The sequence below is a fragment of the Gobius niger genome (assembly GCF_951799975.1).
Source record: "Gobius niger genome assembly, chromosome: 4".
Classification (NCBI taxonomy): Eukaryota; Metazoa; Chordata; class Actinopteri; order Gobiiformes; family Gobiidae; genus Gobius; species Gobius niger.
In genome coordinates this window covers 9,930,344-10,002,432 of record NC_136855.1, presented here as the reverse complement: position 1 = coordinate 10,002,432, position 72,089 = coordinate 9,930,344, and the positions used below count along the sequence as shown (strand labels likewise).

The 72,089-nt window shown below is 42.9% G+C and overlaps 2 protein-coding genes across 3 annotated transcripts; one reads left to right on the top strand and one right to left on the bottom strand.

Annotated features, from left to right (window-relative positions):
- The first annotated feature begins 15,111 nt into the window (after window positions 1-15,111).
- Window positions 15,112-34,538, top strand: cttn (cortactin). Of its 2 annotated transcripts, XM_079555040.1 has the most exons (16): window positions 15,112-15,244; window positions 16,624-16,731; window positions 18,239-18,312; window positions 18,417-18,546; window positions 19,702-19,812; window positions 21,177-21,231; window positions 21,360-21,470; window positions 22,806-22,916; window positions 25,575-25,685; window positions 27,392-27,502; window positions 30,212-30,267; window positions 31,297-31,366; window positions 31,443-31,681; window positions 33,495-33,627; window positions 33,718-33,786; window positions 34,180-34,538. In XM_079555040.1, exons 2-16 carry the CDS (start codon window positions 16,648-16,650, stop codon window positions 34,314-34,316), a joined length of 1,602 nt encoding a protein of 533 aa, XP_079411166.1. In that variant the 5' UTR covers window positions 15,112-15,244; window positions 16,624-16,647; the 3' UTR covers window positions 34,317-34,538. The 2 variants fall into 2 exon arrangements, with proteins under 2 accessions (XP_079411166.1, XP_079411167.1); XM_079555041.1 differs by lacking the exon at window positions 27,392-27,502.
- Window positions 34,539-41,438: 6,900 nt separating this feature from the next.
- On the bottom strand, window positions 41,439-66,614 carry LOC306962342 (ankyrin repeat and SOCS box protein 2-like; the record flags this gene model as incomplete). Its single annotated transcript, XM_079555461.1, has 14 exons — window positions 41,439-41,640; window positions 44,585-44,738; window positions 46,671-47,085; window positions 51,954-52,076; window positions 52,697-52,868; window positions 53,118-53,363; window positions 53,481-53,636; window positions 54,058-54,227; window positions 54,318-54,428; window positions 55,366-55,690; window positions 64,254-64,305; window positions 65,382-65,483; window positions 66,353-66,433; window positions 66,534-66,614. 14 exons carry the CDS (start codon window positions 66,612-66,614, stop codon window positions 41,447-41,449), a joined length of 2,382 nt encoding a protein of 793 aa, XP_079411587.1. The 3' UTR covers window positions 41,439-41,446.
- Window positions 66,615-72,089: the final 5,475 nt, after the last annotated feature.

The window sequence follows — 72,089 nt, the reverse complement described above, 5'->3', positions numbered from 1 at the left end:
CCTCCTCACTTAGTGTTAAAGCTATTTCATGTCAGCCTGTCACTGTTTTCAGAGTGGATTTTGGAAATCTTTGCTAATCATATTTTGTTTTTGTTTTTTTGTTTTTAAGTTTAATTTTTAAATTCTTAGTGGAAAATGAAGCTACAGATATTCAATTGCATTTGTGTTCATTTGTTAATTTATCTTGTGAAAAAAAAAATGTTTTAGGAGCTAATTTGTAGTTTAAAAAACTCCACATTGTGGCTTTATGCAAATGAGTGCGCACGCGGAGCAGAGGAGTTTGGAGCGACAGACGTTACACAAGGGAAACTCGCTTCGTAGCCTCACACTGTGACTGCTCGCGGGCAGCGTGCAGACCCGCGGGTCACCGGTGTGCCAGGGCCTGTGCCAGAGCCATAAACAGCAGAGTTCAGCACCACAGAACTGGACACAGTCGGGCCGTGGGCGCGGAGGCGGAGCGGAGCTAGCGCGAGCTACACCGTGGACTCGCCAGAGTTTAGAACCGCTGGTAAACTCTGACGGCGCGGCGAGGTTTTATAATTACATTCACTGATCCGCGGTCTTAAACCACAGATATAAGAAATCTGGCACCATAATGAACGAACGTAAAAAGAACGGGAAATGCCGTTCACAGACACCAGAGTGAACGCGTTCATGGTTTCGTTCATCAGGCAGTAATCCAGTGCGTTCAGTTCACGTTCGCCCAAAATATGAACGCGTTCATGAACTTTCGTTCAATGAACGCGTTCAGGTACATCACTGGCGCTAACTGGTATGTTTTCAACTCTAGCGGCGAGTAGCAAAGGCCAACATATATGTAACTGTTAATAATATGCATTCCTTTTTAATAGGCACTGGCAGTAGCACCAGCACTGCCCATCGCTGTCTTGTCTTCACTCTAAATGTCCGTGTCATGATTTGGGTCTGTCCAGCGGTCGGCGGGGACTTGTTGGAGGACTCTTATCCTAAATGTGAAATCTGTATCTCATGGACTAAACATGTGTGCTAAAGGTTTTAAATCAAGCATACTTATGAAATGCAATGAAAGAAAAACATTTTGTAACAAATAAATTCTATTTAACCAATGGAACACTTGTGCCCTTTTTCAATGGAACTTATCCGTGTGTCTTAAAGCTAAGGTTAGAAAAACCTCGCTCTGCTACACAAGTAAGCTCAAAACCTCAAACCATGAGATAGGACGAGGTCGAGCGTGTGGCCACTGACCCACTGCAGTAGATTTGAAAGAGTCAATCACAGTTTTAAAATCCTTGACCAAAGGCTTGGAGTCACAACAGCGATTAACCACAACATTCCAACAATTCCTGCCAAAAAGACAGAAAGTCCATGAAAAAATCTCTATTGAATTTAGGCGGATGATAAATGAGCGCACACAACGCAGACACACTCCAATGTATCACAAATAACTGCAGTTCAAAGAGGTACGAGGAGAGCTAATGGAGTCACAGTCAGGAGGAAGGAGCTCAGAAAACACTCACCGGGCCGAATCCAAGTTTCTGTCAAAAGCATGAGATCCAAATAACGGGATACAAAAAAGACATTGAGTTCGAAGGTCTTCTTCGCTAGTGATCTGACATTCATCAACACAAAATGAAGAAAGTCCTCTTTGCTAGGAACGCGGGCATGAGTTGGCGTGCAAAGGTTTTCCTGGTTTTCTCCAGGGCGGCTAGCTCGGCGTCTCCGGGGACTGAACCACTCCAATCAGCTGTATAGGGACAAGCCAGCGCTGGTGGAGATCTCCAGTAGCGTATCCATATAAAGAAAAGCCTTTTTTTTTGGCGCGTTTGTAAGTGTTGCAAAGTGTCAGCTGCTTTGGCCCAGGGCTGAGCTCGTCACGAAACTTGTGCTGACTCTGTTTAACCCTGGTCTGGCCGTTGGAGACACTCGACTACACGGGTGGACCTGGTACTGGGCAGTGGAAAAGGCCTATATGACACTCTTATTAGGCCTGGACAAGAGTTTCTATTAGTTTAGTTTCAATAGGAGCAACTTAAAAAAAAAAAAAAATCGTAAGATTACTCCTGTGACAACTCTTGAGGGCAGATGCTTTAAAGTTTTATATTTATAGAAATGAGACTGGGCTTTGGCTGCAGGTCCAGCAGAATTGTGGAAATGCGCTCTGCTCGTCTCAAAGATAACACTTGCATTTCTATTTTAAACTTTATAAAGATTAAGGTAAAAAAGAAAAACACTCAGGGTGACTTGTGTCATCTGAAAATCACTATGCAAACAATATAACTTCCCTCCCCACTGGCTCTCTGCCATTTTTAGGGAAATGCTCTGAGTCTGTTCTGCATCATGGGTTCTCTCTCACCAATAATGTGAACATTCAGGAGTGAAGAATAGCATCTATGGTAGTTAATATGTCTATGTTTTTCACAGATCAGATCCATGCAATAAATTATAATGCCCCTGATTTCTCAATCGCACACACGAGCAAATCACTGACTCGAGGAGATCAGACTCATCAAATATTAAATAACTGCTACGCACACAGACCAAATACAGTCAGATGAATTTCTCTTTTCTTTATTTCATTATTGTGTTAATAAATCAGCCAAAAATGCATTTGTGTAATAAAAATAAAATACAAGGTAAGAATTATCATGTATTGTACATTCAAAATCTGGCAGTAATACATTCAAACATGTTACAAGCAGATGGAAATGGCACACTTTAACCATAACCATGGTACTGCAACAAGCTGCTGAAAATGTTGGATTAGGTGCAGTAGAGAAGATTAACCCGGTAAATATCAGTCTGGCTCATTTCCGTGGCTTTCCCAAACGGCACAGGGAACGGCACAGGGAACGGCACAGAGAACGGCACAGGGCACGACTCAGGGAACGGCACAGTGAACGGCACTGCTTCCAGTGTGGGCAAACCGTTGCTTGAGCCCGCAAATCTGACAAAATAGAAGATGAAGATTTAAGTCATAACTGACACACATGTACAGGTTTTTTTTATTGTAGAATTCTACGGTAATTAATTGTTTATTTCACAAAAAACTCTTTCTTGTCTCTCTGTTTTGTTGAAATGAAACAAATAAACCACAGCCTGCTAACTTTGCATCTCATCAAATTTCCACGCCCTGTCTCCACCGCAGCAGAACCAACAGCCTCCTCAACCTCTCCTTCTCCTCTGCTTCACCACCACCACCACCAGGCCCCGTCAGTCTCAAGGGCGTGACTGTTCTGTGTCTTTAAGACAGTGCCAAAGTTGATCTGGTTGTGTTGACTGACCTGCTGTAGTGCATGACAGAGTTGTAGTCGTACCCCGTCCTCTGGTTCAACGTGTCCAACTTCCTAAAGTTATGCCTTTGTTCTGCAAAAAAGTTACAGGGTTCAGATGACATGGCTGCAATCTATAAAAGCCATTAGAAATGATCATAAGTTAATAGTAAACATACTTAACATTGTGTGGATTTTGAAAGTTCCTTAGGAAAACATTTTAAGCTAAATTCAATTCTGTATATTCAATTCCACCAGATCACCACAGCAAACTAAACAGGTGGTTTAGTTTGCTGTGGAGGATTTTTACACCGCTGCCCTTCCTATAGCAACCAATTACATAGCCATGACTGAGAAGATTTTATTTTTGAGCTACAGCTGACCACCAAGACACCAAATCTTCCAAAAACATTTTGGGTCTAGTCTACGGGTCTCATAGAGGCCATTTTCATTCCTACTGTATCTGCAGAGGCTGACAAATCTCTACTATAGCCATAGTTATATAATGTAATGTATTCTATTTGTTTGTTTTTTGTTATCTGTGTATAGTACAGCATCTATTTTCTGTGTAGTGCACCAACAATGCTGATACAGGGGGACAGTATTCGTCTTTGTCACCGCTGTGCACCAGGGGCATTCAGCTTCAGTGAAACATTCAAACTTACCTATAGGGATATTTTCCCAGAGCACTCGGATGTGATTGTCTCTGTCCGACCGGCTTTGCTCATGGTGAAAGCCCAAAGCGTGAAGCAGCTCGTGTTGAATTGTACCATGGTTTATACAGTCAGGTTCTTTCAGCTCCAACACCTGCGCCTTGCCCTTACGCCCAACATGTGACCTACACCTGCACCAGGAAACAAGAATGAAAAGTGACATGTTCTTTCAAAATAATAGCTATATTTTTCATTGTTATCCCAACATGCAGATAAATATGATGAATTACCCTTCCAGAGACTTAATGTTCAGATAGTTCCTCTCGTAATTTCTGGGTGTGAAACGGATACAGGTCGATTGTGAGAATGTCCACATGGCATATTCAATAACATACTTGGCTGAAGCGGCTGTAAAGAAACGAAAAGCATTTTCATGACTGAAACTATAAAATTGTTATTCTCAATTTGCTGGAATCTCGGTTCAGAGGAGATTCACTCACAGTATCTGTTGTCAAGGACATAAGGTACATAAACCGCGCCATCACGGGATCGAGGCCATTTGCAGGTTTTTTTCACACAGGGATCTGCGTTTCTCCGAACTCTTCCAAACGCACCGCCGTCTCCATGTCCTGTCAGGATGTCTCCGCCTGGACAAATGTGACAAAAACTTTTCACACCTTGTTGCAAACATTTTACTGGATGACTGAGAGCTTAAACAAACACATTGACAGAGGTTTCGATGTGACCTAATGTGACTTTTCATATTGAATGTGTTCAGAAGCGTCCTCACCCAGGTCTTTGTTGACCAGCTCCAGTCTCTCAGACACCGTCATCTCATGCTGAGGATCTGTGGAGTTTCTCACAACCTGAAAAGAAAATGTCGTTATAGTGATGATAGTTTCCAGTTAAGGGTCATGAATGACTGATGATCATCACCAGAACCACAGGATACTACAGTGACTTACCCCTGCCTCGGTCCACACTGACAGTGTGAAGAGGACGGCGGTACCCAGGATGTACTTCACTGTTGTCATGGTGAAAGAGTCAACTGCTAAAACATAAATACAGTTCAGATACTTCAGTAACATCATAGTACTACTACTATGGTCACAGCGAGTACTTTTGGAACCACCACTAAACTTCTGCTGCTGTTTTTGCTCCTGCTACTTTATTATAAGTAACACATTTTCAACCAGAAAGGTCTGAAACCAAACCAGAAGTAAACAAAGTCTAAACCAGGACTAAACCAAATGTAAACCAGGACTAAGCCGGGACTAAACCACGTCTTAACCAGGTCTAAATCAGGACTAAATTAAGTCTAAGCCGGGACTAAACCAAGTGTAAATCAGGACTAAGCCGGGACTAAACTAAACCAAGTCTAAACCAGGGCTAAACCAGGACTAAACCAAGTCCCAGATAATCCAGGCTAACCCAAATCTCAGCAGCAGCTCCTCACCTGTAGTTGAAGATGGTTTGGTGCAAGGAAGGAGCTGCTCCTTTATATTTCACCAGGGAGGAAGTGGGTCAGTGCGAGGTCATTTGAGTTAGCCTTGACTAATAATGTCTCTTTTTGGGCAGTTTCAACTTTCTGCAGAAAAAAAATATGGAATAGGGAAGAGGTGCCACTCCTACACATTGTGATTAAGAATACCACAAACTGCTGTTACAAGAAGAGCCCTAATGCCTATTTTTGTCCCTGACTTTCAAGCTGTCCTGTTTAGATCTTGTTTGTGTTTATTAGAATGTAGTCTGGATGTGTTACTTAGTCCAGACCTGGTTTCTTCTGCAGCCCTAGGAAAATACTGCAAGTTTCAACCACATACTTTTCCCTGTAAGGGGGAACCATTTTGTGCAAAAACATTTATTTTCTTATTTAAATGTTTCTTGCTGTGGGAACGCCCACATTTGTCAACATTTGAAATTCATAGGTCCCATTAGATTAAAATAGGCAGCAACTGATTCATCACTGTGGGAACGAACTACTTGGGAAGGGCATAAACCAGACTTCATAGGAACATCAATCAGAGCAGACAGAGAACTGAGAAAAGGGAAGTAAGTAAGAATACCACAAACTGCTGTTACAAGAAGAGCCATAATGCCGATTATTTTTGTCCCTGACCATGGAGCAGCTCACCCACCTTCAGGCTCTGTGGTGCCTAAACCAAGTATGAACCAGGATTAAATGTAGTCTAAACCAGGTCTAAATCAAGTGTAAACCAGCTCTAAATCAATCCCCTCCACCCTGGACACACTCACTCACTTACCTGGGTTGACTTCTCAAGTCTGCATCTGAGGTGGTCGTCTGCAGCACCGGGGTCCCACAGGGCACTGTCCTCTCATCGTTTCTTTTCACCATGTACAACAGACAGCGGTCATCTGCAGAGGTTCTCTGATGACACCGCCATTGTGGGCTGTGTGTCTGAGGGGAACAACCTGGGGTACCGGTCGGACTTTGGACTGTAGTCTGAGACTGAGGTCCTTCTGAGGAGACTGAGGTCCACGGGAGTGAGCAGACCTCTGCTCAGGACTTTTTATGACTCCATGGCAGCCTCTGCTCTCCACTACGCGGCCGTGTGTGCGGCCCCAGGCACTACAGAGCAGGACAAGACTAAACTGAACAAGCTGGTCAGGAGGGCCAGCTCTGGACTCTGTGGAGGAGGTGAGGGAAGGGAGGGCATCAGCCAAGCTCACCTCCATCATGGACAACACCTCCCACCCACTGCACGGGACTGTAGAGGAGCTGAGCAGCTCTTTCAGTGGAAGACTGAGATACCCTCAGTGCAAGAAGGAGCGCTACCGCAAGGCCTTCATCCCCACTGCTGTCAGACTGTAGTCTGGCTAACCCCAGACTAAAATCACAAGTGATATTTAGTCTGGGGACCACCAATTCATTTTCTCGTAGGAGAAGTGTGGTTTACGGGGCGCTACGAATGTCTATCATGCGTCTGCACGTAGCACAGCCAATCGTATCATCGTATCCGATGACGTATGACGTACCCGCTGTAAACTTTCAAGCTAAACTATTTAGAACACGGCCTAAAGCTCGATTGAAAAATAGCGTCGCGTCTGCTGCTGTCATGTTTGATCCGTAAATAAACTTTTTTTTTTAAATCCGTAAATAAACTACAAGCTTCCGTATATCGAATAGCTCGTCATCATCTTGCCGTCCCTCCTCGTTCTGTGATTGGTTTCCAAATCCACGCGAAATTTCGGCCATGGTCCCCAGGCTGCTGTGCAGTTCGAAATGATTCGAGCGCACACAGCAGTCTGGCGTTAGCCAGGTTAGTCAGATTGTACAACAAGACTGTAAAGTAACATGTGCAATAACCTCTTTGCAAAAATGATGTGCAATAATCTCTGTATATACATAACTCTATCAACTGCCTGCTCTATAACTGTTGTCTGTTCTTATTTTGATTATTTATATATTAAATATTTGTTATTTATTGAATATAAGATACCTCTATTTACTATTCAGTTTTTTTTTTGTTTTTTTTGGTCTATTTGCACCTCCTGAGCGCTTCTTGAGAGCTGATTTAACAAGTGAATTCTCCATTGTGAGATCAATGAAGACTAATCTTATCTTTAATCCCAATTTTTACCTGGTTTAGTCCTGGTTTTGGGGCTGGTTTCATCCAGATTTAGACAAGCCGTTTATATTAAATTAATTCTAAAATTGTCCTGACTTTCAAGCTGTCCTGTTTAGATCTTGTTTGTGTTTATTAGAATGTAGTCTAGATTTGTTACTTAGTCCAGACCTGGTTTCTTCTCCAGCCCTGGGAAAATACTGCAAGGGGCTAAAATGTTAGAATTTTTAAAGTTTCAACCACATACCTTTCCCTGTAAGGGGCACCATTTTGTGCAAAAACATTTTTTATTTATTTAAATGTTTCTTGCTGGGGCAATGCCCATATTTTGTCAACATTTGAAACTCATAGGGCCCATAAGAATAAAATAGACAGCAACTGATTCATCACTGTGGGAACGAACTACTTGGGAAGGGCATAAACCAGACTTCATAAGAACATCAATCAGAGCAGACAGGGAACTGAGAAAAGGGAAGTGACTGGATTGAGTCATTTTAAAATTGAATTGTTTTTTGGGGTTTTTTCCGTGAATATAGCCATGGAATCCCGTCTAAATCAGGGGTGTCAAACGTTTTCCATCCAGGGCCACATTTTAATATGTTATACAGCAGAGATCACTTTCAACATAAATCTAACTTGGATTAATTTTCTCTAGACAGTTGATAGTTTCATTATTTGCTGATTTACTGTCCCTTTAAGTGCACTTTCAGGCTAAACATATTACATAAGAATTTGTTCTAAAGCTTTGCCTGATGAAACAAAGGATAAATGAAAAAAAAACTGCAAATGAAATGCTTCATCTTCAACCATGAGCCACGCGTGTTAGCGACTGACTCTGAGCATCAGGGTTTGTGAGGGAAGAAAAAAAAACAAAAGACAAATTTAGCCAGTGCCTGTGAAGATGAGCTGTGAGAAGATCGATCCAAGTTTCATTCTCGGGACGGCAGAGCTGAGATCAGGGGTGCAAGTGTCGGGACAGAGGGAGGAGGTGGGACCAGATGTGTCGCCTTCGCTGCCCCTCCGTCAACAATCACACATGAGGCGTTCACTGGCGGAGGAGGTGAGAGAGAGGACTTGGACAGTAGATTCAAATTCAACACATGCCCAACACAAGTGGTTTGATCAAAAATGAGCTCTCAGCCCTATTGACCAGGATACAGTATAATGGGCCAGCTGGAGGACTACTGTTTTGTTTTTTTTGTTTATATTTCTTGGGGCTTGAGTCATGGATGTCTGCCCCGGGCCTGACATTGCCTTCTCCTGGCATACTGTACGTCATTTGGTGGTTTCCCCATAGAAAAAAAAATTACATTCCGATAATCAGCTTTATGTTTAAGAGAATTCTGTGAGTAATTCTTCTGGGGATGAATATTTTTATTTAGGTTGTGTCTCGCCGTGATGGGCTAAGAACCACTGCCCATCGCTGACACAAACATCTGAGTTGTCTCCTGCTCTTAAATCTCACATTTGAATAAAGCAGCTCTACATTTACAGAGCCAGATCTCTGTGTACCAATGAAAAGGCCTATTTCCAGTTAAAGGAACAAGCCACCATCTGGGACAAGTATTTTCCTTGTCCCATTGTGGAAGATTGAGGCTGATCCTTTCCTGGACGATGGACCCTCTGATGCGAATTGAATCTGCAGAGTCATTTATCGTTGCCATAAGAAATTGATTGAGAGAAAAAGACTGAACATTTTATCAGTGGGTAAGTCTGTGCCTCCCACTATCCAAAACCAAGGATTGGGATCACTTTGTTGAGATTGCAGGGGCTGGATGAGTCACTCGAGCTAAAATAAAGTTCATTCAACATTTATGGACGTTTGAGCAACAATTCCAAAACAGAAACATCACGACACGGAGGCGGAGAGTCTGTTAAAAATGGAAGACCGACAAGTGAATGGGGAAAATGCTATATGGACACATTTACACTATAGAATTGGTTCACCACGAGGATTTTTTTTTTCGGTCAATCGGGCAACATGAAGACATATAACACATAACTTAGATAAATAATAAACTATAAGACTATAAGGGCATGCATAACTTTACAACAATTTGACATAGAACATCAGCGTACAAGTGCATTGAGTGTTAGCAGCAAATATGAGTGTGGACATACCACATAGAGCTGATTACATGAGTCTGTATCAGAGTTATTGGGTCTGATGGCGGAGGGGACAAAACTGTTCGTGTGGCGGGATCTATGGCTGCGTTCGAAACGAGCAGATTGGCAAGAGCTCTTACGCCAAACCGGATGTGCGTCAGCGTCCGCCATGACAAGATGCTTCCGAATTGGTCTGTCAGCTAGGAAGGAGTTAGGAAAAGGAGCCTCCAAAGGACCTCTGGTGCTAACTAACCAGTGATTAGGAGCTATGTACCATCCAAAGCTCTAACTGCATAGAGATCTAACAGTCGACCCCATGAAAGGTTAAGGAGTTAGTTGCTAGTGTTAGTGCTTAGAGGCTACAATTTGATGGTTTCAGACGCAGCCTAAGGGTCTGAATGGACTGTAGCCTCCTGCCTGAGGGGAGGGGGTGAATAGTCCGTGTCCAGGGTGAGATGGGTCAGCTGTCATCCGACCTACACGCCTCTGCGTCCTGGAGTTGAACAGGTCTTGGCGAGATGGGAGTTCACAATCACGTTTTCAGCAGCAGCACAATGCGCTGCAGTCGATGCTTGTCCCGTTCTGTAGTGCCGGGGAACCACACGGTGATGGAGGAGGTGAGGATGGACTCGATGATGGCCGTGTAGGACTGCATCAGCATCTTGGTCGGCAGCTTAAGTTTCCTTAGCCGCCGCAGGAAGAACATCCTCTGCTGGGCCTTCTTGATGAGGGACCTGATGATCGGCTCCCATATGAGATCACGGGTGATGGTGGTGCCCAGAAAACGGAAGGAGTCCACGATGGGGGTGGGAGAGTCTGTCAGGGCAAGGGGGGGGGGGGGGGGGGGGTGAGGCTGTGAGGCTGTGTCTTTCCTGAAGTCCACAGTCATCTCCACCGTCTGAGATGAGCCCGATGAGGGTGGTGTTGATCAGTTTAACGGGCTCGTGACTGGAGGGTGCAGCAGGTTGTGTACAGGAAGAAGAGCCAGGGGGAAAGAACACAACCCTGAGGAGTTCCAGTGTTTGTAGCCCGAGTGTCCGGGGCGATCTTCCCCAGCCACATGTGCTGTCTCCGGTCCGTCAGGAAGTCAGTGATCCACCTGCAGAGCGAGTCGGGCACGCTGAGCTGGTAGAGCTCGTCTCGTAGCAGTCCAGGGAGGATGGTGTCGAAGGCAAAGCTGAAGTCCACAAACAAGATCCTGGCGCCGGATCCTGAGGAGTCCAGATGCTCCAGGATGAAGTGGAGGGCCAGTTTCACTGCGTCGTCCACAGACCTGTTGGCTTTGTAGGCGAACAGCAGCGGCACCAGGAGGGGAGCGGTGATGTCCTTGAGATGTGGCAGGACCAAGCGCTCAAAAGACTTCGTGACCACAGACGTCAGCGCCACCGGTCTGTAGTCACTAATTCTTGTGATTGGTGTTTTTTCTGGGACAGGGACGATGGTGGAACGCAGTGCTTTGTGAAATGGGTCCTAATAAAGAATATATGGTGATGTAAATGTGCATGTGTGTGTCCTAAATCAATCAAGCATTTTGATATTAAATCAAGCAGACACGGGGATTGTCATAGTCATGTACCAGTGATTGTTTACAGTCCGCGAGTCGATGAAATGCAGTCAATTCAAGTGTGTCTGATGATATAATGAATGAGCGCGGCTTGTGTGAATTGACTCATCTGTCAGACGTGACTCAGTGGACACAAATAGAGCAGAGATGTGTCGAGTGTGTTGAACAAATGTAAACACAAATCTCAAATTCACATGAACCACATAGTCACACAATGGATCGTGATGACTGATGACTTTATGGAGCCTTTGACATCATAAAATGTGGTCTGATCTTTATGACTTTATACACCTGTCCTGCACATATGTCAATACAATCCCGCTGTTATCTCAAATTGTTGTTCATTTTAATATTCTTTACGCATGCCCCCTAAAGCCTTATAGTTTAAAGTTTAAAAGCTTTTTTTTTTTATCTACATTCTGTGTAATATAGGTTTTATGTTGCACGTCTGCAAAGGAGAAAAAATCCTAGTTTGTGAACCTGTTCTCAAACAATCCCAATAAAAACTATTCTTATTCAAAAGAATGAGTGAAGAGTGTGTGTTTCAACTAATACCACCCAAACATTTACATTTTATCATGTTTTTATTGGCCATAACATTCACAGGACATTCATTGGCTGAAACTCACAAACCCTAAAGGACCAGAAATGGAGAGGGGAATGTGGAACTGGGATGTTTATGTGCAAATTTAAGAGTTTTTTTTTTCTTTAAACTAGAAATGCATCTTTTGAGTGAGAATGTCTCCCACAGACATTTAAGAACTGGAAATAATAGACTTGCAAAAACAGTGGGCCGATATAAAGGTATCGACAGAAAATGTAGTTATTGTCACCTCTGCAGTGATAATGTTGTTGGTGATGAGTTTCATAAAGTGTCTGAATGTTCGAATGCTGTTCAAAAGTTCTCATTTATAGAAAAATAAATATTTGCCCTCATTTTATTTAAGACACTTTTCTATGTTTAAACTTATTTGACTGATGCAAAATGAAAGTCAAAAAATAATTTATAAACTTGGTATACCTAATTGAAAAAGGTTCTGTTTTGTTTTGTGAACTTGCGATATGGTTGTGAGCACTGAAAGAAAGAAAGAGGAAAAGAAAGAAAGAAAAAACGAAAGAGGAAAAGAAAAGAAAGTGAAAAGAAGATAAAAGAAGATAGAAAGAAGGAGAAAAAGAAAGAAAAAAGAGAAAAAGAAAGAGGAAAAGAAAAGAAAGTGAAAAGAAGAGAAAAGAAGAAAGAAAGAGGAAAAGAAAAGAAAGTGAAAAGAAGATAAAAGAAGATAGAAAGAAAGAGGAAAAGAAAGAAAGAAAGAGAAAAAGAAAGAGGAAAAGAAAAGAAAGTGAAAAGAAAAGAAAGTGAAAAGAAAAGAAGATAGAAAGAAAGAGGAAAAGAAAGAAAGAGGAAAAGAAAAGAAAGTGAAAAGAAGAGAAAAGAAGAAAGAAAGAGGAAAAGAAAGAAAGAGAAAAAGAGAGAGGAAAAGAAAAGAAAGAGAAAAGAAGATAGAAAGAAAGAGGAAAAGAAAGAAAGAGGAAAAGAAAGAGGAAAAGAAAAGAAAGTGAAAAGAAAAGAAGAAAGAAAGAAAGAAAGAAAGAAAGAAAGAAAGAAAGAAAGAAAGAAAGAAAGAAAGAAAGAAAGAAAGAAAGAAAGAAAGAAAGAAAGAAAGAAAGAAAATAGTATTGTGCCTGCCCCCTGCATTGAGCGAATAATGCAAGTCATATAAGATCTGAATCATTCAAATTAAGAGCAAGGCCATGGGGTTGAGAAATCATGGTTTATTTTACAGATTTATTGCCATTTTATTCTATTTGTCCTGAATCTACTTTGTTTGCTGACACTACATGCTACTAACAAGTTGACAACCTTCTCAAAGCGCTTCACAGTCAGCCTTAAACCTCACTAAATGTGTGGCCGGTTCTAAATGCTGTTTCTTTGTGTTGAGTTCTCTCGAAATAAACATAGTTTCAAGGGTTGTGATTGGAGAACCATAAACCTTTGTTACAAACATGAAAAGCCTCACAGCTGAACGTGTGGTGCGTCCACAGGCTTCAGAGCCAACCCGAAAATGCCACCAGGACGCCCTCTGCTGGTGCGATGTTCACTCCCGGATGTGGACAGTTCCCTGGACTGCTCCATGTTTCCTTCTAAACAAACAAAACAAAAACACACACACCCTACCTACGAAAACACACTTCTTTTCATAGCATGCTTTAATGATAAATTAGATGAAAATCATGCAGCAGTTTGGATTAAAGCCAGTTTTAAATTAACGTTTTATTATTCTATTTTCATGAATGATAATAAGCTCTTTCTCCACTCTTAAAGCACACACAGCTGTGACTAAGAAGAATAAGAATGTACAAAAATATTGGAAATATATATATTTTTTTAAACACACATTCTCGTCTGACTCTGGGTCCTGGAGCAGGTGGGCGTAGTGGAAGCACGTGAAGCCCCCGGACGTCCCAGCAGAAAGCCCGGAGCAGGACCTGAAGACACATCCAGGACGGGACGGGAGGGTGGAGGGGGAGAGAGCTGACAGTCCTGACGGTGTAGCGCTTCCAACATCCTCTGGAGGGCGCTGAAGCACTGGAGACAGGCTCTGCTCTCTGCTGTGGGGCAGGGATCTGAGGAAGACCTGCCGGCTCCACAGCTGAACAGGAGGGGCCCAAAACTCTCCTTCTTCACATTCATCTTCCTCTGAGAGACCGCAGTCTTCCTCCCCCTCCTCTTCATCAGGGTCTGCAGAGTCTTCCTCCCCCTCCTCTTAATCAGTGTCTGCAGAGTCTTCCTCCCCCTCCTCTTAATCAGTGTCTGCAGAGTCTTCCTCCCCCTCCTCTTAATCAGGGTCTGCAGAGTCTTCCTCCCCCTCCTCTTAATCAGGGTCTGCAGAGTCTTCCTCCCCCTCCTCTTCATCAGGGTCTGCAGAGTCTTCCTCCCCCTCCTCTTAATCAGTGTCTGCAGAGTCTTCCTCCCCCTCCTCTTAATCAGTGTCTGCAGAGTCTTCCTCCCCCTCTTAATCAGGGTCTGCAGAGTCTTCCTCCCCCTCCTCTTCATCAGGGTCTGCAGAGTCTTCCTCCCCCTCCTCTTAATCAGTGTCTGCAGAGTCTTCCTCCCCCTCTTAATCAGGGTCTGCAGAGTCTTCCTCCCCCTCCTCTTAATCAGGGTCTGCAGAGTCTTCCTCCCCCTCCTCTTCATCAGGGTCCACAGAGTCTTCCTCCTCCTCCTCTTAATCAGGGTCTGCAGAGTCTTCCTCCCCCTCCTCTTCATCAGGGTCCGCAGAGTCTTCCTACCTCTCCTCTTCATCAGGGTCTGCAGAGTCTTCCTCCCCCTTCTCTTCATCAGGGTCCACAGAGTCTTCCTCCCCCTCCTCTTCATCAGGGTCCACAGAGTCTTCCTCCCCTCCTCTTCATCAGGGTCCACAGAGTCTTCCTCCCTCTCCTCTTCATCAGGGTCCACAGAGTCTTCCTCCCTCTCCTCTTCATCAGGGTCTGCAGAGTCTTCCTCCTTTACCAACCTGGTACAATGTATCTCTCCTTTTTGAGGTTAATGCATGTTGTACATTGTCCCTGTTCAAATAAATAAATAAATAAATAAATAAATAAATAAATAAATTAAAAAAATAAACTCATCAGGGCCTGTAGAGTCTTCCTCCTCTTCATCAGAAGGCACGAAAAAAAGAAAAGAAAAGTAACACACAAAAAAAGCACCACCAAAAAGAATGACAGAAAAAACAAACATACATCTCAATTTTATGGATATTTTTACCTATGACAATAAATAAATTCGACGTATTTCATTTTCCAGTTTCCAGGGGTGGTTATAATAGGTTATTATATTTTTGATAATTCAGCTTAATATGATATGATGTTTTTCGTTGAACGCATGACATTTTTCCATATCAGTTCCATCTGCACGCGCCCCGGTGTTGCGTCACCACGCACTGACACGGAAGCAGGACGCAGGGAGAGCCAGGAACATCCCAATTTCTGCTTCAGCGTTTTTCTGACAGGAGCAGCTATTTTTCTGAGAAACGATCCACTAATTCGCCTATCCCACGTTCGGACCGGGCCTCCTCTCTGTACGCGGTAAGTGTCTGATCATTTACGTCCGCTAATATCGCTTCCATCCTCGCATTTTGTCATTCAATTGGTTATATTAGCTTAGCCGCTGCTAGCTCAGGAAAACTGGAACAGGAAATGCCATAGCCAGGTAGGTAGCCGCGACTTTTGCATAATCAGGGCAGTTTATATCATTTGTTTATTTTTTTTATTCATCGTTTGGATAGGTAAATTTACAAATCAACCAGTAGAGAATATTTTCATGGCATAAATCGAGCGCTTAAAGGCGAATCGAAGCGTCGCAGCAAAAAAAAAAAACTGGCACACTTGGCACACTGTCATCTTTCACGTTTCTCTAAATATAGCGAGAAATAGTCACATTTTAAAAGCTGATGGCACTTTCGCTAAATTCTCGTGAAATATTTAGAAAATTAGCAGGTTTTTTTCCACATTTTAACAATAACCACTGTATCAAATTTGAATTAAATTTAGCCAAACCTTTTTTTTTTCCCTTTCTTTTTTTTCTCTTTCGATCAGTCAGTAATCATATTAATCGTGAAATTATCATATCGGAGTATACATCGCTGACCCAGTTAATAAAACAATACACCAAAGTGAATTGCTAGTAATTTACAACTCAACCACTTGTTTAGTGTTTTTTTTTTTTTAGATTAATTATTATTTTTTATTTTTTTTCACGTGCTAAAATGCATAAGACTTATTTTCCCCTGGATTTGTGCAGAAGGGCGTGGTGGCGCATGCTAGCTTGTGTTGTTAGAAAACTCCAGATAGTTTTGTAAGACTTTTGGACGCTGCTTCCTGCTTCCTGGTCCACACACTCACGCTTCTCCTTTCTTTCTTTTTTTTTTTGCTTTCTTGAGGAGGAAAATGAAAGCCACGTAAACCAGACAGACCTCTTTGAGTGAAAACAAAAAAAGCACAAAAAAAACCCACAGGCACCGTGAGGGAAACGCTGACTCAGGGGCTTTGTCCATTGAAGACCTGCCAAATCTGTTGTTGTTGAAGGCGTTTTGTGCTGCATGTGTGGGATAAGTGGTTTATTAGCACTACGATCACGATAAAATACTTTTCCTTTTGCTGCACCATTAACAATATTACGTTGTTTACATTTTATTTAGTGAGAAGCAACTGTGTAGTGAAGACCTGACAGGTATATGGTGTATTGGTAGGTTGGATAGGGGCACATCTAATTCATAAACAAAGGTGGATGTTTTTTAAATTGAAGGTGACTTAAAGTGTCTCTGTCCTGCAAAACCAACGCGTTTGAGGTCATGATATAAAATGTAAAAAAAAAAAAAACAATTCAAAACATGCTAGTTGTAAAGTATGATGCAGGGTGTTTGATATTAATGCCATGAAAAATAACTGTGATGCATTTCCCCCAGTGTGTTTGGTTGTCAGGCGTGACCATGTGGCGGGCAGCAGCAGGACAGAATGTGAACATGAACATGGACGACGGAGGAGACGACTGGGAGACCGACCCCGACTTTGAGGTTCGGTTTGTCTTCTTCTATTAGAATATAAAGTACTTTGTGCAAATCAAGGCTGCACAAACAAAAACATGCATTATGGAATACGGGTGTGCAACATTGCAATATCGACATTTCTCATTCACCCTTGAAATGACATCGGTCAATCAATCGAACTTTGTTTATGAGTTCCTTTCATAGACAGGTGCTTTACAGATTGAAACATTCAAACAACATTCCCACATTCCATGCACACCTACACCCCCCTCACACACACATGTATGTAAGGCTGGTTACAGGTGAACAAAGTAGATGAACAAGACTGGTCGCAACCGTCAGAGCACTGATACAAGGGCACCAAGTAAAGTGAAATGTCTCCTTATAGCGGGGCCTAACCCCCTAGATCAGACATGTCAAGCTGGCAGAGATGATTTGATCTGGCCCCTGACTTGTAGAGCATAAATTCCTCACTCTGAGTATGTCATAAAAAAAGAGTAAGTCTCTAGCCCATTCCAAATGACACCCCTGCCCTGGATGATTTTGACAGATATTATTGCATAAATCATTTCCCAAATACCAACGCCACCCAAGAAGTGACTTCCTGTTTCAATCCAGCACACAAAAATAAAAGCGCCATCTTATTCATTAGTTCAGCAGTTCATTAGTTCAACTTTCTTTCTGCCTAACTATTAACAGACAAAACACTTAATTATAGTTTAATTATATTCTTGTAGTGTTGCAAGTACCTGCTGAACTAATCAATGAGGCAAGCTATGTGCTTTTATTTTGGCGTGCTGGATTAAAACAGGAAGTCACTTCTTGGGCGGCGTTGCTATGATTTCAAGTTACGCACAGAGACAAAACTGGCAGTTGTGGAACAGGGACTTTACTTTGGGCCATATTTCAAGGTTTCACCCTTGGATCTTTGACGATGTCCCTCCACCAATCAAACTTGCCCACCCGTGCCTTTATAGTAAGCTTATAAAATATATTATTTGTTGATTAGAAAAAGGGCAGTGTAGTCTCTTGTTTTGCCATAAATATCCTGACACAAATAATATATAAATGCAAAAAAATGTCATCTTATTCACATTTAGCAAAGTGGCGTTTAGCCTCTTTCTGCTTCTCTGACAGCTAAAACGATGACATTATCGCACATCTTTGAGACATGGATGAAGCTCATGCTAATATTCTGATATTGACATTGTTCCGAAATAAATTGTGCTGTTTTTGTGCAGATGCCTTCATCATCTTTGTTTTGTGGTGTGTCAAAACAAAATTTGAACATCCTTTACTTTGCTATATTTATAGCCTTACAGCATAACATTTTGCTCAAATAGAATAAAAAAAAACATACATCTTTACTGTAGATTGGGAAATGGTCAGCCATTTTGGTATCACAGGCATGTTTTGTTTATATTTTCAGATTTATGACAGTCTGGTTGTTCTTGTAACGGCGAGACGAACAACCGGGAATGTTCAGCAGTGTAGCTTTAATTTGTAAACTTCATTCTTCATCCTTTTCCCGCAGAATGACGTCTCAGAGAAGGAGCAGCGCTGGGGGGCTAAGACCGTGGCAGGTTCCGGGCACCAGGAGCACATCGAGTGAGTTTACGTTTCTCCTCTGATTTTACCATAAACATCTGAAACCTGGAAAACCGTCTTCAGTCTTTTATTAACGTCCTGAACGTCTGGCGTCTGTGTCGTAGTATCCACCGGCTGCGCGAGACCGTCTCCACAGAGCACACCAAACTGAAGGAGCAGGAGCTGGCGACGATGCCCAAAGCCTCGCACGGATACGGGGGGAAGTTCGGGGTGCAGCAGGACCGCATGGACAAGGTAAAGGACAGACAGGACGGGTGCGGTTACCAGACATTGCCTCTGTGTACAGCATTTTGGGCGGCGATGGTTGTTTTCAAATGTGCTTTATAAATTACCTTGATCTTCATATACACAGCCTTTCACAGATTTAGAGTAAATATTTGAGAAGTAATCTCTCTGCAGTGTTGTGATACAAACGTTAGGGCTGTGCAATTAATCAAAATTCGATTACGACAGTAAGCGATTACAAAATTAGCATAATCGCAAAAATATCGATTATAATTTTTTGCAATTTTTATTTTTTTTGCAAAGCAGACTTGCGTTATTTAAGGCCGCTGGGATTATTTTCCCTTCGCTTTTCACGTGCCATGGCTCATGCTTTTGTCTGACATATAAACAAAGGGCGCTGTGTGATGATGTCATCAGGCCGCACTGCTTAGTTTACTTGCGCAGGTGTGAGGGCTGGCCAGCAGGGGGCAGGTGTGAAACAGGGACCTCTCTTTTAATTAAGGCGTGCTTTAAATCATTTGTACTTTTATGACAGTCCAGAAAACATCAAATATCATCACAGTGTTTTGATTAATAAATAAATAAAATAAAGATAGACTTTTTTTTTAAAGGCAACAAATAATCGTTTGAATAATCGTGATTTCAATTATGACAAAAATAATCGTGATTATTATTTTTTCAATAATCGAGCAGCCCTAGCAAACGTTACTCCTGACAAATTGCCCTCATGAACCTTGGTGTAATTTTCATGGGATAAGTCCATCAAAACATGGAGAATTTTCCCTCTGAATGTGAATATTTCCAGGACAAATCGGAGTCAAGGATGTCACTGCTAGGTTGCAAGTTCAGTGCCTTGGCAGAGGTCTGAACAGTCTAAACACTTTTGGTTTTATAGTCACATTTACCAGGTATATGCATTTTTTGTTGGATTTCTTCAATTCTTTTTCCATTCTGGTTTTTAATCGTGAACGCCCGGTCAGCGCCGCGTCATCTGTGTCTGTGCTGCCCCTGTAGTGTTGATATAAAACGCCTGACTCCACGGCTCTGAATGTGATGACAGGGCAGTGTTTCGACTTCGCTGTTAATCTGTTGATGACTCAGAAGCTCTCCAGGGAAACCCCTCTTCACCTCATTTATTTGAACGGCTCGTGTTTATGTTCGCAGTCGGCCGTGGGTCACGAGTATCAGAGCAAACTGTCCAAGCACTGCTCGCAAACGGACACCGCCAAAGGGTTCGGAGGGAAGTTCGGCGTGCAGGCGGATCGGGTCGACCAGGTGAGTAAACGTTTGGAAAAAATGAGCGCAGCGGGTGGCTTAGGGGTTTGTAACTGGCCTCTGCGCACAGTACTTGGTTACCAGGACTACTCGTTGTATATTTCTAGAATGTTATTTATTTTCCGTATATTTGTTGGAAGTAATTTTAAAGCCACGCTGTGTAACGTTTCACCCAATAAATAGATTAAAATACAAGAATTAATTTTTATCGTTGAAAAATACATAAAAAAAATAACATGTATGTGCTGTGAGTGGCTTAGCTCTTCTCAGACCTGACTATAAGTTTACCGGGAGCGGGACGTCTCCAGCTCGTCTCCATGGAGATTTTGACATAAAGCAAATATGAGATTTTAAAGGTTAGGTCCTCATCCAAATCCACTCTTTGATTATTCACTGCAAAAATAGACTTAAGAGCATGTTTTGTATTGGCAACAGTATAATCCAAAATGTTACAATGATTTTTTTGGGCCTTCTCACTACACTGCGTTAAAAATTATTTTGCAAATCGTATTCGTAATATTTTTTCAATGAAACTCATGGATGGTGTTGTGTCTCAGGGCTCTTTGAATCTGTGATAATAGGATCAGGTAAGCTGTTTCTGTTCATGAGCATTCAATAAACAGTTTAGGGGAAGACGGATACAAGGTTGATGCATAACTGCAGCCTCTGGAGGGTCCTACACCTTAATGTTCGGGAGACTCAAGAGGCAGCAGCAGTTTCAAATACCTGTTTGCTGCTTTTGTAGCAGCTGTTCTATTAATCTGATGTATTTGTCTGGCAGAAACCGTCCTCATTGTGCCTTTATGTGCACAAATACATGTGTGCTTTGAATCACAGTACGATGATTACACTTAATCGCTGATGAAATATAATATTCCATTCCTAGACCAAGGCATTCAACTACTTCACGCTTTTCATCAGCAAAGATCCTTTTTCTTTCCCATATTGCTTGAAAAGTATGGTCTGCTAATGTGAAACGTCCTTTTTCAGTTGTTGTTCCCTTAACTGGGCTTAACCTGACAAAATGATTATCACAGGCATCTGAGATTGATGTCAGTGATTCAAAGAGCCCTGAGACATAACACCATCCATGAGTTTCATAAAAAATTTTTTTTTTTAGCTTTTTGACACTGAAATACAATTTGCTGAATTATTGTTGACACAGTGTATCTATCGCAGTGATTCTTAACGTGGGGGTCAGTCATTTGGGAGGCATATTCTATTGTAGTTTGAGACAATAAAGTTAAGTTGAAATGGTATTAAAACTTGCTGCTACTTGTATAAATCTGTATAAAGGCAGGTTTATTAGCCATAAGTATTTATATGTCAATTTTAAACATTTATTTAATTCTGCCGTGTTTCAGTCGGCTGTGGGTTTCGAATACGCGGGAAAGACGGAGAAACACGCTTCTCAGAAAGGTACAAAGGTCCAACATCTGCTTCAACACCTGGACAATTTTTCCTTCAGCTCTCAGCTATTTTAAAGCCAAAAACTTTACTTTCATAACTGTGAATCTATTGAACATTTCCCTCTTGCCTCTGTCCAGACTACGCGGCTGGGTTCGGCGGGCGCTACGGCGTTCAGAAGGACAGAGTGGACCAGAGCGCCATGGGATTCGATTATCAGGGCAAAACAGAGAAACACGACTCCCAGAAAGGTTTGTTTACGTCATCTCGGCTCCGTAGTCGTCTTCATAACCTCTGAATGGGAAACGATATGACTCGAGGCTAGAGGTTTGATGCAGATCATTTCAGCCTTCGAACAAGAGAAATCATGCACTCATTCCTGCGCTACGCCCGATCATGTTCAAGGTTGCAAAAGTATTTTACTAAGTCTTCAGGTTGTTTTTAGTTTGTTTTTGTTTTTGTTTTTTTCATGTTTATGGGAGATAATGATGTCATAGTCAGTCGTTACCTTCTTTGAACTCTTATGTTTATTTTCCGTCGGGAACTGGAAATTGCACATGAACAATCTCTCAGCAGGGAAAACAACGGGGGAACTCAGGTCAAAAGAACTTCCCGACTTCCACAGCAGCCGAGTGGTTCATTTATCGTTTAGGTTGCTAGTGTTTAGAGTTTAGTGTGTGCAGCCCTTGGAGTAACGTATGTGCGAGAGAAATGCCCCACATTAATGCTAGCAAGAAGAAAACTTATAAAACCAACAAACCAAAGTTTAGCTTTTGAAAAAATTGTGTTAAATGGTTAGCTCGGTTAAATGCTAAGAAAAAAGATTAAAAAACATTTTTTTTATGTGGTCCCACATAAAAAGCACATGAACACAAGCCAACTAGGGAATACGACTGGCGCTACTTTTTGAGTTTTAATAGGGCTCTTTTTTTTGTTTTTGGATACTTTAACCATATTTTGTTTTCGATACCGATGCTAAAATATTTGTCATCTAGAACCAGAAAGCAGAGCAATAATGTGTGGAGGATCTGCAGATTTACTATGTCAGGTTCCTCTCCAATGTTGAGAAACGTGTGAAAAATGGGGGAAAATATTTATGAATTAAAAAATGAGCAAAAATTTGTAAAAAAAATAAAAATAAAATAAAAATCTATATATTGTGAAGATTGTGTAAATAAAAAAATGGGATAAAATGAATTAAAAAAAAGCCTAATTGTGGGAAAACATGGGGGAGTATAATATAATAATAATAATTAATAATAATAATTAATTTGAGCTGAAACAACCAAGTCACTTCTTTTAGTGCTGTCCCTGCATCAACGGTAACAAAACTTGGATCTAAAGATATCAGATTTCTTTATTTTCATATACCTGCTTTCAAATATTCCATGTTTTCGATACCAGTAGCACCTAAACTTTTTTCCTGATGCCATTCTAGTATCGACTGATTTTTAGCACGACTTTCCAGGCTACACAAAGGTCAATATTAAAATAAAGGAGGAAAAAAGTAAATGTAATTCCTCATGAAGCAAACGGTGAAATACTGTAGTCGTAGTTCTTATCATGTCTTCTTCTCTCATTCGCAGATTACTCCAAAGGTTTCGGGGGGAAGTTTGGCGTGGAGACGGACAAAGTGGACAAAAGCGCCATGGGCTTCGAGTATCAGGGCAAAACGGAGCAGCACGAGTCCCAGAAAGGTCAGCGCTCCTCCACGTTTGATAAATGATACAGACACTCGATTTGGATACGGAAATGTGTCAATTTTAATGCTTTGGCAGTACAAGATTTTAAAGCCGATGTGAAGCATGAAAGATATGATTTAGAAAAGTTTTCCCCTTTTATTGAAGCTATATGCTGTAGTCATTGCGATCTCATTAGCATTTATTTATCTATTATCCTTTTTAGGTATACTTGCACTTGTTCTCTTTATGTTTTTATTTTGCCAAAGCTAAAATGTGATTAAATATCTTTAAATTGGATTCCAACTGGGAGAAAATCAAAGTATTTTGGAAAATAATCAACTATTTTTACTGCATAATCTGAGAAGAAAGACAAAAATGATGATCCGTTTACTGGCGTTCTCCTCTAATTAGTTTCCCTGCTTTTAAAATTGAATAATGAATTAGCTTCCTTGACCTTCTGCTGCTCTTAAGGCTGCTTAATCCTGTTAAGTCTTGTCGGATCCACGCCCAGACCAGGCCAAGCCTGTACTTGCCCCAGACCACAGAGCCGTGTTACTGCAGCCTTCCCTCATGCAGAGTCCTGTCAAAGCATTCCTGTGTCTCTGTTGAGTCGTCTCTCTGTCCGTGGAACATGTGCGGCCGAGTCACAATAGTAAACAATGCCCTGGGCTCTAGCACTTGGCTGAAATAACATGATGCAATGGACTGAAGCGCAAGTATTTTGTCAGTCCAAACAAATGCGCAAATGCAGATGTTCTGATGATGATGGGAAAGCTGCGTTCTCTGAGCCGCTTAAATGGGTTGTCCTTTTAGTACAGTCTCTTCAGTGTTTCCCCTACCATTATTTTGACAGGGCGGGCCCCCCCAGGACGATAGCCTTTTGTTGTGTAGTGGCAATCTCCGATCAATAAAACAAGCGTCTTTACGAAATCCGTTCCGCTAATCCATTCTGCGTTTTGTTTTATGAAATCCTACACTGCTCAGACCCAGGCCACGCGGTCGTGTTTATTTGGATCTGCACCAGAAAAGAGAAACGGGGCAGAGACAGGAGCTGCTGCTACAGTGTGATTAAGTTTAACTAGAGATTTCAATAACATTTACATTAAAAGCACAACTACATGTAACAGTTGTGTTTAGGCAAAGCTGTTGCCTAAACACAACTGAAGTGAGCTCTGATATTGTCCTGAATTTAGCCTTTCGCTGATTTTGGTTCCTCTTGTTTTATGCAGAACACAGACATATTAGAAGTGTGCTATTAGATTACGTATAAACTGTGGAACTCACTGATAAATATTAAACATGAATATAAGGAAAGTCCAAACATCCATGGGAAAATTAATTACTGGTAGCCTATATCAATCTAATAATAGTATATTACAGACTCAAACTTTCTACAACATAGTATTGTGTCCTACATTAAAATGCTTTGTAGTTACTTAAACTAAGTTAAATAAGTATCATATAGAAATTCAAACAATAAATTGTTGCAAATAAAACCATTTCCAAAAACCCTTTATTTTACCCGGCAGCGCACACGTGTGGCCATACCCCCACTGCCAAACCAGTTAACCTGGGGAATCACTGCTCTTGTTAGGTCGCGTTTCTGTGTGGAACCTAGAAATTCTACACAGTATATTGACATGTGATGCATTATTCCCTTTTTGCTTACTCACTTTTTAGCCAAGATTCACATTATATTGATATTGATGGTCCGATATGAAACTGTTTAGATTTTTTTAGGTGGGCTTTGGGCTTTGGAATTGCATAAAATAGCATCATGTGACTTTAGCAGCGCATTATACTGAACTAAGGCCAGACTTGGAAGATTTAGAGTTGGTTTACAGCAGACAAAAGGCAAACAGAGCAGTTCAAGATAACACTGCGCTTTGCACCGCATTGTTTTTGCAATGATAACAGCGCTAACAATTGCAAATGCGTTGAATTTAAATATGTGCAAAAAATGGCTTTGGCAAATGTTTTCCTTGTTCAGCTTCCAAACAAAGATTTAGTGGTTTATTTCCAAAAATCTTGATGCGAACAGTTTAACTCTGGCTATAGTGGGGGCAGCCATGTTGTTTACTGATTGGCCAGCTGTGCCATGTCATGATGCACATGGCAACAAAGGGGCGGTTCAATTCTTAAAGTAAATATTCATATATTACTCATTTACCAACTTGGAGTTAGTTTTCTGCAGCATTAGTTCCTCTGAGAATATCCAAGTAAAACTGATACTGCGTGATATCCTTTACTGAATCGAAAATCAATCAAATTAAATCGAATTGATTTGGGAAATCCGAATCCATTCCCAGCCCTAGTATTTATGGGACAGAGACCCGAAAGGGTGTGCATGAGGCATGGTCCTGCTCCAGAATTTAATTTCATTTATTAAACCAGATTTTTAAAGTTTTCCAGCTGGATATTATTATAAGCACCGACAGCTTTCTATAGCAGGAGTTCAAAATGTCTTGCATAGTAATCTCAAGGGTCATGGCCTGAAACCACTTTCCTTCCTAATTTACATGATTAAACCTGAAATGTCAATACTGAAGTGGCCAAAATGAGATTAATAAGCCATACTTATTCAGCATACCGGTATGTCCACAAAAGGAGGTGTTCTATTTAACCACTACACATTTATTAAAACATAATGCTGTGTATGCTTTTCGTTTCCAGATTATGTGAAAGGTTTTGGGGGTAAGTTCGGGGTGCAGACCGACCGACAGGACAAATCGGCCCTGGGCTGGGACCATCAGGAGAAACTGCAGCTGCACGAGTCTCAGAAAGGTACAGGCCATTCCACCATAGTACACTATGATCAACATACAGAAGTATTAACAATGCGAGCGCTCTCAGTTCTCTCTCTGTCTCCTCTGTGGTCGTTTGCGGTCGTTGCTGTGGGTTTTTGAGTGAGCTCCGCTTCCTCAATTTGACTGATGTGAAAGTGCCACTCAGGCCGAGACGAGGAAGCGAAACCGCAGATCGTTTTTCTGATCGCGCACAGTAGACTTGTTGTTTTAACCCCCCAAACTAGCGGACACTCATTTCCCTTTTCTTTTAGTCAATGGATGAAACTGAAACATTGCAAACTAGGGGTGTAACGGTACGCTAAAATTGTATTCGGTTCGGTTCACGGTTTTGGAGGGCTCGGTTCGGTTAATTTTCGGTACAAATAAATAAGAACTAACAAAATTTTTCTTTTGAAAAGCTGCCAATACACAATAGAATTCTTGCTAAAATAAATAAAAGCGACCCCCTGTGTGAGGACCACTAACCACTAAACCACTGTGAGACTGGGATTTAGGACGACTACTAGTCTATTTCCCTTTTTAAAATAGTAAATGGCAAATGGTCCCATTCTCTCACCTCTGGTCCCTGACCCACAGATTGGGAACCGCTGATTTAAAACTAACTGAAACCTGCTCCTGGCGGTTGTTTCTGTCTTACCGCTGAGAATTAGCCTGTGAGTCGCCCAACCCGTTTTAGACTGTGCACATTCAGAGAACCAGAGTTACTGTAAGTAACTGCGCTCATGAGAACCATGTGGATTCAACTCAACAAAAAGGGCACGGACACGGCTTTTTACTCTCGTCTACTCGCCAAACTACTGTCCGGATACTCTAGACTCACCAGACACAATAAGAAGAGAGTTTAAATGAGAGTGAGGCCCAGAGTCCGCGCAGAGAAAACATGAGAGCTGCGCCCGGGACACGGGTGACATGATGCAGCCGCGGAGGAGCCGCGCATGAGGCGAAGCATGAGGCGAAGCACCGGGAGACAGACGGCCGAGCGGGACACGAGCGGAGAAGCACTCGCGCTTTGGAAGAGACAGGGGGAAGGCGGTCGGTCTCTCCTGCTCATTCACTTCACCAGACTACTCCGTTTTGGTGTTATATGTGGCGAAGTAGGCGGAGAGTGAGTGCGCGCTGGAAGAGCCTGTCCCCGTAACAACGCGTTGATTAATCAGTGAAGCAACACTACGCACCTTGCGTAGTTTGCGTATAGGAAGAACCGGCTCTGAGCGCTAGTATAACTTTTTGGCTGAAGTGCGGACGTGATGGGATATTGTAGCGAGGCTCAAGACTTTTAATCAAATACTTAAAGCCAGCGCCTTCAGCTACTCATGCAGCTTCTATAGCGTCCGTGCGGAAACTCGCGTAGGAACTTTGTTCCGCGGCAGTTAATATGACGCTAATAATAAATTTACATTATTTAATGAAAATAATAAACCGAAACGGTACGCAAGTGGACCGAACCGAACAGGCCGAACCGAAGCGGTTCAATACATCCCCGTGAACCGTTACACCCCTATTGCAAACACATCTTGTTTTCACTCCTAGCTTTAGCACTTTGATCAGACCATGTGTTCATCTCATCTGAATCTCTGTGGACTAAACTGAAGTGTGTTCTCCATGTGGTCCTGTGTCCTCACTCTGTCCTGTCTCATGTCCTCTGTGTGTGTCTTCTGTGTGTGGTTTAACCGTGTGTTGCAGACTATAAGCGTGGGTTTGGAGGGCAGTATGGGGTAGAGCGAGAGAAGCAGGACCCGTCGGCTCTGGGCTATGAGCACAAGGAGAAACTGTCCAAACACGAGTCTCAAACAGGCACCGATCCAGTTCACTGTCCCGTATACATTCCCCCCGTGTCCCCCTCCTGTTGGCAGTGTGGCTGCTGTTTTAGCTTGTCGTCTATGCTCCGCCTTTTCCTTCATCTGGCTGCGTCAGAGCGATGGAATTACCCCTCCATTGGCTTTCCCCACACCCCGTTATCAGCAAGATTTGTAAAGATTCATCTAGAATACAATTATAATGATTTTTTTGCTGTAGATTACTGACGTTTCATATAAAAATAAGGCCTTTTATGCCAAAAACGACCCTAAATTTCCCATATTTTTTGCCGACAACCTGAATAATGGATCAAGTCAGGTTTAAATTGTTCATTTTGTTGAGATATTTCGATACAAACACTTTTTCATCTTGTTTTAAAATAAGCTGATTAATAGTGGGGAAAAATCTATCAACATTAAAAGTTCGCCTTTTATGAAATTCAAGACTCGATAAATCAGACTAGGAATTAGATATTAAAGGTGTATTATGCAACTTTTGTATGTGGGAAAAAAAAAGTCGATTTGTGTGTATTTGACCTAGTGTCTGTCTGAGTGGTCAGCTCGGCGGCTTTACTCCTGATCACAATGTTCTCTATGAAGCTCCCGGATCAATTATTTGGAAGGTTTTCTCTCTCACCAGAAAACCTACAAAACAATTGATCCGGGAGCGTTGTAGAGATCACCGTGATCAGGAGTAAAGGCGCCGAGCTGACCACTCAGACACGGGGTCGCTACAAGGTCAACTACGCACAAATATCAACTTTCATTTTGCATAAAAAGTTACATAATGCGCCTTTAATATAAATCCTTCTTCAAAATATTGTTCAGTCCATGGCTGGAAAGAGTCTTTTGGAGCTACTTTTTGTAAATGGAGATATTGTCGCGCTAATGTGATAAAATCTTCTGAGAAAATTGCCATTGAAATGAGAATTTCCCAAATAAATCTATGCAAAAACACTGAATCAGTATAAATATTTAACACGTTATTGTGAAGATTCTGTATTTTATTTGTTTCCAGGTGAAAGTTTATATGTTCAGCGATAAAGCCGACCCAAAACCTGAAAATTGCCTGTAGTGTCTCCCCTTATTTATTTATTTATTTTTGCGAAACCTTGGGATTTAATTTAAGTGATTTTCAAGATTTGGAACACTCGATACATCAGTAATTTTCGTTTTTATCCAGTACTAAGTAATAATACAGCGAGAGATTAAAATTCCTCGAAACTCAGGGAAAGTAACAAGGTCATAATGATGCGCCGACTGAATATCTATATCTATATTATATTATATTATATATGTGCTAAACACCGATCAAATGATTTCTAGCAAATAAACAAAATACAAATAGTGCTTTGATATCGTTATTAACCCCTTAACTCCCACCTGAACTGAGCACATTTTCTCCAGATTGGCTTTACCCCAATCCAAAAGCTTCTGGAAAAAAAGGTGTGAAAATAGCAACAGAACTGAGACGAAAACAATGAAGATGTGACAAAAATGTGACAAAAATTGACAAAAAAGACAAAAAAGTGACAAAAAATGACAAAAAAGACAAAAAAGACAAAAAAGTGACAAAAAAGTGACAAAAAATGTGACAAAAAAGTGACAAAAAAGTGACAAAAAATGTGACAAAAAATGTGACAAAAAATGACCAAAAAATGACAAAAAATGTGACAAAAAATGTGACAAAAAATGACCCAAAAAAAGGACAAAAAATGTGACAACAAATGACCAAAAAAAATGACCATAAATGTGAAAAAAATGACAATAAAGTCACAAAAATATGTTGAATACCCCCCCCCCCTAAAAGATGGAAAAAATCTGATGACGTGAGGAAAAAGATCCATTTAGATGAGTTCTGTAGAGCTTTCAAATGAGGTGTTACACTGGCCTACAGGATTTGGGTAAAGCTGAACTGGAGAAAATGCTCTCGGTTCAGGCGGGGGTTCAGAGGTTAATCATCCCTAGATTTCCTAAGGAAGAATGGCTGTTTTTGCAAATATACTGCAAAAATGTAACTGCGATAATAATAGCAGGGAATTGACTCACAAAGACACGGTGGCTGAGCAAATGCGACTATAATTGGGTTCCCTTTACTGTCAGCTTGTTGAATATTAACCAGCATTAAACAGCGGAGAAAACTTTTTCCAATTAGAGCGAACAAGATTATTATTTCTATATATGTTTTGTATTCCTACCCTCACCCTTTGACCTTTGACCTGTCTGCTTTGGCCTGACGCTGCTCCCCCAGTCGGCTCTTTTGTTTGTGCATGAAGCGCATGGCCACAGCAGCAGCTCCGAACATGGCCCCGCCCCCTTCTCTCTCTCCTCCGCAGGTTCTGCATGAGTTCACCGACCAACCCTCCGCTAGGCCTGTCACAACTGCACCGTTTAGAGACCATTCGATACTGACGCATAAAAAAAATACTGATTTGATGAATTCCCTCCATATTTGAGTCGCGAAAACAATTATACAGCTAATTTTATGGAAGTATGGTTTAGCAGTAACAGGATAAATTATCATAACTTATGTTGTGGTGCGGATAATGGCGTGTCGTTCGTATAAAACGCAGATTTTGGAAGAGAAAAAAAAGATTTACGGCATTCATTGTGACAGGCCTAATCCCAGCAGCTCCCGGTCTCCAAAAACCCTTACATGACTGAATGGTTGGAGTTTCACATCTGATAATGTTGTCTTTGTTTTCAGATTATTCCGTTGGATTCGGAGGGAAGTTTGGAGTCCAGAATGATCGCATGGATAAGGTAAATTCATCAACAGTGACGTGTATTCGTTTTGAGATGTTACTATTGATTTTTTGTGTTGCTGTTTTAGAAAACTATTTCAACTCGTTCCATTTCATTTGAACAGCATTTCTTCTATTGTGTCAAAACAAGACGTAAATACTAAATCAGGACCAAATTAAGGGCAAAATGGAACAAAATTTTGGAAAATCCTGACAAGACATCGACTGATATGGGGTTTTCTAAGCTAATGCCGACATGCCTATTATGGGACTTCGAATGGAAATTAGCCTTGAGCTAAATCCGGCATATTTACAGCAGTAGTTGTCTGTTCATTAATGCACTGCCCCCTCAAATAAATTAATAAATGAAAAAGATGAAATGAAATGCTTGGCCGAAATTTTCAACGGGTATTTTTGGCAGATCTGATCTATAATCCTGTAAAAACATAAATACTTCACAACAGAGTGGTCGATTTTATTCTATTACTTTAAGTGATTCAATCATGGTTTCGGTCCCAGCTTTGATTAGTTGCCGTTAGCATTAGCATGCTATTGATCATATTTTTGATACTGGTGATGAAAAATACAATTGCGAAGGTTAAAATTAACTCCGCAATTGAATTCTCAATGACAAAATGACTTGCAGCCTGTCCCTATTGACTGAGGTTTAGTGAAACTTCTGTTTAATAAACTTAACTGTAACAAATTTTCATCGCAATGTTTCTCCCCTACTGAGGCCTGGGAAGGTGTGGGAGGACTCGTTTTAGGACTCGCCCTGACTGCTCTTTCAAATGCAACAAAATCTATAATTTTCAGTCCCGGAGATATCGGCTTTTATTGGCAAGAGATTGGCCGATATTGTAAAATCCACAAATATCAGCCCGCTATATCGGCCGATCTCTAATCATGGCTACAACTGAAGATCTTTAGCTTTCCATGTTTTTATTTTTGGGTGGGGTGCGATGTGGATATTGCATCAACCTTTAATATTATAAGGATAATAACTCTAAATAAATGGGTTTGTCTGATTCACGTGTGTCCCCCGCAGAGTGCAGGGACTTTCGAAGACGTGGAGAAACCGGCCCCGTCCTACCAGAAAACCAAACCTGTAGAAGCCGGTGCGTGTCCGCCATTACCCACTCTTCTCCGAGCCGCTGTCATGATTTGACACTTTGATGTTCTCCCCCCCCAAAGCTGGCAGTGGCACGGGCAACATCAAGGCTCGCTTCGAGAACTTCGCCAAGCAGAAAGAGGAGGAGGATAAGAAGCGGGCGGAGGAGGAGCGGGCGCGGCGTCAGGCCCGGGAGCGAATGGAGCAGGAGGAGCAGCGCCGGAAAATCGAACAGGCCCAGAAAGCGCCGTCGCCCGCCCCCAGCCCCAGCCCCACCCCTCAGCCAGAGCCAGAGCCAGAGCCAGAGGAGAGCACGTACAAGGTAAACCGTCCCACAGAGCAGGAGAGATGGAGCGGCTTGTTAAGAATGAGCTTTGTGTGTTACCTGAGGACCTGGCTGCACGATTTAGACAAAAAACCCAATTGCGTTTTTTCTGACAGAAATTGCAATTGCGATTTGATTTGCGATTTTAATATATTATGTACAGCCTGTGTTTTATTCTTTCATGCAATTGAGCTGCAGATTTTACAACTGCTGTTCAACATCTTGGTGCTAAGTTGCAAGAGGCAAAGAGGCATTTTATGGAGTTAGTTTTAATCATTCTCGAATAAACGTGGCGCTCTCTTTCACCCTATTCAGCTACATAAACGCATTCTCCGAATCACACGCTGCAAAGCGCTGCTTGTTTTATGAAAATCTGCCTCAAATTTACATAAACTTGCTGTAAAGATGTTTCAATTTAGACGCAGTTTAAAGGGGCTAGATGCAAGTTGGCCATTTTATACTCACTACTGCCACCTCAGGTCATGCGCGTGGCTGCAGCTTCGGACTCAAAGTAACAACTTTTTGAGTGACAGTGGAGGATTTTAGATTAGATTTTGCTGGAACATTTAGGGGGAGGAAAATACATAATTTTAACTTTTTTAAACTCTGTATAGTCTCTTTATTACAATGCTACACAAGATGAGGCGATAGGCTTTTTTGACCACCCACAACCCGCTCAGCGAACTAATTATGATTCCATGTCACAACCCGACCTGTTAGATACAAAACTCAAAAGCCTCAACGCTTTGAGGGTAGGTTATCACAGTTAGTAAAGCCTCCATTTCGATTTGATAAAGGTTAATCGTGCAGCCCTAGTGTTTTGGATTTGTATGTAACTAGAACTCTATGCTACGAAGTTGGAGAACGTCATCTTTATAAACTGACCCTGACATGAGCGTCTCAGCTGGCCGAGTTTACCCGAGTTTCTCTTTGGAGCTGTGCACATGTTCTTGTGGAACAGATGGAGTCACAGCAGGACAGTGTTAATTTTGACAACATATTTTAATTTAGTCTTAGTCTTTTGACGAAAATGTAATTCCATTTTAGTCTAGTTTTAGTTGACTAAAATTGCAAGTAAATTTAGACTAAATTTAAGACTAATTTAGTGGACTTTGCCTTGATAATATTCATTATAATCATATTTAATCTTGTTCCTCTGCTTCATGGAGCTGCTCCTTTGGTAGTGAATTTACATGATCTGAGGCTCTTTCAGACGGTCAATAGAAGTTTGGATGATTTTAGTCTCTCCCTTTCATTTTTATTTAGTCTTATTTTAGTCGACTAAAATATCAGGACATTTTAGTCATAGTTTTAGTCTCATGGAAAAACTTTTAATTTAGTTTTAGTCCAATTTTAGTCGTCAAAAACAACACTTTGACTTAAATTAAGACTAAATATTTTAGTCGACAAAATTAACACTGCAGCAGGAGACACCACAGAGACGATTAATCCAAATCAAAATCCATCGCTCATCTCAATCTCAATCTCACTACTATATCCTACAGCGCCACGAACGCTGCAAGTCTGAACCAAGCAGCATTTAAGAAAAGCTGCAACACAATGTCGCTACGTTATAAAATCTGTGATGAGTGAACGGATTTCTGTACCGCTCGCAACACTTGGACCATTTCCTCACTGCTCCGCGGTTCACTCTTCTTCCCTGCAGTTTGGCTGAAAGAGCAACAGCACCTCTGATCGGGCAAAGAGCAGTTTTTTTTGTCGTATACAGGAACTTCCATAACGACCTGCCATTGCCTTTTCTATCTGCAAAAGATTGAATTCTGAATCCCACTGTTGCCGTCTGTTCCAGAACACCAGTGAGTTGGAGGAAGCCTCTGGGGAGAACGGGCAGCCGCTGTACGACGCAGTGCCTGAGCCCGAGTACACGCCACAGGAGAGCAGCTACCAGCCCGAGGAGACCCCCGCCGCGGGAGGTGCCGGAGGTACAGGTCGCACTAACATTTGTCTGGAGTCTGTCCAGTAGTTTGACTGAGTCTGAGCGCATTCATTTGGGGATTTTTTTTCTTTTGCAGAGAGTCAGCAGTACGACTACGGAGACGACGTGGGCATCACAGCAGTGGCTTTGTACGACTATCAAGCCAGTGAGTCTGTTCACTTTTGTACAACGTCCCTTTACTGTAGCAACAAAGGGAGCTGGACCGCTGCTGATGGACACAGCAGAACAGCAGAAACAAACAATACAATGAGTTTTTGTAGAGCCCTATATTCCAGCATCATTGGGCTGCTCAAAACTGCCCATTTTATCCAACAGAAGAACATTTTGAATATCTATTATAGACATAATTTGAGGACTTTTGAGCTTCTGTAGGTAAAGACTAGTGAAAGACAAGGGGGCAGGTAGAAGACCTGAAGGGGCTCTGCCAGGAAAACAGTACGACTTGCCTTGACTTAAAGTACAAACATCCCAGGCAAACTGTCCCTTAAATGAATGAAATTACCCAGGCCTTTAAATGCAAACCTTCTCTCTGTTCCAGCGGGTGACGACGAGATCTCCTTCGACCCCGACGACATTATCACGAACATAGAGATGATCGACGAAGGCTGGTGGAGGGGCGTGTGTCGCGGCTCCTACGGCCTGTTTCCCGCAAACTACGTGGAGGTGCGGCAGTAACGGCCTCCGCCACCGCTCCCCCCTTCGCCCCGACGCCCCATCTCCAGTCCGTCTCATCCAGGTTTTAGGCGCTACAGCCGCGGCTTGACTTTAACTCTTAAGGAATTCCATGTTCTTCTACTCTCGACACAGCCTAGTTATTTTTGACTTGGCAAGTAGCAAAATCTGCCAGTGGAATATGTGTTTTGGCAGTTTAAACAAGAAAAAGCATCTTATTTCCATTAAGTTTTATTGCAAAAATACTTGTTCCACTGGCAGATTTTTTACCTACCTACTCAAATCAAGGGTAATTATACTTATTTAGGGAAATGTTACTGTTCAAAAATGCCAGCAAATCCACAGAGCGATTATGAACAGGGGTGGTCAAAGCACTTGATTTCATTCATTATTTCATTATCAAGTAAAACTACAGATATTTCTGGTCAAATATTACTCCAATAAAAGTATTGTTTCTTGAGTGTATTTAAACTCTTAACCCCCACCTGAACCAAGCACATTTTTGTCAGTTTGGCTTTACCCAAATCTAAAAGCTTCTTGAAAAAAAAAAGTAAAAACAGCAGCAAAAATTAGACGAAAACGAGGATGAATATGCAAAAGAGTGACGAAAACATGAGGAAAAGAAGATTAAAAAGCCACAAAAGACAACAGAAAAGTGACAAAAGTGTGTGGAAAAAAACAATTCGATGAGTTTTGTAGGTCTTCGCTTTCAAATGAGCCATTACTCTGGCCTATAGGCTGTAAGCTTTGAGATTTGGGTAAAGCTGAACTAGAAAAAATGCACTCGGCAAGGCGGGGATTAAGAGGTTAAGTATTTGCTGTAGAAAATGTGTTGAAAATGTTCAACATGAAAGTTGGTCCTGAATTCACCCTCTGTGCGGCAACACAACAGGGACAAACCCTCATCCCTGTGGTGCGCCGGTGGCATTGACAGTACATCTGCACAACGCCACCTACTGTTCTGGAGTGTGCATTATTAGGCGTTTAACAACATGAACAAAACACATGGAAAGATTTACTTTTTACTTCAGAGTCTTTTATAGAAATGTAGTGGAGTAAAAGTAATGAGTATGCAACCAAAACACTACTCGCCTACAGTACAGATCCCAGAAGACGCAATTAAAGTGCAGTACGTGAGCTATTGTGCAGAATAGCTTGAAAGTGGTAATACTTTTCAAAGAGTCGCACGGCCAGCGAGAGTTAAAGGGTTTAACGTCAAGCCGCGGCGACGACACTGTGAGACACGCTCAGGTCTCCAAACACCTCTGCAGAAAGTAATGTCAGAAAGATGGGCTTAAAGTGAGCTTTTCACCATGTTTCAGGCTCAACGGACTTGCTATATTTGCTTATTGTTTGCATCATAGGGACTTTTAAGTTTTACCAAAGAACAGAATAGAAAAATGCTAGTCTTTGAAAAGCGTAGTTTTCATAGACGGACCCCGTTTCCAAAAAGGTTAGGGCAATGTTTCGATGTAAAAGCAGCGCCTAATACTGTGATTCCTTTTGATTATGAAGAAATATTGAAATATTTAGAAAAATCATATCAATTATTGAATCAATTATACAGTTTTTTTTGACCAACCTCTTTTTGAGACTGCTTTAATCCTCTTTATCATGCAAGCTAATGCCGTTCACATTGTCCTAACCATTTTGGGGAATTTTAGCTCCTACTTTATATAGTATGCAGTCTATTTACTACATAAGCTGTACATTTATCATGGACCAATACTTTGCAAAGCTCTTTCTAGCTGTAGTACTAGCGCTCAATTTGCTTTTCTGCACACAAAAAAAATGACACGCTCCTTTTTTAAAATGGTACTTTTCCATTTCCCAAACCACTTAAATCGAGTAAAGTATCTAACAAGTTCAATTTTTTTTTTTTTTGTATCTAGGGGCCAATGTATGGACAAGCAAAGCTCAAACAAAACACTACATTTTATATTTTACGTCACTACATAATGTTTATTGTTGTTATAATCATGTACAGAAAGAAAAATGAATTTAGAAAGTGGATATCGAAGGCTTCCTCCTTGTATTTTTGCGAATGCGTTTTCCGTGCTGTGCGATGGTACCGTGTTGAGACTGAAGTGCGTGGGGAATGGTAGGTTGCGTTCACATGACTTCGTTATATGCAAAGAGCCAATAGTTTGAGAATGAGTTCGAGGAAAGCTTTGAATTCGGTGATTTAGAAAAAGCAGATTGTGTTTTGGCGTCACAAATTTGCCAAAATGTGAACGCAACCTTCACTGACGACGAGAAGCGATGAAAAACTCTGGATAAATAAAGACATGTTGTATTTTGATAATTTTAAGTCTAAAGTGTAGCTGCTCCTGTGTGTGTGTGTGTGGATGAGGGCGTTTAAGCTCCTTCTAATAAAGTGTCCTTTACAAATGTATTATTTTTAACGGTTCCTTGGTTTTTCGCTCGAGTCTCGCCATGACAGGACATGTTCATCTTTTTTATTTGAATAAAAAATGGGAAAATATCCTGGTGGTTTCTGGTTTGTGCTTTTCTGTTGTCAGATTTGTTTGCTTTTGCAGCATTGAGAATATAGTATTGTAGCATTAGAATAGCATTGTTTTTATGTAAATAGTATTTAACACTAAATTATTAACTCAAATGACAGTCAGCATATTTTTCAGGTCTTTAACTCTTAAGGACCTTTTGAATGTGATTGAAAAAGCCTCCCTATGATAACAGTATTTTTTTCAAAAATATAACTCAAAATGTACTGTTTTTTCATGTACTGAATCATTATGCACAACAGTGTTAGAAAACATTTTATAGGTTTTAAAGAACTGAAAATGGTCATTTGTTGAATTTGCAGCATGAGGTCATATTCACTGAAATCAAAATCAATTTCAATCAAAAACATCTTAACAGGTCAAGCTATATTCTAACATAGGGCCATTATTTGACAGAAGCTTCAAAATTCTAAAAAATTCTTACATCCATTAAACTTGTGAGTTTTTGGACAGTTTCTGTTTGGATTTCTTTGCAGGATGTCAGAAGAATAGCCTCCCAGAGCTGCTGTTTGGATGAAAACTGCCTCCCATTGGCGGGATGTTGCAATGGAGGTGTGTCGGAATGACGGGTCGACCCCAGATTTTTTTTGTTTAATTTCAAAATTTTGGGCCAAAACAAAACTTTTGATGAATGGCAAGTTGAGGAGATCAAGCAGCGAGGTTAGCCACAGTTAATAAAATATGAGCTTTCCATTTCCAAAACGGTTAAGGCGCTATTCATTATTTTCAGACCTACAGTAAATGATCCCCGCACTTAGGCATATTTGGATGGATAAGTAATGTCAAAGATAAAAGTTTCAGTTCGTGGGAAGGTATAAGTGGACTCCGCTGCAGCTGTTTCCATAAATAATTGAGCTTTAGGTAACTAGCTAGATCAAGTTAAAGGAATAGGCCACCGTTTTTACATACTGAGATATGTTCTTACCTTAGCTTTGACGAGTTCTATAGGACCTGTCTGGTCTTCACCCGTGCCTTCAGTCACGTAAACACAGCGCAGACGGCGTTAGCATTTAGCCTCTCCCTCTCTCCACTACAGCTCCAAAACAGGTCAAGATAGAAGCTACCAAGCTCTTCCACGTTTTCCCTATTTAAATATGGTTACGTGAAGTGTTTCACTACAAAGTATAATTACACAAAATTAAACAATGTGGATTTTCTAAGCGGATAAAAGGGGGGACTATATTGTAAGGCGTAATAATACCAGGAGTAATTTGGCATCCGCACAGTAAAGTGAAGATTACTGCGCGGATTTCGAACTACTCCGACATCTGCTGTCTTGTCCTATCTTGTTGCTATGGAGCAAGTACAAATGAATGGTGACTACGAATTTGATTTGTGTACTGAAGTAACGAAAAGCTGTGTAGTGCAGTCTCAGCAGAGATGCCCAGACTTCCTGATCCACACACCTCCTCCAGCTGTTCTGGGGAGACCCCGAGTCGACACCAGGCCAGCTCGGAGACATAGTCCCACCAGCGTGCAAAATTAAGGGCCACACGAGGAGGAGACTTAACGATGATCTACTCTTCACTTTTAGGGGAAATTCTAAGAGAACATCACGAAAATCTACAGGGTTTTTTTTGCACTAAGAATCTTTAGGAATGCGGACCCAGAGCTTCAGCTGTAGAAGAAGAAACAACCAAAGTGAGCAGAAGTCAACACTGCATCAAAGCAGTCAAATATTATTCCTGTGTTCATATGTCTATTCCTGATATAGCATGCATGTCCAAAGAGGAAAAAGTAGTGCACTCAAAATTTCCCACAATGCAATCTGAAAAGTAGTGAGCAACGATGGTCACAATACTGGTTTATGTAGACCACAACGCACTGCCAGAGTCGGAAAACAGCTGATAGCGGTAAAACTGGTGTTTTAATCATGTGTTTTTCATGAACCGCTTAAATATAAACTGTTACAAAAAGAAGTCGCTAACTTTAGCTTCTTATCTTTTTATTTATTTATTTATTAAGTGATGAGTATATAAGATACAAAGTGCACAATTACACAAGTGAGAAGGACACAGGACACAACAGAAGAGACAAATGGGATACACATGGGGAGGAGAGATTACGTGATTGGATGGATAAATATAACAGAACTAAATGAAAGGGATAGATACAGACGGCATCTCTGGAATCGCCCATATATGGTCATTTTTGAAAACAGTTAAGGGGGAAAACAATTTTGAAAAAATGTAAATTTTCTCTAATTATTCAAAAACTACTTTAACAAATGCTGAATTATGAATATAGTTTTCTTCTAAATAATGATACAAAGACATGGGGAGGAGCAAAGTCGTTCAACAGCCCATAAATACATGAATAACGGAGAATGCTAACTTGATGCTACATGTTAGCATCGGGCTAATGCTAACGGTTAGCTAGCGCTTGCTACAACTGCCGTTTTTTCACTTCTACGGAACAATCTGTTGCGACAAAATATCCATATGGGCCCGATTTACACAACTTAATATATGTGATAAATAAGTTGATATTCCACCAGAAAATGGCTAATAAGAGTGAAAAAATGTGTTTCTCCAAAGATTCTATTTTCCCCCTCGGCGAAGCCACGCCCCCTTCTATGACGAGATGCCGTCTGTATCTATATGATCATGTGTGATCATACGTCGTCATTACATTGACACTCCGAGACCCACATGTGGTGCATTAAAAAGAGTGTGAAGGCGGGTGGGTTAGTGGATGCCCCTGGCGGTAGGCCCAAGGCAGCGGAGGAATGCCAGGAGAAAAAGAAGAAGAAGAAGAAACTTTATTTATATAGCACCTCTCACAGATAAAATCACAAAGTGCTTCACAGAGAATCACAAAGGAAAAAAAAACATTACAGAATTACATAGGAACAATCACAGCATTGTCAACTAAAAGCTCGTCTTCAGCTGCTTTTTGAAGGAATCAACAGAGTCGGCTGTCCGTAGCGACAAAGGAAGGTCATTCCACAATTTAGGAGCAACGGCTTCAAAGGACAGATCACCTCTGGTTTTAAAGTGGGTTCATGGGACAGTGAGGAGGTTCTGGCTCGAGGACCTAAGGGTGCGACCCGAGGAGTAAGGGCACAGCAGGTCAGATACATATCTGGGAGCCTGGCCATGCAGCGCTCTAAAAGTCAAAACTAAAATTTTAAATTCAATTCGAAATTTGACGGGGAGCCAATGCAACGAGGATAAAATGGGAGTGATGTGTGACCGTCTGCTAGTTCCTGTTAAAAGCCGCGCTGCAGCATTTTGAACCATTTGAAGACGATTCAAAGCAGGTTTGTTAAAACAAGTAAAAAGGGAGTTACAATAATCTAAACGAGACGAGATAAAAGCATGAATCAACAATTCTAGATCAGAGTAGGATAAAATTGGCCTCAACTTGGCAATGTTTCTCAAATGGAAGCCCAAACCCCGCAGCAAAAGCGGGCCGGGCACACCAAGGGCTAACTGAGAGGGCGAGAACGGAGGAGGAGTAAAAGAAGAAAAAAAAAAAAACGGAGAAAAACCACACAAAAAAACAAAACAGGGGGGAAGCATGGGGGGATAAGAGGTCAAATAATAATGGTAGCAGTGACAACAATAATGACAACAGTTCACAAACAACAGTAGATAAATAGTAACAGCGAAAGATAATAATGTTGGTAAGATAAAATTAGAGTAACTATATATATACCTTATGAAAAGTGAATACACATACTCATGCAAATACTTATATATGCACACAAATATAGTCACATACATACATGTAACATAATACAAGTTAAGAAGGAGAGAAGAAGAAACGGAAACAGACAAAGGGGGACATCTACATGAATTGGGTGGTGGAGTCATTCTGTTTTGTTTTCTTTATTTTCTTCCCCTTTCCTCTGTGTGTGTGTATAATTAATCCGTATAAGCAGGTTCGAGGTTTATGGACACGAGTAGATGTTCAATGAACGGAGTCCATGTTTCATTGAAGATTGACATGTGCTTTTGTTTGTAAGCCATGTTTTTTTTCCATTGATATATGATCTGTTACTAGGTTAATCCAGAGGTTAATGTTGCAGGCTTTTTTGCATTTCCAGTTTTGAAAAATTATTTTCTTAGCGATAGTTAGAGAGATGAGGAGAGGGTTGTTATACTTGCTCGGTAGGGCTAGTTGTGTGGTGTCTCCTAGAAGGCACAATGATGGGTTCAATGGGACCCTGCACTTCAAAATAGTGGAGAGCTTATATGTTACTGAGCGCCAAAATAAGTGTACCGGAGTGCAGTCCCATGTAGCATGTAGATAATTATCGGTGCTACCTAAAACTTATGTTCAGTTTGAGCCATTAAATGATCGATAACTCCTTCGCTCAGGCAAAAAGGCAATAACACAAGCCGTTTCTTTGTGTAAAATCCATTTTACCCAAAACAAATGTTCTTTTACTCTCTGTGTAGCTGAGTTGAGCATTAAACCTTTCATGTCACAGTTTTTTGTTTAATCCAGAAGAGGCTAAAAGATGCACACAAAAAAAAGCTTCTTTACCACAAAATGCGCGACAACACTATGTTTTCCCAGTCCCCTCCAGTGTCTCACTTGAGAATGAAAATGTCGACCTAAATGTAAAAATGCTGCACCTCTCCTGGTTTCCTTCAGCTTTTAAATGCAGAGCTGGTGAGAGAACTGGTGGTACTCGGGGTACTCCAGGCCCTCTGGATCGGGTTCCTCGGGGGGCAGCTGGTGCTGGACAAAGCGCATCAGAGAGGGAGGCAGCGGCAGACGCTTCAGCCGCTGTTTGCTGACCAGAGAGAGGATCCTGAGCCTGCAGAGGTGCAGGAGCGGCCGAGGAGGAGCTGGGAGAGGTGAGAGAAAAGGCATTTAGTCCAGGGATAAAGGCGGAATAGCCCTGGTGTTTGGCTCCATCACTTTGATATAATAGAGCAATTATTACTATGTATGATTGGGGCCTGGGTTAAATAATGTATACGGCACTGTTGCTGTGCCCTTGGAAACGACTTTTCACCCTCCAGGAAGGGCCTCCAGCATTTCTCTAACTCCATGTACTGAACGGGAGTGTGTTTGTGTGTGTAACAGTGGGACAGCAGTAGCCTAGCATGTCCAGAATGATACCCTTCTGTATTATTTTCATACATAGGGCAGGATTGTCGATAATAAAAGTGGTATGCAGAAGTTTGGGCACCCCTTTAACTTTTCGACATTTTGCCATACTATGGACTATAAACATAAATATATTTAATTGAAATGTTATGTGAAAGACACACACTAAGTGACAGTGAAGTGAAATTACATTTATACATGATTTAGATTTTTTTTTATAAATAAAAAACTGAAAAGTGTGATGTGCATAAGCACCGGCTCCCCTTTCCTTTTAGCGCAACCATTTGCCTTCAGAAGTTGCCTGATGATTTCTGAATGATCACATGTTGACCCAATGACTAAATAGAGTCTACCTGTGTGTGTAATCTAATGTCAGTTCAAATACAGCTGCTCTGTGATGGTCTCAGAGGTCTGTTACGAGACTATTGGGCATCATGATGATGATCATCATCAGACAGCATCATGAAGTCCAAGAACACACCAGACAGGTCCGGGATCAAGTTATTGAGAAGTATAAAGCTGGGTTAGGTTATAAAAAGAATTTCCAAAGCTTTGAAATCTCTCAAAGCACAGTTAAATACACCATCCAGGAATGGGAAGAGTATGGCATCACTACAAACCTACCAAGACCCGGCCGTCCTCCTTGACTTACTGACCGAACAAGGAGAGCGCTGACCACAGGTGTTACCAAGAAGCCTATGATGACCCTGGATGAACTGCAGAGAGCTACAGCTCAGGTGGGGGAAACTGTCCACAGAACAACTATTAGTCGTGCACAAATCTGGCCTAATGGCACAGTGGCTATAGCGAGCCATTTTTAAAAGAAAACCATCACTCTGTGGAGTAGAGGCACAAAGAGGCGCTGGGGTGGGAAAACAAACTAACATTCACCACTGTCTTTTTTCCCATGTTGAATACCATAGCACCGGTGACAAGTCAGAGCTGCCCTTTCTTTTCATTATCTTTATGGACAGAATTTCTAGGCGCAGCCGGGGGGCCCGAGGGTGTCCTGTTTGGGAACCTCAGGATCTCATCTCTGCTGTTTTGCAGACGATGTCGTTCTGTTGGCTTCATCAAATCAGGACCTTCCCGGACTGGATTAGGACCGAACCTGGACCATAGTTAATGTGAGCCAGGGGTAAGAGTCCCCGTTTTATAGGGCATAGGGGTGAGTGGACCCCCAGGGATGACTGGAGGGGTCAGTTCTTTGATCCTCTCAGGGCGAGCGCTTCCAAGAGATATGCAATAGCTCAGCCTAAGGGCAAGCACACGATTGAAGTAGAACTCTTTGGACGTGGACGTTCCATTCAATTTACGACCCATGGATGGCGCACAGGAGAGTCAAGAGTTTTTCCAATCGGCGGTAAATTACCAAAAACACATCAACTGTTGGTGAGTTTTGTGATTTATCTTCTTGTTCAAAGATTAGTAGCCTACATAACCGATAATAACACCGCAACAAAGGCAGAGGCACAGAGGCGAGTCTGACCTGTGACAGACAGGGAGACCGGCATAAACTTTGTTGGAAGGGACGAGAGAAGCCGCGGAGGTAGAGAAACCATCGTCAGGGCTCATCAGGGGAAGCATGTTAAACTCGAGTCTGTCGCCAACTCGCTATTAACCTGCAGAAAAGAGCCACGTTTGCTCTCTCTCTTACAACGCGGACATACGTGTCTTCTTTCATTTATGATAAATGTATGAATCACGTGTTTAAAGCCCCGCACGGTTTAAGAATAGCCTCTGAAATGCCGGAACGCGGCGCGTCCTCTGACGCGCGTCCATGTGGGATTTCAACACACACTGGAGGCGCTGCGTTTTGGTGTACGTTGAGCTTCAGACTCAATTTGACTGGCAAGTCATCCACTCCTGCTTATACGAGCAATCACTGTTATTGTTTACTTCTGCAATTTTCGCCGGATGTTTTGGTAAATGGTAGGCAACAGCTGATGCATCCAGGCCTCTTACATGCTTTTATAAAATGATCGATCTGTTACAGCGCAAGAGAAGCAATGCCCTCTTCATGAACATTGTTTTTTGCCGATCATAGGATTCTTATCATTTGTTTAAAACATAAATTGCCTACCACGGCCCCTGGATGTGACGACATCGCGATCGCTCATATTGTATCTGTCCAAGTAGTAAATGTTTTCAACTTATATAGTGATAAGTTTACATGCATGCATGCGTGAGACCTGTTTTTTGAAAGAAACGGAAGGAAAGGACTTTATTGGTGTGTTTTGTACATTCAGAGTTTAGATAATGTTACTATACCTTGTTTACACTTTACGCAATTAGATTTTTTATCTTGATTGCTCTTCTAGACTTTTATTGGTTTCATGACTCACTTTTGTTTCATGTTGCGCAAATAGCATGTGAATGTACCTTCACTGATGATGACAATAAAAAGCCCTTCTGCCCCGACATTCTGGGACATTCTGATATGGTTTGTGTGACAGAGGCCTATGGTTTTCTTGTATCATTGGGGTGATGGCGGGTCATGGCCCCACACGACACTGGTGTAAACTCTCTTTCGTGTTTCAATTTTCCCTTAATCCCAGCTCCTGTTTGAAATCAGCGCCGGGAGCACTGTCGGCCTCCATGACTGTGAACATTGTTCCTCAGGCTAAAACAGCTGCATTCTCATACCCACATTACAAACTTAAGTGCTATGATGCTCACCTGCTTTGTCCTTGATGCAGCTCCAGTCTGAATAGCTGTCCAAGTGCTCCAGGACGCGGGAGCACAGAGTCACATGACCCACGTAGTCCAATAGGAGGTCCACGATCGGCCCGACCCAGCGGTTCACCGTCGGGGAGGACACCATCTCGCAGAACTGTCAATCAAATCACAAACACGGATTTCAAAGATACATATATATATATTTCATTATCTTTTCTTGACAGAATTTCTAGTTGCAGCCAGGGGCCCGAGGGTGTTCTGTTTTGGGAACCTCAGGATCTCATCTCTGCTGTTTGCAGACGATGTTGTTCTGTTGGCTTCATCAAATCAGGACCTTCAGGGTGCTCTGGGGCGGTTTGCAGCCGAGTGTGAAGCGGCCGGGATGAGGATCAGCACCTCCGAGAGGGACGGGTGGAGTGTGAGATGAATAGACAGATCGGTGCGGCGTCAGCAGTGATGCGGTCGCTGTATCGGTCTGTCGTGGTGAAGAGGGAGCTCAGTCAGGGGGCAAAGCTCTCGATTTACTAATTGATCTACGTTGCCACCCCTCACCTATGGTCATGAGATCTGGGCTGAAAGCGGACGAAATGAGTTTCCGTCACAGGGTGGCCGGGCGCACCCTTCGTGATAGGGTGAGGAGCTTAGTTATCAGGGGGAGCTCAGAGTAGAGACACTGCTCCTTCTCGTCGAAAGGAGCCAGCTGAGGTGGCTCGGGCTGTTCTGGATGCCTCCTGGCCACCTCCCTCAGGACATGTTCCAGGCATGCCCTATTGCAGGGGTGTCCAAACTTTTTTCATGGGGGGCCACATATTGGAGCGTACACGGGGTAAAGGGCCATGGGTCGGTGGTTAGTTCCACGAAACCTTTGAGTAGCAGAGGTTTAAATTGTGCCTCATGCCTTTATTTATGCTTAAAACCTTAATGCCAGCTCTGTCTCACAATAAAATGCTAGTTGTTAGGTTAGAATTGTGTAGAATTATTACATATTAAATAAAAAGGACCATCTCTGATGATGTGAACCGATTCAGCAAGCAGCCCGAGGGCCACCAAAAATTGGTCTGAGGGCCACATTTGGCCCGCGGGCCGCACTTTGGACACCCCTGCCCTATTGGGAGGAGGCCTCTTGGGAGACCCAGGACATGCTGGAGGGATTATGTCTCTGAGCTGGCCTGGTGTAGCCTCGGGGTCCCCCCAGAACAGCTGGAGGAGGTGTGTGTAGATCGAGAAGTCTGGGCATCTCTCCCCGTGACCGGGCCCCGGAGAAAGGGGAAGAAAATGGATGGATGGATAATGTTATGATTTGGTTTGTGTGTCGTCCCCCTTTGTTTTTTCTTTTGCAGCAGAGCAGTGTGTGACAGAGGGCGTGGCTGACTCCTCCTGGTGCTGCAGACCGGACACCTGCACATCACTACCTAATCAACCTGAGTATGAATGTCTCAGCACCACCCTGCCAGATTATTCTGTCCTGTTCAGTAGCGCTTCTCAGCTACTGGTTTTTGTCGAACATTTTGGTTGACTTACCTGCTGTTTCTCCATCTGTTCATAAATAAAGTAAATGGGGTTGAATTGTTAATCAAGATTTTTAAAAGAAAATGGAAGATTTGCAAAACTCACCTAGGTCATGGGCTGAACAGAAACCCATAGCAAATGGCGATGTTATGTACAACAATGGTCCCTCCCCAAGCTTTTTTCTAGTTCCTACAGACTTACACTGCGTTCCAAATTATTATGCAAATTGGATTTTAGTCTGGCATTAGCCAGGCTATATCTTCCGCGGAACTGGTGTAGCGGTGGGTGTGCATGTGCACATGCTGGTGTTTTGATCACGTCTCTCATCACCAGCGCTGTTCTCTTTCTCTCAGAACATGGCCAATGTTTAACTCTAGATCAACTTTAATGGAATAAAGTTTACAGTATGTCCAGTGATAGCTTAAAAATGCTGAATGAAGTACATGAGGCGGTTCGCGATGTTAATGTAAATATGTGGAGAGCGAAGCACAAGAAGCAACAAGCACTTGTTGGCAGCAGATGATGCCTAAATTTAGATACTGAAAGAAATCATGTGGAATCTTGGCCTCGTGTGTACCTCCAGCGTGCGCGTCTTGTCCTCTGACTGGCCGGTAAGCGGGGGGTGCGGCTTGTCCCCGAGGGGGCAGTTGAAACACGGCTCAGCCTTCAGTCCATGGTCCAGCAGCAGCTTGAGCAACGGAGGGTCCCGGGCCGCGAACATGAGCAAAGGGGGGAAGGAGGTGCTCACGGTGGGCACAGACACATTCACGTCGGCCCCGTGCTCCAAGAGGAGGGTGACCGTCTTTGCTGCGCCCTGACGAGAGGCCACCATCAGGGGCGGCAGCGTGTCCAGGTTTGTAGACGCTCCGTGGGACATCAGCAGCCGAACTGCATCCAGGTTCACATTGGCCACGCTGAAATACAGAGAGGTGCGGCGCCGGTCCTCATACAGGCTGCTGCGCTCCTCACTCAGCATCGCGTTTGGGTCAAACCTGGAAAACATATAAAGGCAGTTTATGCAGCATTACAAATTATTATGCAAATTGTATTTCAGTGTCAAAAAGCGAGCAGAAACGGCTGCAGTGGGCTCAGAATTACATGAAGACTCATTTTCAAACGGTCTTGTTCACTGATGAGTGCCATGTGACCTTGGATGGTCAGATGGATGGAGTAGTGAATGGTTGTTGAATGGCCACCATGTCCCAACAAGGCTGTGATGTCAGTAAGGAGGGGGCGGAGTCATGTTTTGGGCCGGAATCCTCCCTGACGGTGTGAAAATGGCCTCTGAAAAATATGTGGAGTTACTGACTGACCACTTTCTTGGTAAATGGTAAATGGTCTCAACTTATATAGCGCTTTTCCACCTACATTTCATTCCACCTACAAGACTTACAATAGTTCTCAAGACAGAGTGAATCTAAACAAGACTTAAAAATGCATATAACTGAAAGAATCTTATCTGCACTCTTGCCTCTTACTGTAATTGATTAATTCTATGTTGATGTTTTTATTGATTCTATTTGTTTTCTTATATTTATGCAACTGTGAAGCACTTTGAATTGCCCTGTGTATGAATTGTGCTCTACAAATAAACTTGCCTTGCCTACATTAGGCACTCAAAGCGCTTTACAGCAAGGATCCACTCACCCATTCATACTCTCATTCATACACCAGTGAATGGTGTATGAATGGTGCACTGGGGGCAATGTGGGTGAAGTGTCTTGCCCAAGGACTCAACAACAGTGTACACTTTCAGGAGGTGGGAATCGAACCCCTGACCTTCCGATCATGAGACGACCCGCTCTACCATCTGCGCCACTGTCGCAAAAAGAAGAGCCATACTTTCCCTAACAAGATCATCTTCATGCATGACAACGCACCATGTCCTGCTGTAAAGAACACCTCTGCATCACTGGCTGTTATGGGCATAAAGGAGAGAAACTCATGATGTGGACCCCCTCCTCCCCTGACCTCAACCCTATTGAGAACCTTTGGAGCATCAACAAGCAAAACATCTATGAGGGTGGGAGGCAGTTTTCATCCAAACAGCAGCTCTGGGAGGCTATTCTGACATCCTGCAAAGAAATCCAAGCAGAAACTATTTTTTTTATTTATTTAAGATGGGACAGTGCATATTAATTAACATGAGTCCTCAAAGTCCACATGTAACTATGCCAGAGTTAGCCACAATGGCTAATTTTCATCTGTAGTCCCAGGGCAGGTTGCTGTCTTCAGGACAACAAGCACAAGAGACATGAACAAAAGACAAGATGAAACGGTTAGTAAAAAGACATTATAAACAAAACGACACAGACAAATAAGAAATTTGAAACACTATTGGTAAACAGCCTACATGTTCACACTGTGACTCCAGGTTTGATTGTCCAGGAGCCAAAGTTTTACTGATCTAGTGAAGGCTCTCAGTGTTGGGATGTTCCTGATGATGTTTATATTTGGTGGGTTTAAGAATTCTGAAGCTGCTGTCAAAGAAGGGCTCCTATGTTAAACTATGACTCGACATGTTAAGATGTTTTTGATTTAAATAGCTTTTGATTTCAGTAAATATGACCTCCTAATGCTACATATTCAACAAATGACCATTTTCAGTTAATTACAAGCTTTAAAGTGTATTGAAACAATGAGTTGCATAATAATTTGGAACAGTAGATTTTGAGTTGTTTACTATATTTATTATTTAAAAAAAAATACTGTTATCACTGGGAGGTTTTTTCAATCACACTCAAATGATCCATCCATCCATCCATCCATCCATCCATTTTCTTCCGCTTTATCCGGGGCCGGGTCGCGGGGGCAGCAGTCTCAGCAGAGATGCCCAAACTTCCCAATCCACACACACCTCCCCCAGCTGTTCTGGGGGGACCCCGAGGCGACACCAGGCCAGCTCGGAGACATAGTCCCACCACCGTGTCCTGGGCCTTCCACGAGGCCTTGTCCCACTAGGACATGCCTGGAACACCTCCGTGGGACCGCGACCAGGAGGCATCCGGAACAGATGCCCGAGCCACCTCAGCTGGCTCCTTTCGACGTGAAGGAGCAGCGACTCTACTCCGAGCTCCTCCCGGGTAACTGAGCTCCTCACCCGATCTCGGAGGGTGAGCCCAGCCACCCTGCGAAGGAAACTCATTTCGGCCGCTGGTATTCGCGATCTTGTCCTTTCGGTCATTACCCAAATCTCATGACCATAGGTGAGGGTGGGAACGTAGATCGATCGGTAAATCGAGAGCTTTGCCCCCCGACTCAGCTCCCTCTTCACCACGACAGACCGATACAGCGACCGCATCACTGCTGACGCCGCACCGATCCGTCTGTCGATCTCACGCTCCATCCGTCCCTCACTCGTGAACAAGACCCCGAGATACTTGAACTCCTCCACTTGAGGTAAGGACTCCCCACCGACCTGAAGAGGGGAAACCACCTTTTTCCAGTGGAGAACCATGGCCTCGGATTTGGATGTGCTGATCCCCATCCCGGCCGCTACACACTCGGCTGCAAACCGCCCCAGACGGTGCTGAAGGTCCTGGTTCGTTGAAGCCAACAGAACAACATCATCCGCAAACAGCAGAGATGAGATCCTGAGGCTCCCAAACCGGACACCCTCCGGCCCCTGGCTGCGCCTAGAAATTCTGTCCATAAAAGTAATGAACAGAACCGGTGACAAAGGGCAGCCCTGGCGGAGACCAACACGCACCGGGAACAGGTCTGACTTACTGCCGGCAATGCGAACCAAGCTCCTGCTGCGGTCATACAGGGAACGGACAGCCCTTAACAGAGGGCCCCCCACAGGGCACCACGAGGGACACGGTCGAACGCCTTCTCCAGGTCCACAAAAGACATGTGGACTGGTTGGGCGAACTCCCACGAACCCTCAAGCACCCGATGAAGGGTATAGAGCTGGTCCAGTGTGCCACGAACAGGACGAAAACCGCATTGTTCCTCCTGGATCCAAGGTTCAACTATCGGCCGGATCCTCCTCTTCAGCACCCTGGAGTAGACCTTACCGGGGAGGCTAAGGAGGGTGATTCCTCTGTAATTGGAACACACCCTCCGATCCCCCTTTTTAAAGAGAGGGACCACCATCCCGGTCTGCCAATCCAGGGGCGCTGTCCCCGACCACCACGCGATGTTGCAGAGACGTGTCAGCCAAGACAGTCCTACAACATCCAGAGACTTAAGGTACTCAGGACGAATCTCATCCGGACTCCTTCTTCAGCTTGACGGCATCCCTTACTTCCGGGCGCCACCACCGGGTTCGGGGATTGCTGCCCCGACAGGCGCCAGAGACCTTACGGCCACAACTACGAGCAGCCGCATCGACAATGGTGGAGGAGAACAGAGTCCACTCGGACTCCATGTCCCAAGCCTCCCTCGGAATCTGGGTGAAGCTCTTCCGGAGGTGGGAGTTGAAGACCCCACTGACAGAGGGATCCGCCAGACGTTCCCAGCAGACCCTCACAACACGCTTGGGCCTGCCAGGTCTGACCGGCTTCTTCCCCTGCCAGCGGATCCAGCTCACCACCAGGTGGTGATCGGTTGACAGCTCGGCCCCTCTCTTCACCCGAGTGTCCGAGACACGCGGCCGGAGGTCAGACGACACAACTACAAAGTCGATCATCGACCTCCTGCCTAGGGTGTCCTGGTGCCACGTGCACTTGTGGACACCCTTGTGCTCGAACATGGTGTTCGTTATGGACAAACTGCGACTAGCACAGAAGTCCAATATCAGAACACCACTCGGGTTCAGATCAGGGAGGCCGTTCTTCCCAATCACTCCCTCCCAGGTCTCACTGTCGTTACCCACGTGGGCGTTGAAGTCCCCCAGTAGAACAATGGAGTCCCCAGTCGGAGCACCATCTAGCACCCCTCCCAGGGACTCCAAGAAGGCCGGGTACTCTGCACCGATGTTGGGCCCGTAGGCCGAGACAACGGTGAGAGACCTGTCCCCAACCCGAAGGCGTAGGGACGCGACCCTCTCGTCCACCGGGGTGAACTCCAACACGTGACGGCTGAGCTGGGGGGATATGAGCAAACCCACCCCGGCCGCCGTCTCTCCCCGTGGGCAACTCCAGAAAAATGGAGAGTCCAGCCTCTCTCCAGGAGTTGGGATCCGGAACCCAAGCTGTGCGTGGAGGTGAGCCCGACTATATCTAGTCAGTATCTCTCAACCTCCCGCACAAGCTCAGGCTCCTTCCCCCCCAGCGAAGTGACATTCCATGTCCCGAACGCCAGAAGCTGCGCATGAGGACCAGGACGTCGAGGCACCTGCCTCTGACTGCCACCCAGTCCTCTCCGCACCCGACCCCTACGGATCCCTCTGCGGGTGGTGGGTCCACAGGAGGGCAGGCCCACGTCGTCCCTTCGGGCTGTGCCCGGCCGGGCCCCGTGGGCAGAGGCCCAGCCACCAGACGCTCGCGTTCGGGCCCCAACCCCAGGTCTGGCTCCAGGGTGAGGCCCCGGCTGCGCCATGCCGGGCGACGTCACGGTCCTTGAATGTTGTACTTCCATATGGGTCTTCTGAACTGCTCTTCGTCTGACCCGTCACCTCGAACTAGTTTGCCATGGGAGACCCTACCAGAGGCGTAAAGCCCCAGACAACATAGCTCCTCGGATCATTCGGGCACTCAAACAACCCCACCATGTTAAGGTAGCAGTTCACGGGGTTGTCAAATGATCCTCTAACAGTTAAAGACTTGAACATTATGCTGACTCTCATTTGAGTTTATAATTTAGAAAATCTTAGAAAAATGTCTAATAATTTGGAACACAGTTTATGCAGCAGTGGTTTATTAAAGGTCGTGCAATCATGGCAGGATAAGTTTTGGTCAAGTGTTTGTGTTCAGACCCTGCGTCGAGGAGCATCTCCAGCACGTCGTCTCGGTTCCTCTCGGCCGCCATGTGCAGAGGGCTGATGCCGCAGCGACGCACTCTCGCCTTATTGGTCTTTGGGATCAGCATCGACACGATTCTGTGGAGAGACACAAACTAATCAATGTTCATGTCAAGTCGATAAACGGACAGCTATACTTAATACACTGCTCAAACAAAATAAAAGGTCACACGCTCTAATATTTAATTGCACTGTCTTGAGCTTTGATTAGAGCACTCATTCATTTCAATAAGCTTCTTCAATGTCAAAAGATCCGGTGTTGCATTCATGTTACACCAAGATCTTGTACTGATGTTGATGGGAGAGTGTGACCACTGCGCAAAGCCTTCTCTAGCACTTCCCAAAGATTCTCAATGGGGTTAAGATCTGAACTCAGTGGCGGCCAATCTATGTGTAAAAAATTATGTCTCCCTGAACCACTCTTTCACAACGTGAGCCCAATGAATCCTGGGTTTGTCATCTTGGAATATGCCCGTTCCATTAAAGAAGAACAAATCCATTGAAGGAATAACCTGGTCATTAAGGATGTTCAAGTCAGCGACTGATCTCATTCTTTCAGCTCATGGTGTTGCTGAATCTAGACCTGAACAATTGAAGCAAACACAGATCAGAACAATTTGTTAAATCGAGGTGGTGACTTATGTTTGGTCGGGTAGTATAAATAAGTTAGAAAGGCTATTCTCTATTGCCAAGCATACATCTCGTTGCCGTTCTGCGCGGCGATGTGCAGCGGCAGCAGCCCACGCCTCCCCGACATGTTGGCATCTGCGTTCTGTGACAGCAGCAGCTCAACCGCCTCCTCGTGACGGTTCTTAGCAGCTTCCATCAGCGCTGTGTTCCCATCCGCCGCCTGAGTGTTGATGTCCGCTCCTGTACATGAATACACAGGAGGAAAGAATTAATTTAAATTAATTTAACAAACTATAAATTAAATAATTCTACTCCTAGTAAAAATGGCTTGGATTTGGACTTGTCAAGGACGCAGTTAGAGCCATACAATTTTGTAAAAAAAAAAGAAAAATATAGTTATTTTTCTGCCATTTGCAGTTGCAAATAGAGACTGTCTTACTTTCAGTAAAACACATGAAATAAGTCAAGCAACTTGCGTCCGTCACTAACCGTGTTGGATGAGGAAGCGCAGAGCGTCGATGCTGCCGGTCTGAGCCGCGGTGAACAGTGGTGTGATGCCGTAGATGTTGGTTGCGTTGATTTTGGCTCCGGCTTTGAGCAGCATTTCACAGATCTCCACACTGTTCCTGACCACAGCCTCCTGCAGAGCCGTCCAACCCTGGATACAGTGACTGTTCACCACGGCCCCGTAGTTCAGCAGCATGGCCACCAGGGCGGCGTTATTGCGCTCACAGGCTGAGGGACACAGGGCAAGGGCACAAGAGAAGGAGCTTTATTTGTCTCCTTTTTTTGTTTTTGTAAAGTTTTGTGATCTGTGATGTGATTCACAAAACATCAACATCTCAGCCTTACCTTTGTACAGAGGCGTCTCTTTGTCATAATTTGTTGTGTCTGGATCAGCTCCGTTGTCCAGCAGGATTACAGCACAGTCTGAATTCTCCCTGGTCACCGCGATATGTAGCGCAGTCTCCCCGCGGTCTGTGCGCTTGTTCACCATCCCGGGCTGGACTATGGAGACACCAGGTTCACATTGCATGCTATAATAACAAAGACGAAAGAAGAAGAAAAGAAAAGAAAAGAAAAAGCATTTTTTGGGGGCCATGCTCATTTAGCCTGCCCAGACAGACTACATGTTTTTCAAATTCTTTATAAAGACGTGTAGTCTGGTGGTTGAGGTTATCTCCGTGGGTTCTGAAGAGCGTGATTGAAGATGGATTCACCAATCAGAGAAACGCACAGACCGTCCAAAATGGCATCTTATAATCTGAAAATTAACAAATTCTGCCCAATCAACAGGCTAATTATAAAACTACTTTATGTGGAGAGTTGTGAATTTGTTCTGGATCATATTATGTGATCTAAAAGTCTTCTGCATTTGATTGCAGTGTCACACATTTGCGTCAGTGATTGGAGCGATGCTTTTAGTCACCTGAGATGAGGGCCCGGAGACACGCCTGCTGTCCGAACCACGCGGCCTGGTGGATGGCCAACCAGCCCGGTTTACTGGGCACCATCAGGTTAGTCCCTGGAGTGAGAGCCAAGGCCTTCACTCGAGCAGCGTCACCCATACGGATGGCCTGGAATAAGGCCTCCTCCTCCCTGGGAACGATACAGTCAAACAGCTAAAAAAAAAACAATATGACAAACTGCAAGTGTTTTGCAGAAATGCGGCTCTTAAGAGGTACTCACTCGTCCGGCTCTGGCCCGACATACACCAGCATCTCGCCCATCTTCCTGTAGGCCACCATCCTCTTCCCTGATCCGGTCATGAAGTGGCTGATCGTCCCGTCAAATGTCTTCCTGGAGGTAAAAACACACCAAAACAATGCGGCTTTTGACTTAAAGGGGCTAGATGCAAGTTGACCATTTTATACTCACTACTGCCACCTCAGGTCATACGTGTAACTGCACCTTCTATATTAAACACTTGCATGACAGAACTTCGGACCAGAATTAACACCTTTTTAAGTGACAGTGCAGGATTTTAGAGGCATGGCTGGAACATGTAGGGGGATGAAAATACATTATTTTAACATTTTTAAACTCTGTATAGTCCCTTTAACCTTTACCCGGAATCAGCTCTGTCAGCACACGCAGAGAACAAAATAAATACACATTTAGAAACATTAAAGTAAAGTAAAACAGTAAAGTAAACTGTAAATTCGCTAACTTTATGAACGTGCCAGCGCAACATGACTGGATTATTAAGGGGAAAGGAAACGAAAGGGCTGTCAGGGCGAGGACGTCAGCGCCGCCGCGCTGCCCTCTTGTCTTGGTTGAGCACCTGCCCCTCAAAATGTCTGTGCACGCCACTGAATTGTAGTCCTTTGAAGGACCCCAGGAAGACTAGCAGCCAATAAAATGGGCAGTTATTGGGGATCCTAATAAAACAATAAAACAATAACCTTGACAACATGGTCAAGGTTTCAGTTATTTCAGTTTTGAGCAAAAATGTGTTTGTCCATGTGGAAAAAACTGTCATGTACTTTTGTGCCACTGCAGCAACATGACCAGAGGAAGCCCCAACGTACACAAAAATAATGGTACCCACGGCAGGGGGCTCATATTGCTACAATACTACCCTCTAGTGGCAAAATATAACTCCAGAAAGAGCGCTACAACATGGAATCCTACAATGTATTTCAATCCGTCAAAAATAACTTTCATTTTGTATGAAACAGAAACACAGCCTCACCAAGTAGAGTTATTACTCTAGTGTTAGTTTTGCAGTTCTTACGGGTCTGGCGGTTTGGTATTGGGTGGGTTTGGAGAGCTGTAGTGAGCAGTCCCTGGTCCAGGAGGATTATGGGAGTTGGGGTTCTCCATGGCAGCAGGCGCACTTCGGTATCGGGCGGTCTCGGGTGGTCTGATGGGTTGGTTCACTTGGGGGGGTGGTGGCCTTTCTTGAGGGACTTGAGGGAGCGGGGCGTCCATTTGGTGGACTTCGTCCAGACTGCGCTCTATGGCCAGCTGCAGGAGTTGGTCATCACTGAGGTCACTGTACAGAGAGTAGTCCTCGAAGGCGAGAGTAGATGCCATGATGACCACCAGGGAGCAGAAGTCTGGCAAGTACAACACAATGAGAAGTGCTTTCTATGACTTTGATCTTTTAATATATGAATACTTTTCTTCATAAAATTGCCATATATACAGTATATACCGTGGGGCTTAAAAGTATTTAGTCAGCCAACAATTGTGCAAATTCTCCCCCCCTCAAATAATGACAGAGGTCTGTAATTTTCATCATAGGTACACTTCAACTGTGAGAGACAGAATGTGAAAAAAAAATCCAGGAATTCACATTGTAGGATTTTTAAAGAATTTATTTGTAAATTATGGTGGAAAATAAGTATTCGGTCACTTCAAACAAGGAAGATCTCTGGCTCTCACAGACCTGTAACTTCTTCTTTAAGAAGCTCTTCTGTCCTCCACTCGTGACCTGTATTAATGGCACCTGTTTGAACTGGTTATCTGTATAAAAGACACCTGTCCACAGCCTCAAACAGTCAGACTCCAAACTCCACTATGGCCAAGACCAAAGAGCTGTCGAAGGACACCAGGAAAAGAATTGTAGACCTGCACCAGACTGGGAAGAGTGAATCTACAATAGGCAAGTAGCTTGGTGTGAAAAATCAACTGTGGGAGCAATTATCAGAAAATGGAAGACATACAAGACCACTGATAATCTCCCTCGATCTGGGGCTCCACGCAAGATCTCATCCCGTGGGGTCACAGTGATCATGAGAACGGTGAGCAACAATCCCAGAACCACACGGGGGGACCTGGTGAATGACCTGCAGAGAGCTGGGACCAAAGTAACAAAGGTTACCATCCGTAACACACTACAACGACAGGGAATCAAATCCTGCAGTGCCAGACGTGTCCCCCTGCTTAAGCCAGTGCATGTCCAGGCCCGTCTGAAGTTTGCCAGAGAGCACATGGATGATACAGCAGAGGATTGGGAGAATGTCATGTGGTCAGATGAAACCAAAGTAGAACTTTTTGGTATAAACTCAACTCGTCGTGTTTGGAGGAAGAAGAATACTGAGTTGCATCCCACTGATCTGTGTTAAGAAAAGAATGAATGGGGCCATGTATCGTGAGATTATGAGCCAAAACCTCCTTCCATCAGTGAGAGCTTTGAAGATGAAACGTGGCTGAGTCTTCCAGCATGACAATGATCCCAAACACACCGCCCGGGCAACGAAGGAGTGGCTCCGTAAGAAGCATTTGAAAGTCCTGGAGTGGCCTAGCCAGTCTCCAGACCTCAACCCCATAGAAAATCTGTGGAGGGAGTTGAAAGTCCGTGTTGCTCGGCGACAGCCCCAAAACATCACTGCTCTCGAGAAGATCTGCATGGAGGAATGGCCCAAAATACCAGCTACTGTGAGTGCAAACCTGGTACAGACCTATAGTAATCGTTTGACCTTTGTTATTGCCAACAAAGGTTATATTACAAAGTATTGAGTTGAATTTTTGTTATTGACCAAATACTTATTTTCCACCATAATTTACAAATAAATTTTTTAAAAATCCTACAATGTGAATTCCACTTCAACTGTCTCTCACAGTTGAAGTGTACCTATGATGAAAATTACAGACCTCTGTCATTATTTTAAGTGGGAGAACTTACAAAATTGGTGGCTGACTAAATACTTTTTTGCCCCACTGTATGTATATATATATATATATATATATATATATATATATTTGGCTACGGCCAAATACCTCCAACGAGTAAGGCAGGTCCTAAGAAGCCAGCTCAATGGCAAGAACAAGTACCGGGCTATAAACAGCTACGCCCTGCCAGTAATCAGATACCCTGCAGGAATAATAAGATGGCCAAAGGATGAGATACAGACCACAGATGTTAAGACGCGAAAGCTCCTAACCATGCACGGAGGGTTCCACCCCAAATCCAGCACTCTGAGGGCCAGATCTTGTGGTTCATGGCGCAGGCTGTAGAGAAGACGAGTGCGCAGACGGGTGGCGCTCCTTGCAATCTTCAGTGTCATACCTGGCGCAAAAAGTGGGCAGGACAGGAGGGGGGGACAGACTCGCATTGTGATGTTGTGGTGCCGCCTCCTCCCCATGCTTTCCCAAGACCTGCGGAAGGCGGTGGGTTGCGAGAGGGGGGGTTCTCCTGTAAACGCGTAACATGCGCTATGCAGCGCGCAATGTTTAATAAAGAAAATAAATAAATAAAACTGTCCCTCCGCTGCTGCAGCCACTCACTGCAGATCCAAGACGAGCGGGCGGGGAAAGAGAGGCAGCAGCCTCAGCATTGGACACCGTTCGAATGCGCAAAGTTACGAAATGTACAGGATTGAATTGATCAGAAACTTGGCTGCGAAAGAGTTGCAGAGTGATGTAGCAGTTGCAAGAAAACTGTAGCGTATTGGAACATTTGCGCTACAGCTGCAGGATTCTTGGAGCGGCTAAATTGGGGGGAAAAAGTTGCTATGCGCCCTGTAAAATGCGCTACACAAGGAGCATCATCAGGAGGTAAACACTGACACACAATGGTAACGATGTCACCTTAAAATGCAGATCAGACGTGGTGTTGTGGCACTTAAGGCATGTGGTTTATTTATGGAAACTGTTGTTGTTTTGGTGTTACGGGTGTGCGCGTTGATCAACTGTATCAAAGTAAACCCGTGCGTAACTGACCCTCAAACAGACTTTTCAAGGCAATTTCACTGTTGTTTTCAATTTGACGTTGATTCTAAGGAAGACGACAAGGCAGCGCGATGTAAAGAGGAACATAATGTTCCTCCAGCGCGAGGGCTGCATAATGGGCTGCATAATGTTCCTCCAGCGTGAGGGCTGCTCCCTAGTGGCGGAGCCTTAAATGCAAAACCTGCACCACATGCAAGATCGCGCGTGTACCACGTTGCGTTTAGAGTTGCGCACGGACTGCGCCAGTCACAAGATCTGGCCCAGAGACTGTACGCTAGCCGTAAGGAAGGAGGCCACGGACTAGTGAGTGTGAGAGTCACTATCCAGGATGAAACATCCAAGATCCATAAGTACATCAAGGACAAGGCTCCAACAGATGACGTGCTCAGTGAATGTCTCAGACAATGGGGAACAGAAGATGAGGTGCTGGAGGTCCCTTCATGGGAGGACAAGCCCTACACGGCATGTACCACCGAAACATAACTGCAGTGGCGATATCAAGAAATCCTACCAATGGCTAGACAGAGCCGGACTAAAGGACAGCACAGAGGCACTCATCATGGCTGCACAGGAGCAGGCCTTGAGCACCAGAGCAATAGAGGCCCAGATCTACCACACCAGACAAGACCCCAGGTGTAGACTGTGCAAAGAGGCCAATGAGACAATCCAGCACATAACTGCAGGGTGTGAGATGCTGGCAGGGAAAGCTTACATGGAGCGCCATAATCAAGTGGCTGGTATAGTGTACAGGAACATCTGTGCAGAGTATGGGCTGGAAACCCCAAGGTCAAAGTGGGAAACACCTCCAAAGGTGGTCGAGAATGACCGAGCCAAGATCCTGTGGGACTTCCAGATACAGACGGACAGAATGGTAATGGCGAACCAACCGGACATTGTGGTGGTGGACAAAGAGCAGAGGAAAGCCATCGTGGTCGACATAGCAATACCAAGACTTCAACATCAGGAAAAAGGAACACGAGAAACGAGAGAAATCAATCAATCAATCAATCAATCAATCAATCAATCAATCAATCAATCAATCAATCAATCAATCAATCAATCAATCAATCAATCAATCAATCAATCAAAACTTTATTTATAAAGCGCTTTTCATACAAGGTTGTAACACAAAGTGCTTTACAGATTAAAAGCAGTTCCCGCCCACCCACTCTTCCACTCTTCCAAAAATACCAGGGGCTCAGAGAAGAGCTGTAGAAAACCTGGAGGGTGAAGGCATCAGTGGTGCCCGTGGTCGTTGGAGCACTCGGGGCAGTGACCCCCAAACTGGAGGAGTGGCTCCAGCAGATCCCAGGATATACATCAGACATCTCGGTCCAGAAAAGTGCAGTTCTAGGAACAGCAAAGATACTGCGCAAAACCCTCAAGCTCCCAGGCCTCTGGTAGAGGACCCGAGCAGGAGGAGAAAGAGACCGCCCGCGGAGGGTGAGGAAGAGTTTTTTTTAAATATATATATATACTGTATACATATATATATAGGTCTAAAAGTTACAAAACAATCCTCTACACCAATCTAGAGTTGGGTTCTGTCTCTGAGCAATAGGTTGCGCTTAAATGACATCAAAACATTGTAAACCGGCTGCTTAGGAATTTCCCAGCTACGGTAACCGTGAAAATGCTGAATTTTTGTTGTATTGGCCTCTGAACTGAAATGATGGCATGACTTTCAAGAATGTCCTGAATGAAACATATTGAGACCTGTCTCATGCACCTACTAAACCTACTCAAAATAGACACACTCAAGCACCACTTGGGAATTTGAAATAAACAAACAAAAGAATGACCTAGTTTCCTTGTTTTGACATTTTAGTGACATTCATTTAGTCAATTCCTAATAAATCAAATCAAATTTATTCATAAAGCACAGTTATAAACAACCGTTGTTCTTCTTTCATTTGCCACTTTGCAAGGTTGATGGTTCTATATTTCCATTTAGATTTAAATGAGCATGCCCTCTTTTAGATATGAGACCAATGAGTCCCAGTTCTACTCTTGGAATACGAACCTCTCACCCTCCTATTTCACTCTTTTTTTTCTTCTTTTTTACTTGGATTTTTACTGCATAAACTTTTTTACAGGGGATACGAGGACTGCTGTCTGCATTCCTGTGACACAACAACTCTGAGAAAAAATCATAATATTTTCAATGGAGCATCTTGATGTGCATTTTACAAAAGGCAAAAATCTGCCCTAGTGACCTACTTTCTGGTTTCAAAACACTGCTCCCTAGTGGTCCACCCCCAGTACTACCACCAACCAGGATGCCAACCAGTAGTAATTCTCTTGCTTTTACTTTTAATGACCCCAAACTTAAAGCAAGAATTAACCTTACTTACCGTGAAGGTCAGGAGGTCTGGGCGCAGGTTGAGTTGGTCTCGCTAAGATAGAGCTTTAAATATAAAAGCCTCAATATTGATGATAAATTATTTCAAAGGCTGAGCTTAGTCCGTTGTCTCTGACGGGATGCTTGAGTGTGTTCATGTGGATGGTGGTTGTGTTATTTTGAAAGCCAGAGAGAGAGAGAGAGAGAGGGGGCAGATTTGAGGTATATTATTAGCTCCGTTGACCTTCTTGGCCCAAATTTGCAGCCACAAGCTATGTGGTCCTAAAGCGCTGACCACTGTTGCATCACAGTGTCCCCTGAGTGGACTAGGATTTATAAAACATGTTATCCAGCCACTGTGCTGTCCATCTACTCACGGGAAGCATATGCAAAAAATATTACCTATGCTCCTCTCGGCTGCATGCCTACTATATGCTGTACAGATACTATAGGTTAGGGTGACCTGTAGGTTACCCAGGATTGTCCCAGTTTTTATGAGCTCTGTCCCAATTTTCTCACATTTTAGTTTTTGTACAAACACAATATTTTCATAGTGACTGAACCAATAAAACCGTCTCATTCAGAATAGGTGGAGACAGTTGCAATTTGGCTCATCCCACAAACTCTCATTGTGTTCCAATGTCAGACATCTGGTCACCCTAAGCTACAATGGCCTACATGATCTGGTCTGACCATGAACGAAAATGTAGAAATAGAAACAAATCTTATGGAAAACATTGATTTAGGAAAACGAAAAAACATGCGCTTTGGGGCATGTGAAAAAATAAGACATACAATACAGGTATCGGACCTCATGGATGGGAGCAACGTCTACGTCACATCACCAAAAGGTTACGACCCATTTTTTGGGGGAAACGGCGGCTCTCGTCCATAATGGGGAAAGATCATCTGACAACTTCTAATTTACATTTGAAAAAACAAAAAACGTTTTACCTTTTCATTGATTTATAGAATGTGAAAAGGAAGCCATGGAAGTGACCTGTTTCTTCAGATAATTCACAGAGAAGACGGTTAACATTTTTAAACTGAGCAGATGAATCATCTTGTCAGTAGCATTTGCTTGTGTCATTTTTTCGCTGGTTGCTTTATTATGTCATTACAGCCTCAGCTTTTAGTCGTTATCATTAAATTAAAATCATGCAGCCTACCATATAGTTGTGTAGCTTTGGAGAGCAAGCCATAAACTCATCATTTTCCACAAAATGATAAAAAATAAAGCAATTCAAGCAATTTGTCAACAATTTGTCTGTCAAAGGCCTTGCGCGTTAATCACAGGAAATTATTTATGAAACTAATTCAGAGGTGTTCCCAAATTCTTTGTCTTGATCTGCTGGTATGCTCAGCAAAAGATGCAGGTTAAGTGGGGGAACAGTGTGTCTGCTCCACCTCAGGTCAGCAATGGGTTCAGACGGGGGGAATGCTGTCCCGATGCTCTTCAACTTGCATCTGGATGAGCTGTTAGCAAGACTTAAGGCCTGTAATACTGGATGTACAGCTGGTAACCTTGTGTTAAATCATTTGTTGAATGCAGACGATCTAGTTGTGTTGAGTCCGAGCACCCTCGGGCTGCAACAGTTACTTAACATTTGTTCAAGCTACGGCCTGGAGCATGACATCAAATATAATTCTGTTAAAAGTTTGGTTATGATCTGTTGAACCAAGGAGGATAACAAGACACCATTTCCTGATTTTTATTTGTCGAATGTAACACTTTATGTTACAAACAAAATAAAAAACCTTGGGCATGTATTGACAGAGGACTTGTCTGATGATGCGGACATACACAGACAATGTAGAGCGTTGTATGCCCAGGCAAACAGGCTGGCGCGTTAATTTTTTTTTTGTACGGACAAAGTGAAAGTAATGTTGTTGAATCATATTGTACACCTCTGTACACAGCGCACCTTTGGTCGAACTATAAAAAAGGAACTTTGCAAAGGTTGCAGGTGGCCTATAATGACGCTCTGCGTGAGCTTCTCAGGAGGCCGAGATGGACCAGTGCGAGTGAGATGTTTGTCACTGCTGGAATTAACATGCTGCATATATGTACCGTTTTATATGCCGTTTGAATAGGTCGGTAAACACAGTAATTGGTTCAATGGTTGATGTGACCTGTAGAACCATTCACTCTCAGTCGAGGATGTGGAGGCACTGGTATAACTGTCTTTTTAAAGCAGTACTAAGTAACTCTTTCCCCTAGAGGCCAAAAGCGCAACTGCAAGTGTCGTAGCAAGTTACGATTTTTTAACTTATTAATTGTCTTGGAGAGTAAATACTACGCCGACAGGAAAGGCGAAGGGAGAGAGGGTTACTGTGCATTCAATTATACAATAGAAATATTTTTTTTCACTCAAACTTTGCTGTAAATACTGTTTAAAGTGACGTTAGCCCGCAGTTAGCTTTGCCCGTTAGCATGTTAGCTTCTTCTTCGTGATTACATTAGTGTGTATTGCTTTCTCCGGACCGGTGACAGTCAAGTTGCAAACATGGTTTTCTGGCCAGAGACACCAGGGGGAGATGAAAAACCCTCCAATCATCCCATAAACACTTGTATTACCCCCACAGGGACTACGAAAAGGATTTATTAAGGTAAACACGTTACTTAGTACTGCTTTAAAGTCACAGTGTAATTTTTTTTATTTTTGGTGTTGTTTGTTTGTGTCGTCTCTGTCTCTTTGGACTTCGAGTCTGTAATAAAGTTGAATTGAATTGAATTTATGCAAATTAACCAATTTATGGAATTTAACCAGTTTGCACATTATAAACAGTTATAATGTGCAATGTGCAAACAGTTATAATGTGCAAACTGTTAGGTTCATGCAACCTAACAGTTTATGCCATTTAGGATTTATGAACTTTAAACAGTTTATGCAATTTATATAATATATGCAAAATAACCAATGTATACATTTTACCAGTTTATGCATTTTAGAGAGTTTATGCAATCTTAAGTTTATGCAACATAACAGTATATGCATCTTACCAGTTTATGCAAATTAGGTTATGCAAATTAACCAATTTATGCAATTTCAACAGTTAATGCATTTTAAACAGTGCAAAATAAAAGATTTGGCGTACACTGCAAGAAATGATGTTAATAATAACTCGTAATATTTGACCTGAATTTCCGTCATTCTGTATTATGCTTTGTGCAGGTTCATGGTAATACACTTTGTTAGTTAGAAAATGCAATATTGATCTAAAACAGCTCAAACAAAGTATCCAGTAGTTCCACTTGCTGGTTATTCAAGGAAACCTATCCTAACCATTTCCTGTTTTCTACTTGGAAAGTCAAAATCTCTCAAATTGAGGTAAGAAATCCTAATCCAAGTTTTATTGAGAAAATGTTTCTTTTTTTTATTGTATTTGCCACATTTCATCATCTACTTGGGAAGTCAAGGTCCTGCCTTTGATATCCAACATAGTGAGCTGCTGAACATAGCAAGGGAATGACCAAAACTTAACATAAAACAACACATTCCAGCAACACTGTAGTGACACTGATAACCCAGAACCCAGTACAATTGTTGACTTTGAAAACCTTTATCTGACATTGACTCGAACAGGACTTAACTGGGACTTACCTTTGGGCCACGACCTGAACCTCCACTTCATCTCGATGCCTTTGTCCGGGACCTGGAAACAGACATTATCACATTCACACACCAAATAAACTGCCTTTTACTGCAGCAAACGTTCCAACAGGATGCATACTGAGAGAGCATTAACCTACACGAAGGAAAGTGAGAGAGGACAGAGAAGGAGGCGTGGTGCACCATGAAGGTAGTGCAGGATTCAAAGATCAGCGGAATGCTCGCCCACTGTGTTCCCTAAACACTAAGCTGAAAGGTCTATGGAGATTCTGAGTGGGATTTTTGCCTCCAACACCAGGGCAGAACCTCAACTGTTGAGTTCTTCCAATGACGTCACACATAGTTAAGTGGAATTATGCAGTATTATATGTAACAATATCTCTACTCAGGAGGAAAATGAAGGACTGTAATGTTATCATTGGACACAAGTTTCAGGCCACAGTTTTTCTATACTGAGTTACGTTCTGACCCGAGCTTAGACGAGTTGATGCGTACCCATCTGGTCTTTGTGTGTGCCCTCAGTGACGCAAAGACGTTCGTGCAGTGATATCTTCACTTTAGTGCACGGACGTCGAAGTACTCTTAAGGTGTTACTACACCTTACAATGTTGTTCTCCTTTTTATCCGCTTAGATAATTGACATGTAACTACTCACGTAACCGTATTTAAATAGAGGAAATGTGGAAGGGGATGTTTGCTTCTAACTTCACCCCGATTGACCCCATAGAGGAGAGGCTAAATGCTAACAACACGTTCGGTGTTTTTGCAGGCAGGTACGCATCATCATGTACCACGTCGGAGCTCAGGTAAGAACATATCTCTCTTTTATCCACTCCACTTTCATGTGTCTGCCCGCCATCAGGCTCAAATGAAAACATGGTTCTGTCAAACGGTGCAAAAGGACTTTTAACTAAGAAAACAGGAGGCTCATCATTGAACGGACAGCCTGATTTCACCAAAGCACAAGGAGCTGTATAAAAATGTAATTGAATAACCCTGGTCAGACGGCATGTGTTTTTGCAATGGCCTACTTTTTCAGAGTGGGCTCATGTGAGGCCCAGACTGACCCACAATTCCCGGGCCAATGAGTCCCACTCCAGCCTTGTGTATATTATTTACCAAGTGCACAAACATTCCGCTGACGGCGCCATCCTGGATCTGGAACTGCCCTCCACTCCGAGCGTCAACCTGGGCAGGTGAGCGCGTGAAGATCTGGACAAACTGAAGAGGAATGAGAAAGAAAGTTTAAGGTTGAGATGAGGTTAAGAATTTACACAGCAACAAGGGTAACTAGAACATACTCCGGGGGCCAGTGTAGTTATTCCCAGATGCAAATCAGCATTGGCACAGTCCCATTCTCTTGCATAGCCAAAAAGAAATGGAACAAGCTCCCCTCTGAAATACTGAGCTTAGATGACCCCAGAGCTTTCACTAAAGGAATGAGAGCAGGGTTCATGAATAACCAGAGATATGAGCATTAAGTTAATTAGATTAGGTTCTGTCTGTCCTTTTGTCAAACATGCACTGTGTACATGAAAAAAGAATTCCCCCCCGGGGATGATGAAGTCTAAAGTCTACATTAACTGTAGTAAGAAAACGTAAAATGTTATGAATAAGAACGTGGTTTTACCAGGACAGGATGTAAATATATTTTGCAAGGATTGACAGTGTTCTCTTTTTGTGTCTGTACATGTGATGACTGTGTGTGAGTCTATTTTATCAACATGAAGAGATTGAGGGCTGTTTGTCCCACCACATTAGAACATAATAACATCATTTGTCCTCACCATTTTAGAAGTAAAAAGCATTGTAAACTTAATGACAAACTACGTAACATTTTGGATTATACAGAACATGCTCCTCATGACCAGCTCGACTCAGAAAATGCTTCTCTTGCAGCGGGTATTTGGGTGAGGACATGACCTATTTAATTCTTATTTTTGGTTAACATCTTGAGACGATCTGACTTTCATCACCGTTTTAGGCTTTTACTCTCACATAGATACAAATCAATACCGTTTTTCCAAAGTAGAGCGGTCAAAGTTCAAAAACAAATATAAAAAAGCTTAGAATAGCTTCACAGTCCTTACATTCTGGCTGATGAACGTTTCCTTCAGATGAACGTTTGGTCGATGCCTTTCCAACGCTGCAGGGGGCGCAAGAGGAGGGGGCTGAACACAAGTCATTCAAAAAGATCAGCTGCTAAATGATTCAGTAAGTGAAGACTTAAAGGGATAAAGTGGATTAGTTTTCAAAGTCCTTTGGTCTTACCTGTGTTTTACTCTGCATCTGTGGTTTGCTCTGCGCTGGAGCGGGACCTGACGTTGGTCCGTTGGCGCTGGGCAGGATCATCCCCTGACTGAGGAAGAAATAAGCATATCAAACATGTTCCAAACTGTCTCAAAATATTATATTGTTATATGTTGCTTTGTTTCAAGTTGTGTCAAGACAGTGACTCTGAAACACAGAGGACAGCGCTGGTGAGGAGCGCCCCCCACAGGCCGCAGTTTGAATAACTTAGATAAACACAACGGTCATAAGGTGACGGTACCTCCTCGAACTGTCACCTTACTGTAGTGGAGGGGTTTGAGCTCTAGCTTATTTTATTTATAGCACGGTGCATATTAACCTCAATAATATCAACAGTGCAACTGTATAATATGCCAGAATCATCCAGATGGCTAGTTTTTATCTGGAGTCCTTTACCAAATGAACAGAGGCCAACTTACAAAAAAAGTCCAAGGTTAAAAGTATTACATTACATTAGATTGTAGAGAGAGAGGGCACAAGCAAAGTAAAGAGAGAGATGAAAACAAATGACAAGGGACAGTGCAGTACAGCAGCAAACAATAAAAGCAAGTCAATAATAGCAAGTGAGAAGAATAAAAACAACAGAAAGACTAAGAAGGCAGTGGAAAATGTCAATGTGCAATGGAAAACAACAGAACAAATACATGCAAGGGTCGTCACAAGAGGGCAGCATAGAGTTTAATGATGACAGGTTTGGTTTTGTAACAACAAATGACAATTTATTATGATGTGAGCAGAAAAAACGAAATGAGGGAATTTCTCTGACTGTAGGTGAAAGGTTGTTGACGGGTCAGACAAAGAGTGGTTCAGAAGCCCCTCATGAGAGACAACAGGCCTGGTTAGAATCGTGGGGCCGGACCCACCACCTGCAGGAGGAGCCAGAGGGGACAATATGATCCGTGACACTGACCACTTGTCGACCCAGCATCGACAAGTGGTCAATGTCAATTTGTTAGCAAGTGCATGGCGGCGATCAACACACTTTGAGCTCCGAACTGCTGAGAAGAACTGATCCAATGTTGGATTATGGGCTTTCATTTATTTATTCATTTGAGCAAAAAAGTATTTCAAGCATCTTTTACAGAAGAAAGAAAAAAAAATCAGACTAGTTCAAAGTTCAAAGTACTTACAGTATATAAACCTACCTGGTATCTCTCATGCACAGCAACATCACATAAACGTTCAGTTTAACTTCATCCTTTACAGACGTACAAAATAGATACACCATACGGTACTTAAGAGTGATACAAAAGGCACATCTCTTTCTCATTTATGATCATACAAAAATATAAACACATAGGGCTGCACACAGTATATCGCAATATTAGGTAACGCAATATCCTTTAAAAATGTGGCTTGTTGTGTTTTTCCTATGGAGTAATATAACTCCAGGGAGTACTAAAATCTGATGTTTAGTAGATTGATCTGTGTAAAATGTCCAACATTCACTTGCACCAACATGTCAACACTGCACCGTTTCTCTGCGCGGCTGAAAATCAGCTTTGTTTTCGTGAAGAAACTGATTTTATGTGGACTTCTCCAGTCCCATGTTAACAGATAGGAGAAAAGGGGCAGGCACAATTCATGACGGCGCCCACGCGAACTTCCGGAATAAGGTAAATAAATAGAGAGTGGTTTCGGTTATGCGCCCTCTGACCTCTCACTTCAGTCCGGTCTGCACAGGCAACATCATCAGCAAATTATTATGTTTAATGCTAAATTCAGTCCTAATACACAGCTTTTCCATCACTGCTCTAGCATGTCGGTGCCGCTTGTACCTGGTGCGCTGGTTACCTCCTTGGAGTCTCCAATGCTTGTGTGGGAGGTAAGCGTGGCAGAGAGCCTTTAGCTTAACTTTCAAAACAAACCAACTCACACCGTATTGTTGTCACAGCTGCGGTAGCGCTACGTGGTGTCCGTCCATAACTATGTCAAAAGCCTAGGCTTCCCTCATCATGTTAACTTTTTGATCAAAATAAACCTTAGATATTAAAGGTCCTATATCATGCAAAATCTACTTTTTGGAGCTTTTAGCCATGTTGTTTTGATATATCCTTATCAAAAATACCCCCAGAGTGGTTTTTGGCTTCATTCACGCCGTTCTCAGCAATCCTCCTGAATCCTGCTCTCTGAGCAGCTGCTCCGCCCTCTGCTGGAAAACCACTGAGTTGTGACACTCTGACAGGAAGAGCACAACTTCTGTAATGTAATGCCTTGCGGCCTGATTTTAATTGATAAAACAGCTTAAAAAAAAAAAAGGAAGCACTTCCAGGTCTGAGCGTCTGAACAGATGTCATGTTTGCACTGAAGGATGTGAAGATGGAGCTCTTTCTAAACTATTCTGGACACACCTGTTCTTTATCCTTACCTAACGATAATGTCGCGGAGAAAAGTGCGTTTGGCTACGAGGTGCAGGACTTTTTTCAACCTTCCTAAAGAAGAGGACACTCGCCAGAAGTTGGAATTTCTTTCCGGGATTCAGTGACAGCCAAAGTAGTGTTTTTCTGTGACCCTTGATGGATGTTTGGTGAATCTTTGCAAAGTGGATTAACTTTTAACCAACGCGAGTCCCCAATGTGATGGAGAGGCCAGGACAGAGCGGCGGTGAGTCAAAATGTGTGTTAGCTTGTGTGTTAGCATGTGTGTTAGCGTGTGTGTTAGCTTGTGTGTTAGCCATAATGAAGCTGTGTTGCAAATGTCAACTCCTTATAACTGTATTGTGAAGTAACTTCACTTATTGCTGTGATATTTATATTTATTTTACTGCTAATAATGCATGGGCAGAGTCGCTCGGAGAGAGGGGGCGGAGTTAACTAAATCGAAGCGTCTTGTCTTTCGGGTTTGCAAAATACCCCCAGAAAATACTTACAGTATATTTCTCACAAAAAATAGTTCTCCATAGCGGTAGAGGTACAATATATCATATAAATGCCTATACTTTACTTTGGGATGGCTAAAATAGCAAGATACAGATCCTTTAACCTTATTTATACCACGGTCAGTGAGAATTTCAAGGCTAGCTGGCGTGCATTATTTGCACATACATACGTTAAGTGGTGATGTCACAGCTCTACTTTCGGGTCCCGAGATGTGCGAGAAACTACAAAAAACTCTTCACTACCACAATCAATATTTATGAAACTCAACAGAGTTACTGCACATACTTATTTATCAGGCCCATTAGCCAAAAATGCTGTACCGATAAAAGCAATATTTACCAAAATCCGGGTTTGCGAAGATAAATGCCAGCGGCGCAGCAGCTACGTTGGAAGTAGTGACTTTAGTAAATAATACGTTTTTAGCAGTGGGTGCGGCATTTTTGGCTAATGAGTCTGAGAAATAAGTAGGTTAAATAACTCTCCGTTGAGATTCAGAAATATTGATGGTTGTTTTTAAGAGGTTTATGTTTTTATCTCACATATTTGCCGGTCTGCTAGGACCCAGAAGCAGAAGTCGTAATGTCACACTGAACAAACGTATAACCGCACACGTGGTCCGGTAGTTAAAGGTCCTATATCATGCAAAATCGACTTTTTAGAGCTTTTAGCCATGTTGTTATGCTATTTCCTTATCAAAAACACCCCCAGAGTGGTTTGCGGCTTCATTCACGCAGCTCTCAGTAATCCTCCTGAATCCTGCTCTCTGAGCAGCTGCTCCTCCCTCTCCTGGTGAACGACTGACCTGTTCAGTTGGGACGTCACAGCGGAACGGAAGTGCTCGACGTCTGTAATGTAATGCCTTACAGCCTGATTTTAATTTGTAAAACAGCTTTTTCATTATTTCTGTTGTAAGAGAGAAACAAAGAGAAAAAAAAAGTGAAGGAAAAAAAAAAAAAAAAAGGTTGTGCCCGAGGTGCTTCCAGGTCAGCTGTGGCCAAAACAAACACATCCCCTGAGCGTCTGAACAGATCAGTCATGTTTACGCTGCAGCTGAACATGGAGCTCGTTAGAACTGGACACACCTGTTCTTTATTCTTACCTAACGATAATGTCACGGACGGAGAAAAAGAAGCGCGTTTGGCAACGAGGACGGGAGTTTATTCAACCTTTTTCAAGAAGAGGCCACTCTCTCAGAAGCTGTTTTTTTCTCTGGGATTCAGCGACTATCAGCCAAAATATTGTTTTTCTGCGACTGTCACTGATGGATGTTTGGGGAACATTCGCCAGATTCAAAGTGGATTAACTTTTATAACCAACGCAAGTCCCATAAAGTAAACAGCGATGGACCAGAGTGGTGAGTTAATCCAAACGCTTGTGTGTTAGCATATTAGCTTGTGTGTTAGCCATTTATGAAGCTGTGTTGCAGATGTCAACTCCGTATAACTGCAACGTGAAGTAACTTCACTTATTGTTGTTTATTTATATTAGGGTAAAGTATGTGCGGAGAGAGGGGGCGGAGTTAACTGAATCGAAGCGTTGTGTCTTCCGGGTTTGAAAAATACCTCCAGAAAACACTTATATTTATCACAAAAATGAGTGGTCCATAATGGTAGAGGTACAATATATCATATAAATGCCTATACTTAACTTTGGAATGGCTAAAATAGCATGATATAGATCCTTTAAATCACTGGGATATCGCTCCGCTGTGGGCATCGCCATAGTAATATAACACAGCTGAATCAGATAAAAACGCTTAATTAGCTAATGTTAGGTGACACGACAAGTGACTGACAGGAACAAATTAGATGGATTTTTTTGTTTAATTAAAAAAAATTGGGCCAAAACAAAACTTCTGATAAATGGGAGGTAGAGGAGAGCAAGAAGCTACGCTAGGCACTGTTAATAAAATATGAGCTTTCCATTTTTTTTTTAAACGGTTAAGTATATTCACTATTCATGATTTTCAGACCTACATTAAATGATCCCTGCACTTAAGCATATTTGGATGGATAAGTAAAGTCAAACATACATTTTTTTAGTTCGTGGGAAGGTATAAGTGGATTCCACCACAGCTGTTTCCATAAACAATTGAGTTTTAGGTAGCTAGCTAGTTAACTTCAGGCTCGCTCTGAGACGAGCCTTCAGATAGTGCAAGACCGGCTAAAAACCCACATAAAATAGTTCCGGTAATTTGGCATATCATGCCAGTTTAGTAAATGAAAATAACATTTGTTTGAAAATGTTAAGTTTGTGGGACTGCGTCATAAGCGGATTAAACAATGAGGAGCCGTGCATAAGACGGTTATAATGCACGACGCGCAGCGGAGTCGTGCATGTTGTTTAATCCTTACTTAAATGGTGTCTAAAATATAATTTGTTGTGCAGTATTTAGTGTCTGTGCTGCGGAGGTCCATAAACTGTGTATATAAATGGACAGCTTCTGCTCACTCCTCCCCGTTTACCATAATGACTACGGTCGTGGGGGAAGTCATTCTTCTTCTTCTTACGGAAACCAGCCTGGTTTCTTAAATTGTGACTAACCCAGCATTATATCTAGCCTAGTCTAGTGTTGAAAAAAAGTGTCTAAACTCCAATGCTTTTCAATGGGGGCCAAGCGGCGATATGGAGGTACTGC

Bases quoted from the DNA above. Each gene is read 5' to 3' on its own strand.
- cttn (XM_079555040.1), top strand. From the start codon at position 16,648: ATGTGGCGGGCAGCAGCAGGACAGAATGTGAACATGAACATGGACGAC. The intron at 22,917-25,574 runs GTCAGCGCTCCT...TTTCGTTTCCAG, and splicing joins GCAGCACGAGTCCCAGAAAG to ATTATGTGAAAGGTTTTGGG. The intron at 33,787-34,179 runs GTGAGTCTGTTC...TCTCTGTTCCAG, and splicing joins TTTGTACGACTATCAAGCCA to CGGGTGACGACGAGATCTCC.